General features: G+C 45.5%; 7 protein-coding genes and 1 non-coding gene across 10 annotated transcripts in view; 5 read left to right on the top strand and 3 right to left on the bottom strand.

The window, feature by feature from the left end:
- Aarsd1 (alanyl-tRNA synthetase domain containing 1) overlaps positions 1 to 7,621 on the bottom strand; it is a 12,434-nt gene extending 4,813 nt beyond the window's left edge. Inside the window, exons 1-8 of the mRNA XM_047543593.1 lie at positions 7,486 to 7,621; positions 7,212 to 7,343; positions 3,944 to 4,103; positions 1,689 to 1,746; positions 890 to 1,046; positions 681 to 797; positions 331 to 461; positions 1 to 20 (exon numbers count right to left, since the gene is read on the bottom strand). The exon at positions 1 to 20 is cut by the window's left edge and continues 47 nt beyond it. Coding sequence (XP_047399549.1) covers positions 1 to 20; positions 331 to 461; positions 681 to 797; positions 890 to 1,046; positions 1,689 to 1,746; positions 3,944 to 4,103; positions 7,212 to 7,343; positions 7,486 to 7,524 — 814 coding nt within the window. The 5' untranslated portion in view covers positions 7,525 to 7,621. The remainder of the gene's footprint in view (positions 21 to 330; positions 462 to 680; positions 798 to 889; positions 1,047 to 1,688; positions 1,747 to 3,943; positions 4,104 to 7,211; positions 7,344 to 7,485) is intronic.
- Positions 7,622 to 12,452: 4,831 nt separating this feature from the next.
- Ptges3l (prostaglandin E synthase 3 like) lies at positions 12,453 to 17,914 on the bottom strand. The gene is made up of 7 exons (XM_047543619.1): positions 17,512 to 17,914; positions 17,060 to 17,173; positions 16,889 to 16,955; positions 16,691 to 16,789; positions 14,070 to 14,159; positions 13,318 to 13,371; positions 12,453 to 12,852 (listed from the first exon to the last, which is right to left on the bottom strand). Exons 1-7 carry the CDS (start codon positions 17,517 to 17,519, stop codon positions 12,817 to 12,819), a joined length of 468 nt encoding a protein of 155 aa, XP_047399575.1. The 5' UTR covers positions 17,520 to 17,914; the 3' UTR covers positions 12,453 to 12,816.
- Positions 17,915 to 18,028: 114 nt separating this feature from the next.
- On the top strand, positions 18,029 to 27,815 carry Rundc1 (RUN domain containing 1). 2 transcript variants are annotated; one of them, XM_047543581.1, is made up of 6 exons: positions 18,029 to 18,555; positions 21,509 to 21,514; positions 23,211 to 23,369; positions 24,038 to 24,236; positions 25,371 to 25,490; positions 26,004 to 27,815. In XM_047543581.1, exons 1-6 carry the CDS (start codon positions 18,058 to 18,060, stop codon positions 26,867 to 26,869), a joined length of 1,848 nt encoding a protein of 615 aa, XP_047399537.1. In that variant the 5' UTR covers positions 18,029 to 18,057; the 3' UTR covers positions 26,870 to 27,815. The 2 variants fall into 2 exon arrangements, with proteins under 2 accessions (XP_047399537.1, XP_047399538.1); XM_047543582.1 differs by lacking the exon at positions 21,509 to 21,514.
- A 5,631-nt stretch (positions 27,816 to 33,446) lies between these two features.
- Rpl27 (ribosomal protein L27) lies at positions 33,447 to 36,775 on the top strand. The gene is made up of 5 exons (XM_047543620.1): positions 33,447 to 33,523; positions 33,768 to 33,850; positions 34,418 to 34,587; positions 36,460 to 36,570; positions 36,678 to 36,775. The coding sequence occupies exons 2-5, from the start codon at positions 33,770 to 33,772 to the stop codon at positions 36,724 to 36,726; spliced, it is 411 nt and encodes a 136-aa protein (XP_047399576.1). The 5' UTR covers positions 33,447 to 33,523; positions 33,768 to 33,769; the 3' UTR covers positions 36,727 to 36,775.
- A 2,190-nt stretch (positions 36,776 to 38,965) lies between these two features.
- Positions 38,966 to 45,528, top strand: Ifi35 (interferon induced protein 35). Its single transcript, XM_047543598.1, has 7 exons — positions 38,966 to 39,182; positions 43,724 to 43,822; positions 44,186 to 44,333; positions 44,408 to 44,514; positions 44,616 to 44,802; positions 44,903 to 45,009; positions 45,213 to 45,528. The coding sequence occupies exons 1-7, from the start codon at positions 39,174 to 39,176 to the stop codon at positions 45,402 to 45,404; spliced, it is 849 nt and encodes a 282-aa protein (XP_047399554.1). The 5' UTR covers positions 38,966 to 39,173; the 3' UTR covers positions 45,405 to 45,528.
- A 130-nt stretch (positions 45,529 to 45,658) lies between these two features.
- Positions 45,659 to 52,851, bottom strand: Vat1 (vesicle amine transport 1). The gene is made up of 6 exons (XM_047543594.1): positions 52,364 to 52,851; positions 49,144 to 49,351; positions 48,431 to 48,601; positions 48,238 to 48,327; positions 47,345 to 47,586; positions 45,659 to 47,195 (listed from the first exon to the last, which is right to left on the bottom strand). The coding sequence occupies exons 1-6, from the start codon at positions 52,772 to 52,774 to the stop codon at positions 47,112 to 47,114; spliced, it is 1,206 nt and encodes a 401-aa protein (XP_047399550.1). The 5' UTR covers positions 52,775 to 52,851; the 3' UTR covers positions 45,659 to 47,111.
- On the top strand, positions 50,408 to 50,486 carry Trnaa-agc (transfer RNA alanine (anticodon AGC)). Its single transcript has one exon. It is a non-coding gene; the product is annotated as a tRNA-Ala (tRNA).
- A 1,548-nt stretch (positions 52,852 to 54,399) lies between the features above and the next one.
- Positions 54,400 to 60,369, top strand: Rnd2 (Rho family GTPase 2). Of its 2 annotated transcripts, XM_047543615.1 has the most exons (6): positions 54,400 to 54,568; positions 55,059 to 55,146; positions 56,230 to 56,339; positions 56,992 to 57,126; positions 57,345 to 57,589; positions 58,008 to 60,369. In XM_047543615.1, exons 1-6 carry the CDS (start codon positions 54,467 to 54,469, stop codon positions 58,024 to 58,026), a joined length of 699 nt encoding a protein of 232 aa, XP_047399571.1. In that variant the 5' UTR covers positions 54,400 to 54,466; the 3' UTR covers positions 58,027 to 60,369. The 2 variants fall into 2 exon arrangements, with proteins under 2 accessions (XP_047399571.1, XP_047399572.1); XM_047543616.1 differs by having other exon boundaries at positions 54,402 to 54,568; positions 57,345 to 60,369.
- Positions 60,370 to 67,753: the final 7,384 nt, after the last annotated feature.

Below are 67,753 nucleotides of genomic sequence, written 5' to 3'. Positions count from 1 at the left end.
CATGATCTTCCGCTCCACACCTGCAAGAGAAAAGCTCAGTGGAGACCAGCCAAACTACCCAGTTGCTTCCAGCATTGGGGGCAAAAATCAATGCTGCCTGGTAGAGACCTGGGAATATTCTGAGGAGTTCCCTTAGGCAACTGGGGGAGAAGATACAAGGGAACAAACCATTTTGTGTGGGTCTGATTTATTATCCAAAGCACTTTATTGTTTATGATTGCATCTTACTCCCTAGAGATAAGAGCTTAATCTATCTATCTTACAGATAGGAGAACTAAGCCCCAAGGTGTCTAGGACCTGAGGAACAGGAAGCAACTGAAGGGGACATACTTAAGCAGAGTGGTCAGTGCCTTTTCAGTTCCATGACTTCTCTCCATCCATTTCAGCACCCGGTTCCCAGCCAGAAATACCAAGTTAGTTTTGTTCTTTTTCCCCTTCTCAGTGCCCAGAATCTTAATGACCTACATGAAGGGGATAACACACACATACATGTATAAACCACAGTGAGTCTTAGGACCTGGGTGCAGGAGAGACCTAGAACTCCTCCCCAGTTCTGAAGTAATGAAGAAGATTCTACTTAGGACTCCTTAATTGACCCCTCTACCACTCTCAGCCCTGTTATAATCCCATAGGCCCTGATAACCTCTCCTGCAACCATTCAACGGCCCTTCCACACCTACCTGAAGGTCACTGAGGTTGTTTACATGAGTCCCACAGCACATGTTGGAATCAATGCCCTCAATGGTAACAACTCGAATGGGTCCGGCATGATCATCTGGTAAGCCCCGGCCCCTTACCTGGAATAGAAAGGAGGGAGAAGGACTGAATTTTGATGAGGAGACCTTGGAAAGTCATTCTATAGAAGCCAGGCCCGGGCCTCTCCCCTCACCTTCTCCACCTCAGGATCATCCAGGCTCAGTTCTTGCACACTCACAGGCAACCGATCTCTGATTTTTTCATTGACACTCTGCTCAATGGCAGCTACTTGTTTTGCAGTCACAGAGGGGCTGTCCAGCTCAATTACACTCCGGAGTCTCCCTAACTCCCTACCAGAAGAAGGTGAGTGGTCACAGGATGTTAATTATGACAACAATAAAGTTTACAAAGACTGGGCATGGTGGTGCATGCCTATCAGCTACTCGGGAGGCTAGAGTAGGAGAATCATAAATTTGAGGGAAGCCTGGACAATTTAGCAAGACTTTGTCTCAAAAAATAAAAAGGGCTGAGGATATAGTTCAGCAGTAGAGCATGCATGTGTGAGGCCCATGTTCATCCCTAACACAGCAAAAAAAAAAAAAAAAAAAAAAGGAAGTTTGCAAAAGAATGCTCATATAAATTATTTTAATTAATCCTCACAAAAATCCCACAAGGTAGGGGACTGTCATTCCTACTTTATGGGTGAAGGGGAACAAGAAATATGATCAAAGTCATGCAGCCAGTGTGTGGTAGAGGCGAGTTTCACCCTCTAGATCTCTGAGCTCCAAATTCCATGTTCTTTCCCAAGCAAGGGCAGATGTCTCTTCTCTCAACCATTAAGAAACAAAAGGTCAATCCACCACCCAGTCTTTAAGAATAGGAGAACAGCCAATTTGGAAGACTACCTTTCTTTTATCCTCCTGCTCCCAACCCAATATGGGGAACAGACCTAGTATCAATGCCCTACAGTTAGTCCTGTGACTCCGGCTCACCATGATGTTGTCTTCAACCCAAACATATTGTCAGCCACTGCTGTGATGAGATGTTGCCCTAAGAAAAGAGAACAAGAGACAGGAGAAAAGTCAAAAGCCCAGACAGGCACATATTCCCACAATAACATATCACAGAAATTCTCCTAGTTGAAGACCTGCTAGGCATCTGGTTAATCACTTTAGATACCTAATTGAGAATCATCACAAGAATTCTACAAGAGGTTTTATCATGCCATTTCACAAGAATCTGCCAAGGCAATACAGCTCATCAGAGGCAGGTTTTGAATTAAAATTCTATGTGTAATAGTCATTCATTCAACATATATTTACTGAGTACCTTCCACATGCAAAGTACAGGGCATGACGTTAGAGATATAGCAGCATTCCTGACTGATGACAGTGACAATGAGGAAAAAAGGAGAAAGAGGAGGAGAAGGAATTAACTATGAAGGCCAAAGGAACAAGACTGCCAGAGCCCTTGAAGAAGCTGGGCCTGGTAGCACAAACCTGTTATCCCAGCCACTTGGAAGGTTGACAAAGGAAGATCACAAGTTCAAGGACAGCCTGAACAAAGCAAGACTCTTTCTCAAAATAAAATACAATTAAAGGTTTGGGGATGTGCTCAATGGTAGAGCACTTGCCTAGCACATGCAAGGCCCTGCATTCAATCCCCAAAACCATTTGGGCATGGTGATGCACACCTGTAATCCCAGCAATCTAGGAAGCTGAGGCAGGAGGATTACAAGTTCAAGGCTAGCCTCAGCAACTTAGCAAGGTCCTAAGCAACATAGTGAGACCCTGTCTTAAAATTTTAAAAAAGGCTGAGGAGATAACTCAATGGTAAAACACTTCTAAGTTAGAGAGGGCAAGAGGGAGAGAGGCACCAGATGAGGTTGGTACAGTTAGGGTAGACCTAGCAGGGATTGTAGACCATGAGGAGGAATTTGGCTTTACACAAAGAACTAAAGGAAGTCCTTGAAAAACTTTAAGCAGCCAGGTGTGGTGGCCCATGGAGGCTTGGCAAGTCCCTTTCTCAAAAAATAAAATAAAAGGGCTGGGGATATAGCTCAGTTGGCAGAGTGCTTGCCTCTCAAGCACAAGGCCCTGGGTTCAACCCCAACACTGCAAAAAAAAAAAAAAAAATCAAAAAATAAAATAAAAATAAAAAGGGGTAGGGATATAGTTCAGTGATACAGTCCTGGGTTCAACCCCAGTAACACCACCACCACCGAAAAAAAGAAAAGAAATAAAAACTTTTAATCAAAGGATTGACATAACCACATTTTCTTTTTCAAGATTGTTCTATAGCTTGATGTGGTGGTGAACATCTATAATCCCAGTTATTTGGGAAGTCAAACCAGGAGAATGGCAAATTCAAGGTCAGTCTCAGCAATTTACTGAGACTCTGTCTCAAATTTTTTTTTTTTTTTTTTTTTTGGCGGTGCTGGGGATCGAACCCAGGGCCTTGTGCTTACAAGGCCCTCTTACACTCTACCAACTGAGCTATCTCCCCAGCCCTCAAATTTTTAAAAATATAAAAAAATAAAGGGCTGGAGAAGTACCTCAGTGGTAGAGCACCCCTGGGTTCAATCCCTGGTACCTCAAAAAACTAAAAATAAAAAAAATATTGCGCTGTACTACCTGGAAGACCCTGGGTTCAATCCTTAGCACCAAAAAAATAAACAAACAACAACAACAAAAAAAAAAAAAGGTTGTTCTGACTGCTGTGTGGAAAACAGATTAGAGCGGAGAAAATTCAAAGTCCAGGGTCAAGACAGTAAAAACTGGGACTAGGATGACTGCTGTGACACTGGAACAAAGTGAAAAGATATTCAGAAGATAAACCAAAAGGACTCAGTGATTGATTAGCTATCCCCAAAGGGGCATGTGGAACAAATTCCAGGATTTGAGCAACTAGGTAGACACTGATGCCAAGTACTAAATGTACAGGATTCTAATGGAAAACAAGGTTGGACACTTTAAGTTTGAAAAGCCTGTGAGACATTCAGGTAGAAATATCAAGTAGGAAATTAGTAATACTTAGAACCAGCAATTAGTCTGATATTTTTACTTTCACTGTTCATTTTGCTTTCAAAACATAGATAATATCCTGCCTGAATCAGAGTTAATTCTGAGTATGTCTGTCTCTTCCAAAAGGTTAACTCCTGGAGAATCTGAACCACATCTCAAATCATCATGACAGTCCCATACATGGCAGATGCACCTCTCTATGGCCCCCATCCTGCCCCATTTACCTGAATGCTGCTGCATGTGATCAAACCTCCGCTCCCAGTCGACCTGAACCTGAACCTGGCTCCCAGGGGCAAGAGGAGTCCGTGTGAAATGATCAGCCTGGGCTCCCCGGCGGGTCACTCTCAGTACAGAGATGTCATTGATTGTACCATGGTCATCAGGCTGGGGGGAAACAAGCAATCAAGGAGAAGACAGGGCTCACCATATCTCCTAGATCCAAAGACCCTCTAGGGAAAGTTTATGAGAGATAGACCCCAAATGTGACCTCCCTAGAGGAGAAGAAGGTAAAGCCCAATAAGGTGAGTCCACTTTATTCCAGAAGAGAATTCTGTCCTCCTTACTCTCACTTATATAGTTTATTTTTCAAGACGAGAGTAACAGAATTAGAATTGAAAGAAACTAAGTACAGCAACAAAGATTTTTAGTAAAACCCAAAGAAACTTTATCCTCACTGTTCTCACCCTAGTTTAGGTTCTGTTTTGGTTTTTATAAGGGATTGAACCCAGGGGCACTTTACCACTGAGCTATATCACCAGTCTTTTTTATTTTTTGAAACAGGGTCTTACTATGTTGCTTACAGCCTCACTAATTTGCTGAGACTGGCTTAAAACTTGCAATCCTCCTGCCTTAGCCTCCTGAGTCGCTGGGATTATAGGTATACGCCACCATGCCTGGCACTAAATTCTCATCTTTTTTTTTTTTTGGTACCAGGGATTGAACTCAGGGGAGCTTAACCACTGAGACACTTCCACAGTTCTTTTTTATTTTGAGACAGGGTCTCACTGAGTTGGTTAGCACCTCACTGTTGCTAAGGTTGGCTTTGAACTTGCAATTCTGCCTCAAGCTCCTGAGTCACTGGGAATACAGGCATGTACCACTGTGCCCAGCCTAAATTTTTTATCTTTAATAGTCTCTAAAATGATGTGAATTTCCCAGCCTCCAATCACTTCATCCTCTGCACTGCTGCTAGAATTAGACTCAACAATATTAATTCATTTAGAAAAGTACCAAGAGCTTGCAAGACACCTGCCAATCCAAGAATACAATGTAAACAATACGTGATCCCTTTTGGAATTTAAGAGTCTACAGAAGAACATAGACATGAAGTCAATTGCAATAAAAATCTACAATTTGGGGCTGCAGTTGTAGCTCAGTGGTAGAGCACTTGCCTATCATGTGTGAGGCACTGGGTTTGATTCTCAGCACCACATATAAATAAATGAACAAAATAAAGGCCTAGTGACATCTAAAAATTTTTTTAATTAAAATAATAAGTAAATAAAAAGATCTACAATTTGCCATAGTATTTAAATATATACAGTGCTAGAGAAACTGAGACCTAAGTCTTGGGGAATCAGGGAAGACTTCCTAAAAGAAGTGATGTCTAATAAAACAAGACCTTCTATGGATATCTGAGGTTACTGATTTTCCTTCAGCAGCACAAGAAATCTCTGTATTGAAAAAATGATTGTAATAATGATGATGCTAATATGAAACTAAAACTTTCTCACTTGCAAGTCTAATGTACATGGTCTCTCATATCACTTCTTTTTTAAAAAAATTTTTTTAGTTGTTGATGAACCTTTATTTATTTATTTATTTATATATGGTGCTGAGATTCAAACCCAGTGCTTCACACATACTAGGCAAGTGCTCCACACTGAACTACAGTTCCAGCCCTCATGTTACTTTTTTTTTTTTTGCGGTGCTGGGGATTGAACCCAGGGCCTTGTGCTTACAAGGCAAGCACTCTACCAACTGAGTTATATTCCCAGCCCTCATGTTGCTTCTGCATGTAAGAATCAATAAACTTTTCAAGATCATCTCTAGCCTGTCATCAACATACACTATAGGTTCCAAGTATATTGGATTATGTATGATTAAGGAGATTTATGTTCTTTTTTTTTGTTTTTTGGGTACCAGGGATTGATCTTAGGGGCACTCAACCAGTGAGCCACATCCCCAGCCCTTTTTTTATATTTTATTTACAGACAGTCTCACTATGTTGCTTAGGACCTGACTAAGTTGCTGAGGCTAGCCTTGAACTTGAGATTCTCCTGTCTCAGCCTCCAGAGCTGCTGGGATTACAGGCGTGTGCCAACTTGCCCAGCTGAGACATATTCTTTCCACCTTTGCTGCATTTATTTATGATATTATTCCTGCTAGAAAAATCTCCCCCATAACACTAACCTTTGGTGTTACTATCCTCTTCTTCTGTGTTCACAATCTACCTCTTTTTTTTTTTTTTTTTTTTTTCCTTTTTGCGGTACTGAACCCAGGAACACTCTACTTCTAAACTACATTCCAGTTTTTTTGTTGTTGTTATTTAGTAGTGGAGATTGAACCCAGGGGCACTCTACCACTAAGCCACATCCCCAGCCCTTTTTATTTTCAGACAGGTCTAATTTGCCCAAGCTGACCTTGAAATTTTGATCCTCCAGTCTTGGAATCCTGTCACCTTGACCTTTTGATCCTCCTACCTCAGAATCCTAAGTCTCTAGCATTACAGGCTTGTACCCCCATGCCCAGTATCCCACTACCAACCCTATTTTTAAATTTTGAGACAGGGCCTCCATAAATTGCTGACACTGGCCTCAAAGTTGGGATCCTCCTACTTCAGCCTTCCCAGTAGAGGAAATTACTCAAGTGCTCCACTGTACAGGGCTACAATGTACCTACCTCTTTTGTGTTCACACTGTACCTAATCTCTACCCCATTAGAACACACAAATGGCTGTCCTCTATTTTGCTACTGTAACCCATCTAACTTCCCTGAACTCTGTCTGGGGCATCTTTTTCTGTTCCTGTCGTACATCCTATGTGAATTCTCACCTAGGGTCTTTGTATTCACTGTCTGCCTAGAATATCACCCCTCCTCCAGCACCATCAGATAACTGCATTAGTCGCTCCTCCTGAAATGATTTGCCTCCTATTGGAGAGAGCATTCTATCACTCTTTCCCTTTACTAGGCTTTATTTTTATTTATATTACTTGTGCCTGGGAAATATGGTTATCTCTAGTACACATCCCATGTACGCAGACACACTGTCTTGTTCACCCTTTATCTTTAGAGCCTGGAATAATACTGAGTGTGTGTTACATCTAGGTGAGTATTTGTTGGTTTAAAAAAATGTTAAATGAATAATAAAATGAATTGAACAATTGTTCATCTGAATTCACTGCGGCTAAGAAAGGGTAGGAGAGCATTTTCCACCGGAGGACGAAGGAACTAGGGGTTTACTGGGTCAGGTGGAGGGGACAAGCCTCGTACCTGTCCCCCGCCCTCAGGGAAAAGCAGCGTGTCTTCCAACACCACATGGAAACCGCTCAGCACTTCTTTCTTGCCGTTGCTCCCATCGGTCTGCAGCTCCGCCGGCTGGCAGGAGACCACGGTGGTGGTGAACTGGGCAGAGAGAGATGATGAGTAAATAAAACTCCAAACCCAACCTACTCCACTGGGAGACTGAGGCCCATCTCCGCACTCCCTTTTCCCCAAACCGCCCGTAGGCGGGGCAGCATCAGATCCCCTGCCCATAAGGCCGCACCTCCCGGGCATAGCTGTCCCGCTGGCACAGGAACGCCATTACCGTCACCCAGGACCCGGGAACATGCACAGGCTGAAAAGCTTGGGAGCCGACGGACAGCTACGCGGGACAAACTTCATTACGTGTGCGTCTGTGCGCAGACGCTAGAAGGTGAAAGAAGGGGTGTGGTTTGGCCAAATTTACAGAAAACGCGAATTGTGGGAGTTCTGAATTTGTTTTTCTTTCTTTCTTTATTTGTTTGTTCTTTGGCTTTTTTGTTTTTTATTTGTTTTTTGTCTGTCTTGGTAACTGTTTTAACACTGGAAAAACAAAACAAAACAAAACAAAAAAGACTAGAAAAAAAAAACAGAAACAATACAAAACTCGCAGCCTGAACTTGTCGAGAGCCCTTTGGGTCCCTGCTGGTTAAATCCTCATAGTGTAGAGTGTTGAGGTGGGGACGGCACTGGTTAAATAAATAGCCCTGCGAGGCCCGGGCGGTGGTGCATGCCTGTAATCCCAGCGGCTGGGTGAGGCTGAGGCATGAGGATCACAAGTTCAAAGCCAGCCTCATCAATTTAGCAAGTACCTAAGAATTTAGTATATGAAAATAAAAAGAACTGGGGATGTGGCTCAGTGGTTAAGGTGCCCCTGGGTTCAATCCCTGGTATACATATAGTGCAAGGCATACATATACATAACGTATATGTGTTAATAATATGCTCTATATTATACTTTATATAAGCAATACATGCTATTGAATATGCTTATGATCCAATATATTTTGTGTATACCTTATCCAAAATGTTTGGAACCAGAGTGTTTCGGATTTCTGTATTTTAAATTTTGCGACAGGGTATCACTAAATTTCTGAGACTAGACTCAATTTTGCAATCCTCCTGCCTCAGCCTCCCAAATTGCTGGGATTACAGGTATATACCACAAAGCTCATTGAGTTTTTTTGGGGGGGGTTTTTGTTTGTTTGTTTCATTTTGGTTTTGATTTTTAGAATACTTGCACAGGTTTACTGGTTGAGTACCCTTAATCTGAAAATCCAAAATCCAAATTTTTTGAGCATCATAACAGCAATCAAAAAATTTTGGATTTCATAGCTTTTCAGATTTCATAGCATTTCAGATTTTGAATTTTCAGATTAGGAATGGTCAGCCTGCATCTTGTCTTATATATTACATAACTATACTTATAGTTACAGATTTTATGAAATTTATAATACAGTATAATGCTATAGATGATATGGTGCAGTCTAAAACACCATACAGTATGTATTATGTATATAAAAAAGCTCATGTATGAGACAGTGCAAGAATGTTTAGAAGTGAAATGATTGGGTTTTAAGTCTTAACCTAATCAGTGAATTACCCCTGATAGGGATTAACTGAGGGGTAACTGACAGTGGCTAGGGTGTTACTGGAGGAGGTGGGCCCTTGGGGTCATGCCTTTGGAGTATATAATTTGTATCTGGAGAGTGGAGTGTGTCTCTCACTGCTGTCTTATCATCATGTGAGCTCCTTCCTTCACCACACTCTTTTGCCATGATGTTCAACCTCATCTTGAGCCCCGAGGAATGGAGCCAGCTGCCTATGGACTGAGATCTCTGAAACCATGATCCCCCAAATAAACTTTTCCTCCTCTAAAATTGTTCTTCTTGGTTCTTTTAGTCACATTGGTGAAAAAGCTAAGACAAAAATTGGTATCAAGAGTGGGGTCATGGACTTGGGGATGTAGCTCAGTTGGTAGAGTGCTTGCCTCACAAGCACAAGGTCCTAGGTTCAATCCCAGCCCTGGGGAAAAAAAAAAAAAAAAAAAAGAGTGGGGTCATTCTGTGACTAACCTGAGCAAAACCTAAGCTTTTGGAGCTTTTTGGAATTTGGGGGAGGAATTTTTAGATGTTTAGAAATGCTAGCTGGAAATGCTTTAGAATATTATAAGTGGAGCCCAATGGCTGATTCTGGTGGAAGCTCAGAAGGCCAGAATGCCAATAGAACCATGAACCGTGATAACAGGGCTCAAGAGGGTTCAGAGGAAAAGGTGGACATTATTGGTAATTAACTTAGAGGCCATTCATGTTATATTCTGGCTGAGAAATTGTCTGCATTTCTCCATGTTCTGAGACCTTTCTGTGAGGCTGATTTTAAAAACAATTAACTTCTTAATCTGGCAGAAGTTTCTAGAGATCATAGCATTCAGATGGTGGCAGGGATATTGCTGGCAGCTTCTAGTCAAGTTTATGATGATAATGAGGTACAGAAAGACTTGAAAAACTTGGACTTCAGAGGTGGGAATAAAACTGGGGTTAAGGAAGTTTCAGTTGTTAAAGGCATTACTGTCACTAAAGAAATGTTAAATCCTTTGCCCAGAGATAAGAAAGATGACTCCAGAGCATCTCAGGAATTGGCAAGATCATATCCATCTCAGACTAAAGGAAGTAAAAGTAAAATTCTTTTGAGAAGAGACCAGTGGGGTACTCTTCTTGCACAAGGGGACCTAGAAAGTTTTTTCAACATACTCAGCCATCCAGACACTAGAGGCTGCTGCAACCAAGGTCCCTGGAAGTTTTAAGCCTGCTTGAGATGGCGGCAGACCCTGGCGTCAACCACTTGGTGCTGGTTCTGCAGGTCATGGAGGTTGATGGAGGCTTCCACCAAGATTTCAAAGAAAGGCCTGGGAGGCCAGGCAAAGTGTAGCAGGGACAGAGTTCCTGGAGGCATCCCTGAGAGGGCAAAGTGTGGAGATATGAAGAGGAAGCTGAAGCTGCATTGGAGACCCTGAGATTAAGAAATGCCAGTAACATAGGAAATCTGCTGGAATTGAGCAAACACAAGCCAACAAAAAGGCCCTGGGCTGAAACCAACAAGGATGTAGGGGCTGTACACGAGCACTTTGGACAGAACATCACCATGCCATGTGCCCCAGGGGCCGGATGTGGGCTACAGGATTTGTTTGCTCAGCTGGATTTCAGTCTTGTTTTGGTCCCATCCCTTCTTTCTATGCCCCTATTCTTGTGAATGGAAATGTTTACTCTGTACCTTTATATATTGGATACTTGTAAATTGCTTTTGATTTTTATAGGAGCTCACAATGCAAGCTTACCCTGAACCTTAGAGGAGACTTTGGACTTGTACTTTTGGGCAATCTTGGAACTGTTGAGACTTTGGGGACTCTTGGAAATGGACAAAATGTATTTTGCACTGTGAGATGGTCATGAGCTTTTGGGGGCCAGGAGTGGAATATTATGTTTTGGATGTGAGGTGTCCCCCAAAAGCTCATGTGCGAGACAATGAAAGAAGGCTTAAGGGAGAAATGATTGGGTTATGAAAGTCTTAACCCAATCGTTTAATTAATCCCCTCATGGGATTAACTTGAGTGGTAATTGAAGGTGGGTAGTGTGTGGCTAGAGGAGGTGGTCCCTAGGGGTATGCCTCTGGGGCATATATTTTGTAACTGGAGAGTGGAGTCTCTCTCTCTGCTTCTAATCATCATGTGAGCTGCTTCCCTCCACCATACTCTTCTGCCATGATGTTCAGCCTCACCTCAAGCCTCAAGGAATGGAGCTGGCCATCTACAGACTGAGACCTCTGAAATCGTGAGCCCCCAAATAAACTTTTCTTCAAATTGTTCTTGTTGGGTCTTTTAGTCACAGCAGTGAAAAAGCTGACTAAAACAGGGCTGGAGATGTAATTCAGTGGTAGAGTGAACCTGGGTTCAATCCCCCGTACCACACACACACACAAACACACAAAGACAGAAAGAAAGAAAGAGAAAGAAAATAAAACTGTGGCTTTGAACTTGCAATCCTCCTGTCTCAGCCTCCTGAGCTGCTGGGATTACAGGTGTGCACCATTGTGCCCGACCCTTTTTTATTTTTTGAGATAGGGTCTTGCTAAGTTGCTGAGGCTGGCCTAGAGCTTGTGACCCTCCTGTCTTAGCCTCCCAAGTCGCAGGGATTACAGGCATGCACCACTATGCTCAGCTTTTATATAATTTCATTTTTTAAACTATATCCATATATCTTGCTTATACATGTGTTTTAAAGTTTACTTTTAAAAATAAATCTTAATACTTTACCATGATTTCGGGCCATATGTCACAGTCCGTGCCTATAATCCCAGCAACTTGGGAGGCTGAGGCAGAGAATTGCAAGTGTAAAGCCAGCCTCAACAATTTAGCAAGACCCTAAGTAATTTAGTGAGAACCTCTCTCAAAATTAAAAATAAAATGAACTGGGGATGTGGCTCAGCAGTTAAGCACCCTGGATTCAATCCCCAGTACAAACAAACAAACAAACTTAAATCATGACTTCAAAGAGCAAGGTCTGTGGGTATTACATTGGTTTTAACTTATAGTCATTGTACATATTAGGCACTCAATGTGCATTTGTGGATGAATGAAGAAGCTGTTAAATGGAAGAATATACAGATATAGACATTAGAGTAACAATTAGTTTTGAAAATGTGAAAAGATTTCTGGAGCATGCAGGAAGTTGAGGTGGCTGAGGTTTTTTATTTGTTTCCTTGGGGTTTTTGTTGTTGTTTGCTTTATTTTTTTTTTTGTTGTTGTTGTTATTTTTGTTGTTGTTTTTGTTTTTTTTGTACTGAGAATTGAACTCAGGGGTGTTTTACCACTGAGCTACATCCCCAGCCCTTTTCATTATTTTGAGGCAGGGTCTCTTTAGGTTGCTTAGGGCCTTGCTAAATTGCTGAAGCTGGCCTCAAACTTGCCATCCTCCTGTTACAGCCTTCCACAGGGATTACAGACATGGCTTAAGGTGACTGGTTCTAAAAAGGACCAAGCCCAGATCTGGGCAAGAGGAAGTCCCTCAGTTTGGTTACAAGCCTGCCCCTAGTATCTTTTTTTATTCCAACCTCCATGAGGGCCAAAACCTCTAAGCCCTACCCTACCTTCTTAAGAGAAATTCTGAAAGGAGAAGAGGCTTTCCACCAAGAGGAAAATACAAGAAGGATAGATGGAGAACGACTCCTAGAGTTTTATTATAATCTGTTTCTTCTTTGGCTTTTGCTCTGTCACATATATGCACAAACTCAAATAACCAAGCATTCCAAACATAGATCTTATACATTAATCAGTAAGAAGTCAGAAGCCCCACCTGTATACTCCTCCTTTTATCCTGCCATCTTGATGCAGCACCAAAGTCAAATGCCCAGGAGGAAGACATAAAGTATAAGGGGAACACTTAATAAAGAACTTCTAGAAAAGTTCAGAGATCTCAGAGGACCTTGGTGCACAGCCAAACAGCTGACAAGGGTCCAGGCCAGGGCTTTTCAGAGCAACAGAAGGTAGTTACAACCTCCTCAGCTCTGCTGTCACAGAAAGTTAATTACTTGTTGCTTCAGCACCGTCAGAATCATCCTAGGGAGAGAAAAAAAGACAAAGCTCCTATAGACTCTACAAAGAACGAACATTTATGTTTACAAATGCAACTGCTCACTGCTGCCTGCTCTCCATGTTTTCTTTTGTTACCTTTTAAAACATACTTCTTAGGAAGCTAATATTGAAGGATTTTAACTTTGGATAATAAAATAAACCACTGGCACTCAATAAACGGCACTCTGTTATGAATCACTTAGTTTCAGAATTTCAATTAAAGATACTCAACAGGACCAGGTCTGCTCTACTGTAGTAAAGAAGGGGAGATGGAAGGGAGGAGGATCTTGTTGGGGTTTTTTAAAACTTGGAGAACATTTGTCAAATTCAAATTTGGTTAATATTCACTGAGAACTACTTTGTGCTAGAGACTGGGATAGAAACTTTCTAGGGTATTATTTTTTAAGGCCTAAAAAGAAATTGAAGGGTGGTGGGAAAGGCATTACTTACATCCAGGTCATCCATGGCAGGTGGAGGTCTCTTGGTGCTGACCTTCTTCAAAAGCTAATAGGAAGAGAAAATAGTCCCAAGAGACAAGAGGGTGAAAGAAGAGCAATCTGCATACTGATGGACCATAGAAGGATGGTCTTAGCCAGAGCCTGCCAGGCAACTACTCCCATCTTCAAAACCCCTAACACATCACTGAAATTAATTGCAGCCTGTCACAGTGGTGCATGCCTACAATCCCAGCAGCTTGATAGGCTGAGGCAGGAGAATCAAGAGTTCAAAGTCAGTCTCAAAAACTTAGCAAGGCCCTCAGCAACTCAGCGACATGCTGTCTCTAAATAAAATATAAAAAATGGCTGGGGGTGCTGGAGAGATAGCTCAGTTGGTAGAGTGCTTGCCTTGCAAGCACAAGGCCCTGGGATCGATCCCCAGCACCACAAAAAAAAAAAAAAAAAAAAAAAATTACAGAACTATGGGAAGCAATTTTGCCAAAACTTTTCAGAACACAGGCTAATCCATGAATAGTAACTGAATTCATATATAATTTCATATATAATTCCACTAATATTAATTCCTCTCATCCCTACTAAACATTGCATGAAATATGTAAAGAGTAACAGCACCAATGAATAGCCTACTAAGGAAGCCTGAATATCCCTGCCTGGCCCTGATAACAGTCCTCCAAAGAAATGCATGCAGACAGATACAGAGAATGACCAAGACGGGCAAAAAATAATAGGTGCTGTCTCTCCTACCTCTGCATAATGCTCCACGTGAGCCAGCTCCACCTCTTCATCTCCCTCCCAGTCTCTCCAGTTATCAAAGTCCACAGACAGCCACACTGGCTGCAAGGGGAAACATCAAGTCACAGGCAGGAAGAGCAGCACAGCAGTCTTTTCAGCATGAAAAGACTAGGGACATGCGCACAGGAGGGTAAGAGGGTCAATGCAGTATAGTCTTCCCAACAGCATCCCTTTTCACCAACTCCCCTCCAGGCTGCCATGTTGTCACTGGCATCCACAGATACTTACCTACTAGCTGCTGAGCACAATGCCAGAAATGACAGGATCTATAAAAGCATAGAAGTCCTGCCCTTCGAGAGTCAAATGATTAGAGAGACAACATTTGTAGGAAAATATCATAAAGCATCATAGGAGTCAATCAATCAAGACAGACATGTGGCATTCCTTGGAATTAGAGGTGATACTTTGAGGCATGTTCCAAAGTGCCCTCATTTATACAGGGAAGACATCATTCACACATTCATTTAACAGATATTTATTGAACATATACTATTGGTCAGACTCTGAGTTTGACACTGGGATTATAAAAATGTTCAATGGACTGTCCAGTCATCAGGAAGAAAGGTCAGGGAGAGATATATTTAAAAAAAAAATTCACAGACAGCCTTGCACACAGTGGGAAAAGTAGGGTGGTGGGGTGAAACAGGGATATCATGGGAACCCAGAAAGGAGGTAGGGGAACCCAACTTGGAATAGCAGGGCCTTGAAGGATATACAGGGGTCAGGTAGATGAAGGTGAGGAAGGTGGTGGATTTTCAGGAAAAAGACATGGCTTGAGCAAAGTTATAAAGGTGAGAAAGCCTAGTTTGTACAAAACAAAACACTGCAAATAGCTTGCTGTGTCTGGAATGTAAACTCTGAGGCAGAAAGTATAGGATGGGATTTGTGCCATGCTACAGTACTTGGAATTCAATCCAAAGGGCAGGAGTTACAGCTCAAATGCCTTAAAAAAAAGAAAGAAAAAAGTCAGGGAGGTAATGAAAAAGAGTAACCTGAGGTGAAGTGCATACCTCATTTAAAGCTTCTACTCAGCATTTGGGAATACAGCCAGACTCTCCCAAATTTCAAAGAAGCTGATAATCTGAATTTGTAGATAAAATATCTACATTTTAAAATGTCATTAAGTAACAAAATAATGTAAATGTAACCAGTCAAAACAGGCAATGATGGAACCTGTGATCCCTGCTATTCAGGAAACTGAGGCAGAAAGATCACAAGTTCAAGGCCACCTGAGCAATTTAATGAGACTGTGTCTCAAAAATAAAAATAAAAAATTTTTAAAGGGTAAGGAATGTAGCTCAGTAGTAAAGCACCTGCCTAGCATGAACGAGGTTCTGGGTTCAATCCCTAGTACTGAAGGGGAAAAAAAATTAACACTGTGAAAATTATTAAAACAAATGTGAAAGTCAGATTCAGCCAGCAGGTGGCCAATTTTTAAGCTTTGAATTTTTTGTGGTTGTTCTGTTTGTATTGGTACTAGGGATTGAACCATTGAGCTACAGTCCCATCCCCTTTTATATTTTACTTTAAGGCAGGGTCTCACTAAATTACTCAGGTTGACCTTGAACTTGCGATCATCCTGCTTCAGCCTCCCAAGTAGTTGGGATTAAAGACATGCATCACCATGCCTAGCTCAACATTCAATCTTTAGGGGAGGGGCTGGGGAGATAGCTCAGTCGGTAGAGTGCTTGCCTTGTAAGCACAAGGCCCTGGGTTCAATCCCTAGCACCCAAAAAAAAAAAAAAAAAAAAAAAAAATCTTTAGAGGAAAAGCCACTGGAGGGTCTTATGTGGGAAAGTGTCAAGGTTAATATATGTTTTAGACAGTCTATCCTTGGAGTGATGCACAGGATGGATTGTGGATGGGACCAAAAATATGCAACAAACTTCACCAAAGGGGCTGGGGTTGTAGTTCAGTGGTAGAGTAATTGCCTTGTATGTGTAAGGCACTGGGTTCCATCCTCAGCACCACATAAAAATAAGTAAAATAAAGGTATTGTGTTCCTTTACAATTAAAAATATATTTAAAAAAAATAAACAAAAACCACTTGCCCCAAAACACTGATGGATGAGGTCTGAACCAGGAAGAAATTAAATAATAAGTTCAAAATATTTAGGAGGTCAACCAGGTATGGTGGTGCACTGAGGCAGGAGGATCACAAATTTAACACCAGCCTCAGCAATTTAGCAAGATTCTGTCTCAAAATAATAAATAAAGGTTGTCTGTTCCTCTGAAGCTAGCCTGCATTCTTCCTTGAGTGGGTATCCTTGCTTCACTCCAGTGGTGTTTCTCTTGAGATTGCCCCATTCTTCCTTGTATATGTGTTTACTTTCCTAAATAAATCTTCATCAGTTTTTGAAAAATAAAAATAAAAAAGGCTGGGGATGTAGTTCAGTGATAGAGCACCCTGGGTTCAGTCCCCAGTACAGGGGATGGGAGGAAGGAAGTCAGCATATTGAGTAGGTCAACTAAGCAGGACCTGATGAGTCATTGAATTTTGACTAGAAAGGAGGAAAGGGCAATCCCAGAGGATGAACAGAGAGCACAGAAGGAGCAAGCCACTCCCCACACACCTTGATATCCTCCTTGGTGAGCCGGGGCCAGGCCACCTTCTCCTTCCATTTCCTCACAAAGCAAGTAATAGAGCGGCCGGACCTCTTATCCTGGGAATCCTGTCAGAGAGAGAGCCTTATTCTTAGGATCTGAGTTTTCATATGAATCTCCTGGGCACCTTTTCCATCCAAACCTTACGTGATCCAGCCCACCCTCACCTTGGAGTTCACTTTGGCATAGAACTCAATCTCGTTGTACAACTCCACTCCATCACCATTCTTGCAGCTACAGAAATAATGAAACTGAGATGTGGGAGTCTGGGAGCGGGGGTCCGGATTAGGAAAGGAAGTTCCTGAGAATCGAGGCCCTCCATAGAGGAGGGCCATTACCTGAACACAATGCGATGATCCTCAATGAGCACATGGACATCCGTGCTGTCCTCAACACAAAACTCCATGAACACATACTTGGGTCTGTCATACCACAGGGTCCGGGCATGCTGCCTGAAAAGGAGTGTAGTGGGGCTTCATAAGGGTGGGGAAGGGAAGCCAGGGCAATTGGGAAAAATAAGGGAGGGGACCATATAGGGACATTCGGTGCCACAGTCTTGTCAAAGTATAGCTAAAGAGACACAAGAGGGAGGAAAGGAGTGACGAAGTGCGGAGATGTGGTGAGGGTGAACCCAGGTCAAATCAAAACTCACCCTACAAGTTACAGAGGTCTGAGGTCTGGGGCTCCCGTGGGGCCTCACAGAACCTAAAGAGCGCACAAGACGTGGGCAGGGAATCTCCAGGGAAAAGGGTGGAGGGGAGGGGGCAATACCACGGCCGGAAACACTTACCGCGCCATGGCTGCTCCACCTGCCCAGTGGCGTTTGGAGTCCTAGGCAAAAGCCTCTATCTTTAGATACTGGGGACGCCCCCAGCAGCTGCCTTTCCTTATATGGTCGAGGGAAGGGTTGAGACAGTGGGGAAGGTCGCTTAACTGCCTAGAGATCTGCACTCTGGAGGGATTCTGGGAGAGATTAAACACTGTAGCCTTTAACCTCTCACAGTCCCCTAAAATGTACAGATTAGGAAAAGACCGCGTATCCGCTAAAACCAGGGAAAGAGCTAAACTAGATTCTGTGCACAGGGAATGGCATGTCCCTGGCTTCATTGATCTGCTTCTCTAACTTTTCGTACTCCATTCCTAATTCAGAATAGGCTCCCAATAAAACATTGGCTCTAAAGAAGTCCCTGAGAGGCGTACCACCCTCAGGTGGACCGCCCTCGGGGACGCCCGAACTTTAAGCCCCGCCCACCAATCCTCCGGCTTTTCCCGGACCGCACGCCGTTGCCATGGCAGCAAGGGGGCGCGGCTGACGTGCAGCGGTGTTTCCGGGAAGATGGCCGCTGTCGAGGCTGCTGAGGAGTCGGTAGCGGTGGTGGCGGCCGTTGAGGCAAAGACAAAGGACGAAGAGGAGGAGGAAGAGGAATTGCTGCCACCATGCGAGGCGGTGCGCTGGGCCCCGGTAGGGGCGGTGGCAGAGACCGGACCTGGGGTGTCTGCATTTTCGGAAGAGGGGGCGACCGAGGAGCCCGGCACAGCCCGGGGTTCCCCGCCAGATTCGCCCAGCTGTACTTTGCGGCGACTGAGGGCCGAACGGCGGCGGCTGGATTCAGCATTGCTCGCGCTGTCCTCGCACTTCGCGCAGGTGCAGTTCCGCCTGCGCCAGGTGGTGCGTGGGGCACCGGCAGAGCAGCAGCGCCTCTTGCGCGAGCTGGAAGAATTCGCCTTCCGCGGCTGCCCTCACGTCCTGGGTTACGAGGGGCCCGGGGACCCTACCAGCGACGAGGGCGACAGGCTGCCTGGGGACCGACCACGGTTGCGGGGCGAGGACCAGGTGAGCGGGTGGGGCTGGGCCCCAACAGATTTGGGAATCGGGGTTTAAGTGAGTGGCGTTGCTAATACAGAAGGAGGTAGAAAGGGGAGAGCAGACTCAACTAGGTGGGTATGAATATGTCAGAAACAGGGAAACTGGAGCCAGAAGTGGATGGTCTAAGAGGACTAGAGATCAGGGAACTTGAGTGTGAGAGATGCATATTGAAGGTATGCGAAAAAATTGTGCTGTGTGATGATGTGAGGAGCCGTGAGCAGAGTACTGGACACTTTTTTTGGTGCTGGAGATTCAACCCAGGGCCTTGCGCTTGCTAAGCACGGGTTCTATTACGGAGCTACACTCTTAGCTCTAAACACTTTTGCTGATGGGGTATCCTGACCATGGGAATTCGAATTGGAAAGTGAGTTGGAATCCGTGGAAATTTTAGATTAATTCCTCTACTTTCCTGTAAATCTAGGCAGTCTTTAATCTTTACACCCTCTTATCCGGTCAGAACTTGGGTGAACAGCAGTCTCTTACTAACTGAAAGAAACATGACTCGATTATATAATTTTCCTAACATCAGTATTTTCAAACTGCTCCTTCCTCCTACTTAACAACTAGGTATTCTGAATGAGGTCCTCTGGTAACTAACAAGATGGATTCAGTTTGCCTTCTTTGAGAAGCATTGAAACTATGTATTCCACACCAAGGAAAGTTTTCTTACAAGCTTTGAATCTCTGGAAGTGAACCCATGTAGCTTTTTTACCTTTTTACTCTTCAAGTTATAACTCAACATGTGACTTTCTTCCCACTTGAATTGATTTTAGCCAAGAAAATTTATCAGCAGCAGATATTCACTTATTTTAATCACAAGTTACCAATGCAATCCTGTATTTACTGTTCCACCCTTTTTTCCACATCCACAGGTCCATGCATAAGGAATAGCCACCTTAAACTGCCTGCCTTAAAGACTAAAAAAAATAGAATTACTTTTGCAAGGTCCTGTTCGGGATGGAAAAGAACAAAAGGTTCTCAGTGGATGCAACACTTTTCATTGCTCATTTTTGCTTTCATAAACAGTGTAGTAATTTATTTTTGAAATGTTTTAAACATTTATTTTTTGCAGTAGTGGGAATTGAATTAAGGGGTGCTCTCCCACTGAGCTACATCCCCAGCCCTTTTTTATTTATTTATTTATTTTTGGTACTGTGGAATTAAACCCAAGGGTGCTCTACTACTGAGCCTCCCAAGCCCTTTTTTTTCTTTTGAAACAGAGCCTCACTAAGTTTTCTAGATGGCCACAGACTTGTCCTCCTAGCTGGAATGGTGGCTTATGCCTGTAATCCCAGTGACTTGGGAGGCTCAGGCAAAGGGATCACAAGTTGGAAGCCAACTTCAGCAATTTAATGAGACTGTATCAAAATAAAAAAATATAAAGGGTTGGAGATGTGCCTCAGTGGTAAAGTGTCCCTGGATTCAATCCTTACTACCACACACACACACACACACACAAACACTTTTGTACTCCTGATTCAGCCTTCTAGCTCACTGAGATTACAGGCATGTGCCACCATGCCCAGATTGTTTTGTTTTGAGACAGGGTCTCACTAAATTGCTGAGACTGGTCTTGAACCTGAGATCCTCCTGCCTCAGGCTCCCAGTGTAACACTTAAAAAAAAACTAGTGGGTCTACCTAATAAACAGCTGAAACTGTTCTGTGCATACATTGAACAGATAGTAACTAAGTGGGGGACATCTTTGAACTGAATGATTTATCTATCATTGATTTCATTTTGTTGTTGTGCTGGTGGATAGTGCTGGGAATGGAACCAAGGGCTTCAAGAATGCTAGGTAAACCTCTGTGACTGAGTTACATCCCCAGTTTCCCCAATTTTTTTAAGGCAGTATTTTATCTCACTTCATACTAAGAATGATAGCTATTATTTCCTACCTTGCACCAGAGCTCATTATTCTTTATTAAATTTTTTGCCTATGCTCCAGCAAATATGATACCATAGCTATCAACAAGAGACAGAATTCAGCAGATAATTAAGTCATGAAAACAGAATTTTGGTTTCTTTCTTCTTTGGCTTCACAAAGTTGGAACACAATGAAAACAAATAAAGACCGTTTTCCTAGATCTTTCTTCTTAGGCTAGTTAGACAGCTTCAGTCAGAGTTCATTATTCGGAATTTGTCATTCTATACCTAATTTAGTTCAGTGACCTGTAACAAATATGTACTGAGGGCTGGGGTTGTAGCTTAGTGGTAGAGTGCTTGCCTGGCATGTGCGAGGCACTAGGTTTGATCCTCAGCACCACATAAAAATAAATAAAGTTATTGTGTCTATCTACAAATAAAAATTTTTAAAAATATGTGCTGAGAAGCCAGGAGCAGTGGTGCACACCTGAAGCCCCAGTGACTCAAAAGGCTGAAGTAGCAGGAGGATCTCAAGTTTGAGGCCAGCCTTAGCAATTTGGGGAGATCCTGTCTCAAAACAAAAAATAAAAAGGACTGGGAATGTAGATCAGTGGTAGAGCACCCCTGGGTTTAATCCCCAGTACTGGAAAAAAAAAGTACTGAGAACTCATTCTATGCCATGCACTGTGCTTGGTATTGGTGATTCAGAGTCAAGACCCTTACTCTTAAGGAACTTCGAAGTTACTGGAGGCAGAATCATAAACAAATGCATAAGCTACAGTAAGTGTATACAAAATACTGAGGAGGAAATTATTCATCCTGCCTGGAGAAATCAGGAAAACTTCTTAAAGGACAGCTAAGATTTTACTAAGTACCAAAAGAGGATAGGATTCCATGAAAAACTCTAGCAGAAAGGATTGGAGAGAGAGTGTCCTAAGGAAATAACTTGCTTTTGTGTTGAGCAAAGCTAATGCAAGAGGATTGTTTTATAAATACTTGAACTAAAAGTTAATTTGTTGCTTTTCATTTTTTTCTCTCATGCATTACTTCTGGAGGGCTTGGTAAGTACTTTTTTAAGGTTAAGTTATAATACTGTTATAGACTTCTAGTTTAAAATGTACACCTACAAACAATTTGCTGGTTTTGCTTTTTTAATTTTTTTTTTTAATTTATCTGTTTTGCTGCGCTGGGATCGAATCCAGGGCCTCAAATGTGCTAGGGAAAGGTGCTCTACTGCTGAGAGCTATGTCCCCAGCCCCTGCTTTTTTGGTTTTGACAGTCAAGAAAGGCAAGGAAATGCCAGTGTCTTAAGAATATGTTAGCGGGGCTGGGGAGATAGCTTAGCTGGTAGAATGCTTGCCTCGCAAGCACAAGGCCCTGAGTTCGATCCCCGGTACCACAAAAAAAAAAGAATATATTAGCAAGACTTTATTTAGCAAGAGTTTTTTAATAATTTAAGTGCAGAAACTATCTGGTATCAAACAGTGAAAAATGGAATTTATTCTAGGAAAACTTACCAGACACTTAAACAAAACAAGGAACTGGAGTACATAGCTTAGTAGTAGATTGCATAGGATAGGACTCTGGGTTGGATCCCAACACTGCCAAAAAAAAAAAAAAAGTTACCTTCTTACCCCATTACTTTTTTTTTTTTTTTTTTTTTTGGGTGCTGGGGATCGAACCCAGGGCTTTGTGCTTGCAAGGCAAGCATTCTACCCTTCATTTGATTTTTTTTTTTTTTTTTTTTAAGTATCCTGTAATCTTATCAGAGGAAATGGAGGAGATTGAACCTTAAGAAAACTGGTTATGAGTTAAAAAGCCTTTCTTTACACCCTGACTTGGCCGCACAGGTATTCACGAGTTAAGCTGTGGCCATTGGTTGTGGAGGTGGCATGTTTAATTCCTGGGAGGCACTCTTGGCTAAGATGAGTTGTCTCTATCCCAACTAGACATTTGAAAAACAAAGAGCAGTTTTAACAAAAGACCTCTTTGTATCCCAATAAAGGATAGACACTGTGTGTTTTTTACAGTGCTGGGGATCAAACACAGGGCCTTGCATGTGCTAGGTAAATGCTCTACCACTGAGATATGCCCAGAACTTCCTTTAAGAAAACGTGAGGGCTAAGCGCTTGCCTAGAATGTGTGAGGCACTGGGTTCAATTCTCAGCACCACATATAAATAAATAAAATAAAGGTTCATCAACAACTAAAAAATATATATATTAAAAAAAAGAAAGAAAATGTGTATAATAAATTGCCCCATAGTTGGGTGTGGTGGTGTACCTAGCCTATAGTTCTAGCTACTTGGAGGATGTTGGAGTGGGAGGAACACTTGAGTCCAGGAGCCCAAGATCAGTCCATTTCTAAATAAATAAATAAATTGCCCTGGGTGGAATAATTATTATTATTACTTTGAACCTATTTTGTCGATTGAGTGTTTCATATTTTCCTGATCGTTACTGGTTTGAGAGCTTTATTTATTTATTTATTTTTTAGTACAGGGAATTGAATATAGGGGCAATTTACTACCAACTACGTTTCCAGCCGTTTTTATTTTTTATTTTGAGCAGGGTCTCACTAATTTGCTTAGGGCCTCACTAAATTGCTGAGGCCGACCTCAAACTTGCCATCCTTCTGTCTCAGCCTCCCGAGTTCCTGGGATTACAGGTGTGCACCACCATACCCAGCCAAAAAGATTCTTAATGTGTTCTGAGTTTCTCTTTTCTGTGAAATGGACCAGTATTTTTCTTACCTTAGAGTGAGCGGGAAAAACAAGAGCGTCTGGAAACCCAGAGGGAGAAGCAGAAGGAACTGATATTACAGCTCAAGACCCAGCTAGATGACCTGGAAACATTTGCCTATCAAGAGGGCAGTTATGACTCCCTGCCACAATCTGTGGTCTTGGAAAGACAGAGGGTGAGCAGGCCTCAGAGGCACCTTCATCATTACATAAGGTTAATTTGTCCCTGCCAACATTCCCAGGACAGCCTCTCCAGGTTCAGTTTACCTGTGGCCTCACTGAGAATCCCTACTAGTCCAAATCAAAGGGAAATTTTACTCTTATACAGAGCCATTCGTAAAATGGAAAATACGTGTTGTCTGGATTTCAGATTGTTCCTAATAATGTTGCTAGAATATTTTGGCTGTAATATACCTTGATGTTTTATAGAGTTGTCCTTTAGTTGTCTAGAGTAGGGCAAGAAGAGATAAAAAGGATTTTAAGAAAAATCAGTATGCATTCTCTTGGAAACCTTTAGAGAAACTAAATATGAGGCTTTTGGACCATCAGCCTCTTTGGGTTATTTATACTGTTGTTTTACTGAGTAAGAGCTGACTGGCGTGGTAAAAAATTTACAGTTAGTGAAAGGAGCCATTCCTATCAGAGAGGAACTAAAGGTTCTTGTTAAATTAAAAGAAGTAGAGTCTGATCACCTTGATCAACAGTTAGATAATTTTCTCACAAATTTGAAGGTCTGCATAGTTTTGATTTCCATTTAAAAGTATAATACTTGCTTAAGATTCTTCTCTCTAACCCTCTCCTTGAGAATTCCAAAGGGTGTGTTCATTGCTTATGGTCCTGATAGGTGATCATAGATGAGTTAATAAAGAAACTGGACATGAATCTGAATGAGGACATCAGTTCCCTATCCACTGAAGAGCTTCGTCAGCGTGTGGATGCAGCAGTGGCTCAGATTGTCAACCCAGCCCGAGTGAAAGAACAATTGGTTGAGCAACTAAAAACCCAGATCCGAGATCTTGAGATGTTCATCAGCTTTATTCAAGGTCAGAGAAGGGAATGGTGATAGGAGGGTGAACAGATGTCTTAATAATTATATTTATTCTGAGTACTAATGCTTAAAGGTGCCAGTTCTTTTTTTCTTTTTTTTGATACTGGTTCTCTTAGTGTTGCTGAACTGGCTTTGAACTCATGGGCTCAAGCAGTTTTCTCACCCCAGCGCCCCAAGTAGCTGGGACTACAGGCATGCAACATGCACCATTTTTTTGGTACTAGAGATTGAACCCTTAGAGAACAGGGTCTCACTAGTTGCTGAGCTGGCTTTGAACTCGTGATCCTCCTGCCTCAGCCTCCTGAGACTCTGGGATTGCTAGTTTTGTTTTGTTTTTTTTTGTTTTTTTTTTTAAGTTTTATTGCTTTGCTAGCAAAGGAGAAACACAACTGACTCCTGTCAGAGACTGTGATTCCCCCTATCAGCAGGAACAGGGGGGCTTTTAAAAAGGTGATTCAAAGACTACATTCCACTTGTTCTCTGTTGGAGTTGTAATTCATTTGTTAAAATTTGGGAGATAGTCATTTCTGAGATATTCTGGTTCTGTGCCCAAAGTCTGGATTACTTTGTTCCTGTGGTGAGTATGTCCTCAAGGACAGATAAATCTGCTTAAAATGGAGAAGAAAGGTAATCCTGTTTTCCCCTGAGATTAGGGATGGGGAGAAATTAGGGAGGAGCAGGGAAAGAGGAAGAAAAAGAAACATGTCCATTTAAAAAATAAGTTGCAGTGGCAGAACAGCAAGGGCTATATTCAAAGCATAAAGTGGACCACTGTTACATCACTAGTTCTTAATGTACTATTTAAGAGGTCTTATCTGCCTGATAGAGTAGAAGGAACATGGGTTTTAGAACCAGATAGTTAAAATTCCAGCTGTGTCACTTCCTGACTTTATATTCTTGGGCAGGTTACTAACCTCTTTAGTCTCATTCTTCTCATTTGAAAAATGATGATTCAGGCTTCATTTACTAAACAAATATTTATTGAGCCAACTACAATGTGTTAGTCACCATTTTACACAATGAAATCAGAATTTGTAAAATTTTTGGCATATGGTAGACATCATTAAATATTATTTTTCCTGCCATGTAGACTAAATAACTGTCTCGCCTACGTAACTTCTGATTACAGATGAAGTAGGAAGCCCCTTACAGACAGGTGGTGGACATTGTGAATGCAAGGCCAGTGGGAAGACAGGAAATGGCTCCACCAGAACAGGCAGTAGCAGACTGCCTCCAGGAAACAGCAAAAGTAAGTACACCTTCCAGAACAGGAAAGTCCATAGAGCCAGAAAGTAGATTAGTGGTTGTTTAGGTCTTGAGAAGAAATGGGGACATGCTAATAGTGCAGAATTTTCTTGGGGGATGATAAAAATATTCTATGATTGATTACCACAATGGTTGCACAACTAAATATACTGAAAAAAACCACTAGGGCTGGGATGGGTAGCTTAGTGGTAGAGTGCTTGCTTAGCATGCACAAGGCCCTGGGTTCAATCCCCAGTACCATAAAACAAACAAAAAGAAAAACCAAAAACCACTAAATTGTACACTTTAAGTGGGTAAATTATATGATATGTGAATTTTATCTCAGCACAGCTACTATCACTAACCAAAAATATAAGTCAGTCTAACTGCATCTTAGGTGAGTCTGGCCCACATACTACGTCAGGGAAGCAAAACTTAATCCCACCCTGTGACTTGCAGAATGTTCCTCTGTTTCATTACGCCTCCTGCTGACCAGCCATTATCTTTTTCTAAACAGTGAAGACAGAAGATGTGAAGAGAGTCCGGGAGACGGGGCTACACCTGATGAGGAAAGCGCTGGCTGTGCTCCAGATCTTTGCCGTTAGCCAGTTTGGTTGTGCCACAGGCCAGATCCCTCAAACCCTATGGCAGAGGGGCCAGGCCGACAGAGACTACACCCCCTTACTGAAGAAGCTGGAGATATCGGTAGATAGAGTGAAGCAGCTAGCCTTGAGATACCAGTCACATGACCATGTCATAACCTCTGCCAACCTCCAGGACCTCTCTCTGGGAGGCAAGGATGAGCTGACCATGGCTGTGCGGAAGGAACTGACAGTGGCTGTGAGGGACCTGCTGGCCCATGGACTCTATGCCTCCTCCCCCGGAATGAGCCTTGTCATGGCCCCCATAGCTTGTTTGTTGCCAGCCTTCTCCTCAGCCCCTGAGACCATGCATCCCTGGGAGCTCTTTGTGAAGTACTACCATGCTAAGAATGGTCGAGCTTATGTGGAATCCCCGGCCCGGAAGCTCTCCCAGTCCTTTGCCCTGCCCGTTATGGGTGGCACTATTGTGACCCCCAAACAGAGTCTATTGACAGCCATCCACATGGTGCTGACAGAGCATGACCCTTTCAAGCGCAGTGCAGACTCAGAGCTGAAGGCCTTGGTGTGCATGGCCCTGAATGAACAGCGTCTAGTGTCCTGGGTGAACCTCATCTGTAAGTCAGGATCACTCATTGAGCCACACTACCAGCCCTGGAGCTACATGGCCCACACAGGCTTTGAGAGTGCCCTCAATCTGCTCAGTCGCCTCAGCAGCCTCAAGTTCAGCCTTCCTGTGGACTTGGCTGTGCGCCAACTGAAGAACATCAAGGATGCCTTTTGATGAGAGTGCCTGGACAGTAGATCAGCACCTTGCTCTGTAGATGTGTTAGTCTTCTAGAATGAGAGCAAGTGGTCAGAGGAGGGGTGAAGGACTTTTTTCCTAGACTCTTAGGTGGCCAGCCAAATGAGTGCAAAATCTTTTTTCCCCCAGCAAGTTAGCATTTCAGAAAGGTTCTTAAAACTGGGTGTGGTGGCACATGCCTATAATCCCAGTGACTCGGGAGACTGAGAGGAGGATCACAAGTTCAAGGCCAGCCTTGGCAATTTAATAGAGACCCTGTCTCAAAAAACGAAAAGAGGTAGGGATATGACGTAGTGGTAGAGTGCCCCTGGGTTCAGTCCCTGTACCAAAAAATAAAGTAAAATAAAAATAAAAAGTTTCTCAGAGCTGAGGGTGTAGCTCTGAGGTAGAGCTCCTGTTTAGGATGAATAAGACTCTGGGTTCAATAGATAAAAACAAAAAAAATTCTGCCCTTGCATGCTACTGCAGTATACATGTGCGTATATGTGTTTGAGCCTATGTTAAAGGAATCAGTCAGGGCACACAGCTAATGCTTCAACTCATTGTGCCACGTCTGCTATTTAGAAGACTTGAGTTGTTCTAACTATTCCATGGCAGTGAGTGACAACATGAATGAATTGTTGGTTCAGGAAGACATTCATGTTGAGGATCCTGTTAGTCAAGTTGGAAGCTATCTTCCGATATATGAAGCAGGTCTGAGAGTTTAGAAAGTTTAGGGCAAGAATTTAAATTCTTTTTACAAAGTCTGGTTTCTTTTTCTTCCTGACTCCAAAATCAGGAAAGACTGTATATTCCATGGCTTCCTGTAAATTTTAAGAATGGGATTGGCAGGGCTGGGGAGATAGCTCAGCTGGTAGAGTGCTTACCTTGCAAGCACAAGGCCCTGAGTTCAATCCCCAGTACTGCAAAAAAAAAAAAAAAAAAAGAATGGGATTGTCAGGCTGGGGAGATAGCTCAGTTGGTAGAGTGCTTGCCTTGCATGCACAAGGCCCTGGGTTCAATCCCTAGCACCACACACACACAAAAAAAAGAATGGGAAGGTCTGAGAACAATTTCTTTTTTTTCCTTAGGCTATAACCCTAACCCTTTTTATTTTTTACATTAAGACAGGGTCTTCCCTAGTTCTTGAGGCTGGCCTCTAATTTTCCTCGATCATTCTGTCTCTATTCCCAAGTGACTGGGATTACAGGCATGCTCCACTACACGCAGTTGACAATAACTTTTTTTTTTTTTTTTTGGGTGCTGGGGATCGAACCCAGGGCCTTGTGCTTGCAAGGCAAGCACTCTACCGACTGAGCTATCTCCCCAGCCCCTGAAAACAACTTTTTAAAGGAATTAACCATAAGTTGATTTTAATATAAGCCTCTTTTCTTGAAGTTAAGAACTGAAATCTTCCTAATAAGGTAGTCCTCACAGTGCAAACAGTAGTCTTTTTGTTTATGAGAATGGGAACCCATTTCTGATATGTACTTTCCTCTGTGTGTCTCTCAAGAAGACTAACAGTCTTTTTGGAAGTAAATGTTTTCAAGATATACTTCTCAAGAGAATCCTTGATGCTCAACTATATATAGGAGCACATATCAGTAACCAGTGGCAATGTGTCCTGGTTTTGATTCTGTAAGCACCACTTGTCCTGGAGGCTGGATGATGGAGGACATCCTATCTTGCAATGGGGACTGCAGTGGGGCTAGGTACTATAGCAGATCTCGGTTTACAGGCCAGTGTTTCATTATAAATTGACTCCAGAGTGGTGCGTTTTGGTCTTCAGTGTTTTAGCCTTTTTAGTTTCTTTGTCATTCAGCCTGGTGGGTACTGCTCCAGGACTGACCAAAGATGGGTAAAATATATTGCTCCAAACACTAAGGATTCAGCATTATTTTCATGTATGAAATTGCCAGATGCACTTAGTTTCTGCATTATTATGTAGTACATTTTAACTTAAACTTTTCCAGCATCATTACTTATTTAAGATACACTATTGATATTTCACTAGAATTAGTCTTGTTTCCTATGAAACAAGATAAGTGTAAGGGGCTGGGAATGTAACTTAGTGGTAGAGCATTTGCCTACTAGCACACATGAGGCCCTGGGTTCCATCCCCAGTACCACACATAAGAAAAAGTGTAAAATGTGAAAAATGGTACATCTGTGGCTGCTAATAAAATCATAGTATTTTATGTATCTGCTCTGCAAAGACTGTAAAGCCCTCAACTTTAGTTTATAAGTCTATCTGGCCTTATCAGTCCATCAGTATTTGAAAACTGTCTTCTTGCCCTCTGCCCTGGATCAACTTGGATTTGGTGACAGTAGTGTTTGTGTGTGCGTGTGTGTGTGTTGTTATTGTTGCCACTGGAATAAGCCCACTAGAAAGTACCCCGGACATTATCCCTCTTACTTAAGCCGGTGATCCCATCCCCACAATAGATGTCACCACACATGCTGCTTTTATATTGTCACTTAAATCCTTTCACCTTGCAGTCATTTTGGGTAGGTTAATAACTGGTATAACCATATGGCATGACCCTGAGGTCCCCTAGTGTTGTCTTTTTCTAGTCCTCACAAAAACTCACCTGTTCTAAGAGTTTGTGATGACATGATGGGAAACATTTTTGTGTCATCCTAATTTAATACTTGCTACTTATAAGGTGGAACAGTACTTTCTTTACAGCTAAAGAACCTGAACTGAAGAGAAATATTTACATGATGACAAAAGAGCTGGAATTTGAATTCATATTGCTGTATCCAAAGCCTCTGGCCTTTATCAGGTTACCTCATTGTATCATGCAGTTTCTAGGTCTTTTGTTTTCTCTTTTATCTACCCCTTTACCCTCACTTTGGGGATTAAAAAAATACTTTCTGCATATTTTTTTTTTTTTGGGTGCTGGGGATTGAACCCAGGGCCTTATGCTTACAAGGCAAGCACTCTACCGACTGAGCTATCTCCCCAGCCCCCCTTTCTGCATATTTGACAGGAATTTCAGCTGCCAACGAACTATGCTGACAGGCATTGCTCTGCTAAGTTCTTCATGAAGCCTACAGGTGTGTTATCACTGAGGCAGTCCTGCCAGCATCCCAGCAGTCAGACATCTGCTCGGTGCTTGTGGTGAGACAGGACAAGGGAGGAGAGGAGGTACAGTCAACCCAGGTATAAGGATATGAAGTAATGAGAAGAAAAAGCGCTGGGCCTGCTGGGTGTGGTGGAGCACACCTGTAAACCCATCTACTCAGAAGGCTGAGGTAGAAGGATCACAAGTTCAGGACCAGCCAACCCTGACTTAAAATAAAAAGGGCTGAGATGTAGCTCAGTGATAGAGTGCCCCTGGGTTCAAAACCAAGTACTGCAAAGAAAAAAAAAAAAAAAAAGATTACATACCACTTGCCCTTAGGAACACAGTCTAGCAAAGGCGATACCAAAGTGAAAATTGAGTGAGCTTAATAAAAATGCATATCACTGGGTTCCACTCCAAGAGACTTTTATTCAGTAGTTCTGAGGTGGGGCCTGAGAAGATTTTTTTTTTTTGGTACCAGGAATTGAACTCAGAGGCACTTGACCACTGAGACACATCCCCAACCCTGTTTCGTATTTTATTTAGAGACAGGGTCTCACTGAGTTGCTTAGCACCTTGAAGTTGCAGAGACTGGCTTTGAAGTCAAGATCCTCATGCCTCAGCATCTGGAGCCACAGGGATTACAGGCATGCACCACTGCCCCCAGCCAAGAAGTTTCATTTCTAACAGCTTTCTTGGTTATGCTGATGCTAGTGAGGGGACCATACTTTTGAGAACCACTGATCCAAACCAAGATGTGTACTATAAAAAAGGTAAATACAGCCGGGTGAGGTGGTCCATGCCTGTAATCCCAGCTGCTTGGGAAGCAGAGGCAGGAGGATCCCAAGTTCAAAGCCAGCTTCAGCAAAAGCAAGGCATTAAACTCAGTGAGACCCTGTCTCTAAATAAAATACAAAATAGAGCTGGAATGTGGCTCAGTGGTCGAGTGCCCCTAAGTCCAATCCCTGGTACCAAAAAAAAAAAAAAAAAAAAAAAAAAGAAGAAAAAAAAAAAAAAAAAAGAAAGGTAAGTACACATTGGGTTCTTGAGGGAGCAGAGAAAGGAGAGATTAATTCTGCCAGACAGAATTCTGAAATGGCCTTGAAGGATGGATGGGATTTGAATAAAAGTCCTGGAAAGAAAGAAAAGACCCCAGGGTTTAGAAGAGGTTGGGCTTTTGAGTAGTTTGAGAGGGTATGTGAAGAGTAGGGGAGTCATAGGAACTTTCCTGCAGGAAAAATAGGAAAGAAGTTAATTCAAATTTTGAATAAAGAGCCAATGAGGAACTTTTTTCATTTTTCTTTTTTGGAGGTACTGGGGACTGAACCCAGTGGCATTCTACCACTGAGCTACTGAGGATTTTAATTAGACATAGAAAAATAAGTACACAATTAAGGTAATAAGTCATAGGACTGGGATTCTGAGGGCTGCAAGGAAAATTGCATTTCTGGGGAACCTCAAGAAGAGAATGAACAGCATGATGTGGTGGTGCACCCCTATAAACCCAGGGACTTAGGAGGCTGAGGCGGAAGGATCAAAAGTTTGATGCCAGTCTCAGCAATTTAGCAAGACCTGTCTCAAAAAGGGACGGGGAAGGGATGGGGAAGGGCTGAGGACATAGCTCAGTTGGTAGAGTGCTTGCCTCACAAGCACAAGGCCCTGGGTTCAAATCCCCAGCACCGAAAAAAAAAAAAAAAAAAAAAAAAGGATGGGGATGTAGCTCAGTGGTAAAGCACCACTGGGCTCAAAATCTCCCCAATACAAAAAAAAAAAAAACAACAACTGATGAGAACTTGAAGGTGCCCATATTGTGCTGAAGATGAGTTCTATAGATTCTTTGGTATTCCAATAACTAAAAACTAAGGTTTCTCTAATTTGGAGAACACCTAAGATACCAGTGTTTTCTAATTCTGAAAACAGTGAATGATGGCCATTCACTGTTGGTGAATGAAATAATTAAGTGGTGAGAAATAATTAAGTGTGAGAGCCAGCTAGTCTTGGGTTCAGATCTACATTTGAATCCCATCTATGCCAGATTAAGGATCAACTCCAAGTAGGTAACTGATCCTCTCTGGATCATAATTTCCTCATGTCTGAATGGGAGGAAAATACCCAAGATGCAGAGTTGTATTAAGAAAGCTGTCAAACTTTGTAAGTGCCAAGCATCTTGCCTGGCACAGAGCAGGTGTTCAGTATGGTGATAGCATGGGTTTAGGAGCTGGATTGTGAGTCCAAGACCCAGCTCCACTACTTACTTGCTGTGAATGTGGACTTTGGGCATAATCTTTTATTTTTTGGAGGGGGTACTAGAGATTTAACCCGGGGACAATTTACCACTTAGTTACATCCTCAGCACTTTTATTTTGGTACTAGGGATTGACCCCAGGGGTACTGAACCACAGAGCGACATCCCTAGCCCCTTTTTATGTTTTATTTAGAGACCGGGCCAAGCTAAATTGCTGAATCTAGCTTTGAACTTGCGACTACCCTTGCTCAGCCTCCCGAGCTACTGGCATCACAGGCGTGCAATATCACACGCAAATCTCTTTAAATCAGTTTCTTCGATTGCAGAATGGAAATAGTATTTATTTCCTAGCGTTGTTCTGAGGATCAAATCACACAATATACAAAAATAGATTAATCTGGTGTGGCACAAGATATTATCGTCCTCCACCTCCCTCATGCTTATTCTAGTCAGTAATGGAATTGACATCATTAAACTCTAAATCTTGGAGCCAAGTGCTCTTGTTTGATCTTCATCTCTCCCTACTGTCTCCTGATATGCACACGGTGTGCACCAATGAATGTCCTATTTTGTTGCCTTCATCTTCCAGGGACGCTGTAGGGGAGCGGACTCAGACTGTGTCCCCTCCTAGCGCCAGAGAAGAGAACTACAACAAAGGGGACAGAGGAGCAGAAAGCGCGCAAAGACATGCCCTCCCTGCTCCTGCTAGATTAACAAGACGACTTCCTGTTGTCTACTGCTAGAGCTGGTAATAAAGTTTGATTCAAGTCGGGTGCAGAGGCACACGCCTGTAATCCAAGCAAACCGGAGGCTGAGGCAGGAGGATCGCAAATTTGAGGCGAACCTCGGCTGTTTAGCGAGACCCTGTCTCAAAATATAAAAAGAACTGGGGATGTAGAGCGCCCCCGGGTTATTTACACACACACACACACACACACACACACACACACACACACGGGATATAGAGCGCCCCCGGGTTACACACACACACACACACACACACACGGGATATAGAGCGCACCCGGGTTCCACACACACACACACACACACACACACACACACACACACGGGATATAGAGCGCACCCGGGTTCCACACACACACACACACACACGGGATATAGAGCGCACCCGGGTTACACACACACACACACACGGGATATAGAGCGCCCCCGGGTTACACACACACACACTACAAACTTGAGCTACACGCTAGCACCACGCAAGCATCACGGGGAGACCTGAGGGGCGGGACAGGAAGTGAGGTCACTTCTCCGCAGGGTGAAAGGTTAGCGGAAGTGCTCTTTCTTCCTTTCTGCTGTAGGCTGGACTGTTTGCTGTCGGTGAGTAGAATCTTGGTCAGAGATTTCAATCCGCTGCCATCCGCGGCTTGCGGACCGAATTGCCGGCTGCATTTCGTCCTTAGGCCTATGGTGGCTTCATAGCGGATTCCGTCCTGCGAGCAGTGCCTGCGAGTGGTTTGGGCCAAGACGGTAGTGAGCAGTCTGAAGTCCCGGGCCTAGGACCTGGGCTCAGGAGTCTTTGGCTTTACGAATTTTTGAGCGTTCCCTTCTCCTTACTCTGCAGAAATGGGCAAGTTCATGAAACCCGGGAAGGTGGTGTTGGTCCTGGCCGGACGCTACTCCGGACGCAAAGCTGTCATTGTGAAGGTATCAGCCTCGCCGCCTCTTCCCCCTCGCATCCGCGGACCGGGCTGACTGTGGAGGGCGGACAGGCTTGAAATCTAAGACCTACTTCCGGGGAACGGTGGCTGGGATTGGTGATGCATGAGGGCTTTTAAGAGATAAAGATGCAAAGTAAAAACAAATGTGAGACGAGTGGGTACCTAACACGTAATACGTTCTCCACCAGAGAGGCTTTAAATAATAATGGTGGTCTACATTTATTGGACGCCTTACAAATATTGTTATGTGTAACAGAGGATTCCTTTCTAATGTTAAGGTTTAGAATCCTGCAGTAATTTACTAAGACTAAACAGATAATAAGTGCTACTACTGGAATTCTGTAAAAGTAAGAGAAATTGTGTTTAGTCAAAATAGTAACAGTGTATTTTAGCCTTTATTGGCTTTAGTTTTTGTAACCTCTTTCATGTTTTCCTTGTACTCCGGTTGCACACATCACTTGTCCGGCTGTTGTGACATTTACATATGCTCTATATCTGGCACAGAGCCTAACTGGGCACTCCATTAACACAAATGCAATACTTGTTTATTTAGAACATTGATGATGGAACATCAGACCGTCCCTACAGTCATGCTCTGGTGGCTGGAATTGACCGATATCCCCGGAAAGTGACAGCTGCCATGGGCAAGAAGAAAATTGCCAAAAGGTCAAAGATCAAGTCTTTTGTGAAAGTTTATAACTACAATCATCTCATGCCCACAAGGTGAGCATTTTAAGAATTGAAAGGAGTGTGATTTTCACATTTTCCTGGTACTGGGGATTACACCCAGTGCCTCACTCATTCTAGGCAAGTACTCTACCACTGAACTGCATGACTGCCTATTTTTTCCTCCTTTTTTGAGGAAAAAGGGTCTTGCATAGTTGCCCAGCCTGGCCTCAAACTTGGGATCTTCCAGTCTAGTATGGTGCTGCACAGTTTTTTGTTTGTTTTTTGTTTTGTTTCAGTTTGGTTTTTTGGTGCTGCACAGTTTTAATCCCATTGACTTTGGAGGCTGAGGCATGAGGATTATGTGTTTGAGGCCAGCCTCAGCAACTTAGGGAGACCCTGTGTCAAAAATAAAAAGTACTGGGGGTGTGTTCCGTGGTAGAAAAGCATCTTGGTTCAGTTCCTGGTACCAAAACAAAAAGTTTGCCAAGTGTTAGCTTAAGCTTGTTAAAAGCATGGGGTCCTGTCTGCCTTGCATTTTGTTCCATGCATGAGGATAATTTACTTGGGGCTTTCAAAAGTGGTCAGTGAGATCCAGGTGCATGGGCACACACCTGTAATCCCAGTGGTTCTGGAGGCTGAGGTAGGAGAATCATGAGTTCGAAGCCAGCCTAAGCAACTTAGTGAGATCCTGTCTCTAAATAAAGTAAACAAAAGGATTGGGGATGTGGCTCAGTGTTTAAGCGCCCTGGGTTCAATTCCTAGTGCCCCCAAAAGTCAGTGAGAAGCAGACCTTCCAATTACTTTTACACTGAACTGCTGAGCAACAGAAAACTAACTCATGGAATAGTTTAAACTGTGAGTGATCTGAGCTAGCAAGCAGGTGAACAACATACACTATCTTGGTACACTGGTTATGAGAAGTGAGAGTCCTTTTGGGTATGGTGGCCCATGTCTATGCTAGTTACTTGGGAAGGCTGAAGCACAAGGATCACCACAAGTTCAAGGTCAGCCTTGGCAACTTAGAAGACCCTGTCTCAAAAATTGGGGATATAGCCTAGGGAGAAAACACCGCTATATGTTCAATCCCCAGTACCCTGTCCACTCCTGTAGCCCCTGCCACAAAATTGATAGTCCTGAACAATAATTGTCAGAGCCCAGCAGCATATGTCTTGAAATTCACTGCTAGAACTGCCCATTTGCTCTTGGTTTACTGACCTAAAGAGCAAAGCTTGCTGGGTCTGGGGCTGCAGCTCAGTGATTAAGTACTTTCCTAGTGAAGATGTGGGTTCAATCCCCAGCACCAATAAAGTTTTTTAGAAAATAAAATAGCTCTTTCTTGAGTGCGGAATGTGGCAAAATCGAGGAAGCTAGCTGTCTAGCTTTGGTGGTGGTGTGAGACTGGCTATGTTGACAGAACTTGAATAATATTGAGTGAAATGGATCTAAATTGAAACCTAACCAACTGCCATATTAAAAGTCAAAAGAAAAAAAAAAAGGACCAGTATGATGATTCTTAGCTCAAAAAAACAGGAGTTGTGGAAAATCGAGAATGAAATTTTTTCAGTGACTTAAGTTCATGTAAATGATAACTAAAAATGAGGATTTCCAAACAATGTCATCAGGGCATGGGGCGGGGGCTTGGTATTGGGGATTGAACACAGGGTCCCTTAACCATTGAGCCACATCCCCAACCCTTTTTTTTTTTTTTGAGACAGGGTTTCACTAAGTTGTCCAGGCTGGCCTTGAACTTCTGATGCTCCTGCCTCTGCCTCCTGAGATGTAGGAATATAAGTGTGCACCAGCATGCCTGACTTGAGTTTTTGATGAGTGCTGCTATGGAATCAGACCCTGACCACCCCAGTATCACAATAGGAATTGGTTATGTGAGAGCCCTAGTTAATCCTACCTTTGCACCATTGTCCCCAGGTACTCGGTGGATATCCCCTTGGACAAAACTGTTGTCAACAAGGATGTCTTCAGAGACCCTGCTCTTAAACGTAAGGCCCGTCGGGAGGCTAAGGTTAAGTTTGAAGAGAGGTAAGTGGCTCTGGTAGTATGTGTTAGCTTATGGTTTTGCTAATGTACATGAAAGAGTTGTCTTCTGTTCCATTCTTAATCACTGTTCCTTTTTTTCCCCTTTCTAGGTACAAGACAGGCAAGAACAAATGGTTCTTCCAGAAGCTTCGGTTTTAGATGTTTTTTTGTTGTCATTTCCATCATTAAAAATAAAAATTTAAAAGAACCTTTTGGCTCCTTACTGCATGTTTTATCAGACTGGGGAAAGGAGAACATTCACAGGATAAGACAACTGGGTAGTAGATGAAGAACTGTGGGAAAATATTTTTTTTTTTAAATCTGCTTTTGTGAGACTTGTCCACTGCTTGATAATCCTTTAACGATGTGATTGCCTTCTCTAGGTAAAGTGGTCTGCTGCCCCAAAGAGGCAGCTCCTGACATTTTTGTTGAGGTAGTACTCCTGTGTACGGAATTCCTTAGCATTCCTGGCTTCTACACATTACAGATCTGGAGAACTTGAGCCATGACTTGTCCCCACTAGAAACCTTAACACAGGAGATCCATTGCCAAAGTCCATCCTGAGACTTAGTGAATTAGAATCTACATTTCTAGTGAATTTTTGGTTTGGTACTGGGAATTGAACCCAGGGCCTCATGCATGCTAGGCAAACAATCCACTGAACTAAGTCTCCAGCCCTTTTTCTTATAGAGACAGTGTCTCCCTAAATTGCTGAGGCTGGCCTCCAACTTGCCATCCTCTTGTGTCAGCTTTCTGAATAGCTGGGATTACAAGCATACACCACTGGCAACCTTCGACAAATTTTCAAGCAAGTGACACATGTGCTAGAATGAAAATCACTCTGGAGAACTCTAGGTGATTAGAATTAGAGGCCAGAAATGAAGACCTTAGCCCAGGGCAGTCATTAAAGGAGATGAGGGGGACCTTCACACTAGGCCAGGCTGGCAAAGACTGGCAAGAAAGATTGATTCAAGGGACCTGGGCACTGGGTTGTGTCACCATTGTGTAGGACAAGAAAATTTTGGTCATAGATCTTTCATTTATTTATTTTTTTTTAATTCTGATCCAGTTTTCACTGATTGACTCTCTAGCTGAACTGATTCAAAGTCACTAGATAAAACTAGGATTAAAATAGGCCTTTTAGGGACCACGCACAGTGCCCGTTCCTGTAATCCCAGCGGCTCAGGAGACAGGCAGGAGGATTGCAAGTTCAAAGCCAATGTCAGCAATGCAGCAAGGAGCTAAGCACCTCAGACCCTGTCTCTCAATTATAAAAAAGGGCTAGGGATGTAACTCAGTGGTTGAGTGCCCCTGAGTTCAATCCTTGGTCCCCCCAAAAAATAAAATAAAAATAGGCCTGTTCGGGCCAGAAATGTTCTGTGGTAGAAGGCTTGCCTACCATGCACAAGACCCTAGGTTCTTAGGTTGAACCCTAGTACTAAAAAAAAAAAAAAAAAAAAAAATAGGCCTGTTTGTCAAAGATTAGCACCTCGCTTAACCTGGGTAATTGCATTAGAAAAACCCCTGGACTGATGAAAATACAAATAAACAAGCATTGGTGCACACCTGTAACCCCAGCTACTCAGGAGGATGAGGCAGGAGAATCACAAGTTCAAAGCCAGCCTCAGCAACTTAAGGCCCTTAAGCTACTTAGCCCCTGTCTCAAAACAAAAAGGGCTGGGGATGTGACTCTGGTTAAGTGTCCCTGGGTTCTATCCATCTGTGTGACCTTTGGCAAGTTTTAAAAATATGCCTTGGTTTTCTCATCTGTGAAATGGGGGAAGTAGAACCAACTTTGGGGTTTCACAGCGCTATTTCTTATGAAGTAGAATGATGTTGGGCACATAACACAATTCAAACACCTGATATTACAGTTTGAACTTCAACTACAGGATTTCTCTGTCCTGTTTGCATTCTCCATCGATAAAAACCATTATTAATGTTTGCATGTGCCCATCATCATTTTAGGATCTAGAGAAATCGGAACAAAGAAAATTCCATTGACTGGTTTATCTAGATTACCTGGAAATGGTTGACTGGGGCCAGCATTTACTTTGCTGTTGCTTGTGAGGTGACTTCCCCTGAAGCCTTATGGCTGGGTAGTCAGGGTTTTTGTTTTTGCACAGGGGAAGGGGATTTAACTCCAGCAATTTACCACCGAGTCACATCCCCAACCCCTTTTATCTTTTATTTTGAGACAGGGCCAAACTAAGTTATTCAGAGGCTTTCTGAATTGCTGAAGCTGGCCTTGAATTTCCTTATCCTCCTGTTTCAGCCTCCAAGCCGCTGGAATTACAGGCATGCCCCACTGCGCATGGCTGGGAAGTTAATTTTCAACACCAAGAAGGCTCCACCTATGGGTGGGGAAGTCTCAACAGAGGGCGTGTGAGCTACCAAGGGCTAGGATTTCCCTGAAATGAAAGTGGAAGCAGTAAGACCTCATGCAGAACCTTCGAAAGTTTGTTTCAAGCTCTTTGGGACTGGAGGAGACCAAAGCCCCTAAAAGCATACAAATAAGAATTTTATCGTGGTGGACTGTGCCACTCTGTGCCAACCTCTGAAGCCTCAGCTGTTACCCAACGGATCCCAGACCCATATCAGTGACCATGAATATTGTAAGTAAGAAGCAGGGTGTCAGGTTGGGGGAAACAGACGGGCTCTTCTCTTGCCCGGGAACCTGCTCATCTCAGACCCGCCGAAGGGCTGGAAGAAACAGGGCTAGGATTACCTCTCCCAATCAGCAAGTCTTGATCTTGTGAATTTCTTGTATGAATATATATATTTCTGGAAGAGAATCCATACTTTTTTTTTTTTTTCCTGGTATGAACTCAGGGACACTGTACCACTGAGTTACATTCCCCAGCCCTTTTTATTTTTTGTTTTGAAATGTGATCTTGTTAAATTGTAGAAGCTGGGCTTGAATTATGATCCTCCTGCCTCAGTTTCCCAAGTTGCTGGGATCACAGATGTGCGCCACTGTGCTGGGCTAGAGACTCCATACTTTTCTTTAGATACTCATAGGGTCCTATGACCCAAATAAGAACTGTTGTGATGAGTAATGCCCTATTCCCAAAGATCCCCAAATACCCCATATTATATTTTCATATCAACCTAAACACTGGCCCTCTCCAGGGTCAGGAAGAAGTGTCCCCACTCTGAGAGTTCAACTTTCCTCTGACTCATGATACCTTTGGTCTTGCTAGACTAAGCACTGTGAGGACTGGGCCCTGCGTACCCTGCTTGGCATTGGTTGCCAGTAATTCGCACAGTCCCCGATATACAATAGACACTCCATAACCACTGTTGAATTTGGCATGATGTTGTACCCCTATATTCCCAGCAACTTGGGAACTTGAAGCAGGAGGTTCACAAGTACAAGGCCAGTCTCATCAATTTATTAAGTTCCTACCCAACTTGTGGGACCCTGTCTCAAAATAAAAAATAAAAAGGGAGTTGGGGATGTGGCTCAGTGGTACAGCACTTGCTTAGTGTATGCAAAACCCTGAATTCAATTTCCAGCACTATCCAAAAAAAAAAAAAAAATTTTTTTTTAATAAGAAAATTAAAAGGGCTGGAGGACTGGGAAGTATCTCAGTGGTAAAGTGACCCTAGGTTCAGTTCCCAGTCTGAAAATAAATAAATAAATAATCACTGTTGAATGAATGAGTGAATCTCACCCCCTCTCATTTTTTTCAGTCTTTCCTGATACTATCCTATTTGTTTACATATAAGGAGATCTGCCCCTTGGGAATTTTTCATTTGCCCTTGAAAAAAAAATCACAGGCTCAGGAACCAGTCTGGTTGATTTCAAATCCTGATTTGTTCAAATTGTGTTGCCCTGGGCAAATCATTAGATGTAGTAAGTTTATATTCTAGGCCTGGGGATGTAGCTCAGTGATAGAGCACTTGCCCAAGAATGTGTGAGGCCCTGGGTTCATTCCCAGCAATGCAAAATAATATAATAATAATAATAATAATAATAATAATAATAATAGTAATAATAAAACTTTACATCTAATTCTCATTTCCTCACCTATAAGATGGGAATGAGAACCAAGCATGGTGGTACATGCCTGTAATTCCAGAGGCTCAGGAGGTTGAGGCAGGAGGATCACAAGTTCAAGGCCAACCTCAACAATTTATCAAGGTTCTCAGCAACTTAGTGAGACCCTGTCTCAGAATAAAAAATAAAAAGGGGTGAAATGAATCATTCAGTGGTAAAGCACACTGGTTGCAATTCCCAGCAGCAAAAGATTAAAAAAAAAAAAGTTTTTAAAAAGAAAGAAAGGAAGGAAAGGGGTGGGACTGAGGAATGTAATGTAGAGTACTTACCTCTAGCAACTTAGCATATACAAGGTTCAATCCCCAGTAACAAGTAATTAAAAATAAAAAAGAATTACACTATTAAGTTTGGTTTTAAAAAAATAAGAATTAGACTAGATAACCCATAAATTAATACAGGAAACATTTAGCCTCCGCCTAGCATAGCTCATACTGAGTGCTCAATGTGTTTGTTATTGACACTCTTTTCAGAACCCTAGCTCCCCAGAACAACCTTGACTCAGCCCACCTCAGTCCCACCTCTTGTTAAAATTGTTATTTTGCAATGCTGGAGATTGAACCCAGGGATACACTACCACTGAGCCACATCCCATTCCTTTTTACTTTTTTTCTGGGGGGTATACTGGGGATTGAACCCAATGCTGTTTTATTACTGAGCTACATCCCCACCCTTTCTTTTTTTTTTTTTTTTTTTTAAGACAAGATCTTGCTAAATTTACCAGACTGACCTCTAACTTGCAATACTCCTGCCTCAGCCTCCTCAGTGGCTGGGATTGCAGGCATCTGCCACCACTCTCAGTTTAAAACTGTTCTCTTAAAAGACATTTGTATCAGGGTGCAGTGGTGCATGCCTGTAATCCCAGCAATTCAGGAGGATTGCAAGTTCAGGGCCAGCCTCAGTAATTTAGTGAGGTCCTTAAGAAACTTAATGAGACCATCTCAAAGTAGAGAAAGGATTAGGAATGTAGGCTGCTCAGTGGTAAAGCACCTCTGGATTCAATCCCATTACCACAAAAAAAGAAAAAAGAAAAGCAAGCTGTTAACATTTCGTTTTGTTTTTATTTGTGTTTTGGTCTTTGCAGTGCCAAGGGATCAAATCCCACTGCATGCTAGGCGAGGATTCTACCACTGAGCTATACCCCCAGGCTAGTAGGTTTTATGATACATGAATAAATCTGACTATTCTTGACTCATATGAGGTCCTTAATAGCCACTGGCACAATTCCCTTGCCTGCTGGGTCAATGGCATTCTACCAAACCCAGGACCCACAGGTCCAAAATCTTATTCATTGCCCTCTGCTAAATAAGGCAAGACTCCAAGATGTCTTTTTTTTTGGTACTGGGGATTGAGCCCAGGAGTGGTCTGCCACTGAGCTCCATCTCTCATCCTTTATTTATTTTTTTTTTATTTTGAGACAGGGTTTTGCTAAATTGCTGAGACTGGCCTTGAACTTGCAATCCTCCTGCTTCAGCCTCCCAAGTACCTGAGATTATAGGAATATACCACCACACCCAGTGAAACATCTTTGTAAATTAGAAATATATAAAGATAGAAATAGGGACCTTTTTCACTATTCATGAACCAGCATAATTTGGTAAAGCTCTAGTTTTCCTCTACTTAAAAAAAACACTGAATTTTTTCAGTGCCTTATGTAACATGCTCCCACCCTATCATTCATTCGCTTCATTGCATTCAATTAACATATATTTAGTGAAAGTCTTTTGTGTCAGGCACTTTTCTGGACTGGGGATACAGAGGTGACCAGGACAGAGTCTCATCTTTCCAAGCAAGCTCTCCCTTCTCTGAGCTGACCTTATTTATCAGGCTTCCTTAACCACAGTGTGAACTCCACCAGCCAGTGTCTATTCCAGCCCACAAACAAAGGTGTATTTATTCGTATCCCTGGTGTCATTTCCCTGCCTATGCTGTCAGCTCTCTCTCTGGACCCACCCCAAGTCACATCAGCCTGAAAGGCTGGTTGGCACATGGAAAGAGTTGCAGTTATACAAGCTAGGAGATATGTAAATTTCTCCTGGCTCTGGGCTTGATTTCTTCTCTGTACAGCACTGGTTGGGAGGGTAACCTGGGATCAGACTGCCTTGGGCCAAATGACTTTGGGCAAGCCATTTAACCTGAATTTTAGTTTTCTTGTTTGTAAAATAAGGATAAAAGGGTATCTATCTCATAGGGCTGTCATGAGAATTGAGAAATATCCATATAAAATGCTTAGCTCAGTGCCTAACATATTGTAATGTGTTTAGTAAAAAGTAGCCAATAGGCTGGGAGTGCAGCTCAGTAGTAGAATGTGTGCTTTGCATGTGCAAACCCTGGGGTTCAATCCCTAGCCCCACCCCCCAAAAAAAAGTTAGCAAATAGTATTATGACATTTTGTAAATCAGCCTCCACTCATCCTAGAGGCCTTCCTTGTTAATCCCTTCAGGATTGCTTTCTCTAAACTCCTGCTGACCTTCACAATCAGTGACTGTGCATTAACTGTCTTAGGTAGTTTGGTATAGGCCCCAGGACTGGACCCTTAACTTCCAGTGCCCTGTGTTACAGCCCAGTGTCTCATAGCAGGAGCCTGACTAGTGGTTTTGATGGTTTGTTTGTGTGTGTGTTTTTGTTGTTGTTGTTGTTTTGGTACCAGAGATTGCACTCAGGGTACTTGGCCACTGAGCCACATCCCCAGCTCTATTTTGCATTTTATTTAGAAACAGTCTCACTGAATTGCTTAGTCTCTCACTTCTGCTAGGCTGGCTTTGAACCCGTGATCCTCCTGCCTCAGCCTCCTGAGACACTGGGATTACAGGTGTGCACCACCGTGCCTGGCTTGATTAGTGTTTTTTAAGCTCTAGATCTGCTGTAACAAACCAGCCGTGGCTGCTGCAATGCTCCAGCCTTCCTAGAGCAGCTGAGGCTAGTCATGACCAGGTGGAGCGTGCCATCCCAGGGCAAGGTAAAGGATTTGGGTTGTTCTGAGGTCAGTCATCATGTCTGCTTCTGGAGAATACAGAAGGGGACCCTCTTCTCCTGGGCTTGCTTATTCTCTGGAAAGGCAGGTGGCTAGCTGCTTGTTCCCTTCTGTTCCAATAGACCCTCTGCACCCTTCAGAAGGAGCAGACCAGACTAAAGATGAGACTGCAGGAGTTGCAGCAGCTAAAAAGGGAGCTCAGGAATTCTCCCAAAGACAAGGTAAGCAGGGAGATAACATGCAGTCTGGTAGAAAAGACCTGGGGAATTATTTACTTTGGGACCTGCCACTTCCTTGCTGTGTGACCTCAGATGTGTTACTTGAACTCTCTGAACCTGTTTTCTCAACTGTAAAGTAGAACTACCTACCTCTCAGCTTTGTGTGAAAACAAACTAAGATCTTGTATGTAAAGTGCCCAGAATGGGACTGAGTTGTGTTCATCCACTCATCAATCCAACTCTTCTTTCAGTAAATGTATTCAGCTCTATCAATCAAATTGAATTGGGGGCACCTTCCACCTAGGAGGGATTGGGGACCTCTCTTACCCTTGCAGGATGTATCAGCCTCCCTTCCTCTACCTCCAGATCACATTTCCTGTACCAGAAGTTCCCTTGGTGTTCCGAGGACACACTAAGCAGGGCAGACAAGTGCCCAAGTCTTTAATTTCCAACATGCGTATCTGCTGCCCTCTGCCTGGAGGCTCTGCTCTGGTCATCTTCGATGACCCCAAAGGTGAACTTGGGGGGAACCTCAGGAGACAGGCTGGGAGGTTTCCTTGTACTGATCATGTTCTCCCTGTCACCCAGTGGCTAAGCAGGTGCTTCAACAAAAGGAACATAAGATTGACATGGAGGAGTGCTGGCTGCGGGTAGAGGTCCAACCCTTGGAGCTACCCATGGTGACCAACATCCAGGTGACAGAATGACAAGGTTCTGGGACATGCAAAGGGTGTGCTGTACCTGGGCTCCAAGAAGTGGACTGTGTCTGGGATCACTCCCTCCTGTCTCTTCCTAGGTGTCCAGCCAGAGGAATGAACAGAGGGTACTGGTTAGTGGATTTCCTGCTGAACTCGGGTTGAGTGAAGAGGAGCTGCTGGACAAGCTGGAAATCTTCTTTGGCAAAACCAGGAATGGGGGTGGGGATGTGGAGACTCGGGAACTGCTACAAGGGAGTGTTGTACTGGGTTTTGCTAAGAAAGAAGGTAAGGGCCTACTGCAGGGAAATTAGAGTTCAGTGTGCATGGGGTCATGGAAGAGGAGAGGGCTTGATGGTAAAGATCCACCCCTCCTTGTCCCCCACAGTGGCCCAGAACCTATGCCAGATTGGCCAGTTCAAAGTGCCATTGGGAAGGCAGGAGGTTCCACTGAGAGTCTTTCCCTATGTGAGTGGGGAGATCCAGAAGGCTGAGGTAAGTGGGAAGGTGGAGGATGGGGGCTGGACCACGTAACCTGTTTGTCTGTCAGAAACCTGCCCAAGGATCAGAGGCTCTAAATGCCATTGACCTTACCTACCACCATCCTGACCCTTCCATACTCTCACAGGGAACCTGCTGCCCCAGTCTCTGCCCCCAGCCCTTTACGAGTCTTTACCATCTCCTGGCTTATTTTTCAGATCAGATCCCAGCCAGTGTCCCACTCAGTACTGGTGCTCAACATCCCCGATGTCCTGGATGGCCCAGAGATGCATGACGTTTTGGAGATTCACTTCCAGAAGCCCACTCGTGGGGGTGGAGAGGTGGAGGCCCTGACAGTTGTGCCCCCGGGACAGCAGGGCCTGGCAGTCTTCACCTCTGAGTCAGGCTAGGTTCTTCAACCAGAGGGGCTTGGTTGGAGAACCAAGAGATCTTTCCATTTACCGACAGGGGGCAGGGATTACACATTGTGAATTGCTGCCAGGGAAGAGTAAAAGTGCCTGCTTGGCATGATGTCCTTCCTCATTTCATTCATGAAAGGAAACTTGATTTGGGTATGGAAGGGAGACTGGGACAGGGAAGAACGCTGACCTTCTGCCATCAGCACTGGCCTTCCAGGAGTTCTCTTTCCCCTCCATGCTAAGGCAATGTCAAGGATGCAGGGTTTGGCTTTTTATTGACACAAACACAAAGGCAGCTGCGGTAATGGGGTGGGGTACACAAAAGCAGAAATGGCACTTCCCACATTTAGGCCTCGTTTAGACAAGGAAGAGGCTGATCCCCCCCACCACCTCCCATTAGCAATGGTTGGGGCAATAATCCTCCCTAATGCCAGCTCAGTGAGCAGAGGGAGTTATCCCCTCCCCAGGAAGTCCCCACTTTAGTTCCTGTGGCCCAGATCCTAACTACCCCCCTTTATTTTCCTGCTCCATCTCCCCACTATGTAAACAAAGTTTGGGGCTGAGCTGAAAAGCTGCCTCCCTGCTGGGAGAAGATGGTGGGGCCTCCTTGACTGCAAAGGGAATGTGCTTTAAGTTTCACTTTGGTCCCAGAACAAGACACAACATTGCATCTCCCAGCTCAGCCTGTTAAAGCTTCTTGCCTTGTTCTCCTCCAGGACTGATAGAGACAGGACATGGCACAGACCACGTGGAGGGCAGCTACTTTTTGCCCTGACCCCAAGAGGCTAATGATTGCCCCCCCACCCACCCACTGGCACATACACAGATTTTTGGCAGTGTTGTAGGACTGGGGAGGAGAGAGACCCCAGCTCCACTGGAATAAGGAAGGCACTGGGGAGGACAGGAAGGAGAAAGCCAGAGACAGGGACCCCCCTAAACACACACACACAAGCACAGGTTTTCCGATGCTAAGGCACTGAGAACAAATCCAGAGACCTCAGTGAAGGGTAGGGGTGCTCTGTCTCCCTCCCAGAGTCATGATGTAGGGGCATGGGTCTATTCCTGTCCTTGCTGTAAGAGGCAGCCTTGGTTAAGGATGGCAGAAAACCTGGAAGTGGAAGTAATCCAACTGTGCTTAAGAAACTGGGGACAGAAAACAAACCTCTGATCAAGCCCAGAGGTGGGCGCTGGTTGGCCCTGGGCGAAAGGGACACTAGGGAGAGACAGGGACATTCTGGACTTATACAGACTGGCCCCATATCCTGAGCTGACATTTCAATTCTTTGGGGAGGTGGTGGGGCAGGGGTGGGAGGGAAGATGAGGCAGAAGCGGAAGTACACAGAACAGGATGGGGAGGGATTGGCTAACCTTGGCACAAAAGCAGCACAGCAGGCCCGGGGAAAGGGTGGGGGCAGGAAGCAACCAGCCTCCCTCTGACCCTCCCTGTCCCCTTGGCAGGGCCCAGACATCCAAGTGGTCACTTCCCAACCTCTTTGAGGGCAGGAAGGGGGAGGGGGCAGCCCTGCCCAAAGAGAAAGAACAGGGCCTAGAAGTGTTCATCACCACAGAGACCTTTGGGGGAGGGAGGGAAGAGCATTATGATAAGAGGATGAAATGTGAGAGTCTGGTGGTCATCAGAATGGGGCTTCCCAACCTTCCCTTCCCTTTCCAGGTCTCAAGGGTCCTCAGTCCCTTGCCCTAGTTCTCCTTCTCTGGCCCAGGAACCAGGAGGACCTTGCCCACATTCTTTTTCTCCTGCATCTGCTTCATAGCATCAGTCACCTGGAAGGGAAGAGAAGACTCTGATCCCATCTGATCCCTGATTGCACAAGAGACAGACCAAAGGAGTTGGTCCCCTCCCACTTCCCTGGAGACCACCCCTTCACAAGGCCCACCCAGGCCCTGCCTCCCTGAAAGGTCACCACACTCACCTTCTCAAAGGGCCAGACAGAGTCGATGTGAGGTTTGATGCGACCCTGGTTGTACAGAGCCAGAAGGCGGGTCACCACATTACTGACCAGCTCTACCTCACCCTCCAGGTAGCCCAGGTGAAAGCCACACACAGCCCGGTTGGCCTGCAGCAGCTGCAGAGCTGTCACACTGAATTGATTCCACCAAGTGCGGGCTAGCGCCATCAGGTTCCGCTTAGGGCCTGTCAGCAGGTTGGCCATTCCTGAGGGGTGGAGTGACAGGGCCTGTGATCCAAGTGCCAGGCATATTCCCGAATGTGTGAGTCCATGCTCATCTGCCCCTGTATTCTTGCTGTTCTCCACACCATTGCCAGAGAGTGACAGGATAATCCCTTACTTCTGCTTACTTGGCCCAAACCAACACTAGCTCACTCAAAAACTGCTCTAATCTTTGTATTTCCTTTTTTTTTTTTTTTTTTAATTCAGTGTTAGTGATCAAATTCAGGGCCCTATGCATGCTGGGCCAGTGTTCTACCACTGAGCTGCATCCCTGGTCTTATATCTTTTGTGTGGAGTAGTTTTTTAAAATGAAAATCTAGCTTGCCCAAGAAGCCCAGCAGGGGAAGACAGAAGGAAGGCAGACTGGCTGGTTTTGTATCAGGAGTAGTCCCCAAACAGGAGCACAGAAAGAACACATGGTTTACTATGACTCACATGAAAAGCTGCAAGAGAATGAAAGTAGCTGGCACCCAGCAGGCAGCAATCTGAGTGTAACCCTGATCTCTCTGTAGAGCTCCCAAGTCTCTGCCCCTTCTTCATTCAAAAGCCCTAGACTCATCTCAACTTCCCATTAATCAGACCCATCCCACCCTCCTGCCCCTAACACCCTCTCCATCTCTGGCCCACTAACTCACCATAGGTGACAACTTTGCCCATGGGTTTGAGGAGGTTGTAGCCCTTGGCAGTATCTGACCCACCCAAAGGGTCCATGACGATGTCCACTCCTGTCACAGAGTAGGGGGATCCAGGAACAGCATTAGGATTCACAGATCTAAAGACCTTCCTTTCTTGTGACATCCTACCCACTCCCATACTCTGACCCCCTACCTTTAGGGGCGATCTTCTTGATCTCATCCACATAGTCAGTTGTGTGGTAGTCAATGGGGTGTGTGACCCCATTCTCCTTCAGCACCTCATGCTTGCTGGCTGAGGCCGTTCCGAACACTGTCACATTCTCCACTGTACGGCACAGCTGCACAGCTGCCATACCCACACCACCTGCAGCAAGACACCCAGAAGAGGGCTGGGGTTGTAGCTCAGTGATAGAGCACTTGCCTAGCATGTTTGAGGCACTAGGTTCAATTCTCTTATGTATAAATAAATAAATAAAATAAAATAAAGGTCCACTGACCCCCTCAAAAAAACAACAACAACAAAAAAAAAAACCCACCCAGAAGAAATGGGTATGGAATGGAGTCACCTTGTCACTAACTATTCTTCATACTAGTCTCCCAAGGACCCAGTCAGTCCATCACTTTCATTGTGCCTAGATTCACTTTGGGGCCCATGTCCAATTTCCATATTAAGAATTGAGGGAGGGTGATTGAAGAGGAGAAGGTATGGGATGAGTGCACGTTGCTAAGGATACTAGGCTGGACCTGATGCCTGAATGTTACCATGGCAACTATACTGCAGAGGCCTCTGGGCACCACAGGCCAAGGCAGCCTGGTGTTGCCATGACAACAAACCAGACAGGCCGCAGAAAGGGGCCTGGAAGGAAAATCTGGTAAGGAAAGGGGAAAACAGAAAGGACCTGTCACCTGCAGCCATGTGTACCAAGACGCTGTTGCCAGGCCTTAAATTGCCGAAGTCAAAGAGGACCATGTAGGCTGTGATGTAATTGACCAGCAAGGCAGCTGCTTCCTCAAAGGTCATGGCCTCAGGCATCAGGAAGGTCTGGGCTGAGGGCACAGTCACCTCCTCCTGCCACATCCCAGACCGGATCAGCACCATCACCCGATCCCCTGCCTTGAAGAATGGGAGAACAGCAGCATTCAGTTGATAATTAATTCACCTAAAGTGATTTACTGACCTTCTACTATGTACTCAGCCATCTTCTTCAAGATGAAATAGCAGTAGAAACAGCAATAGAAGTCATGGTATTAATAACAACATTATCAACAACAACAAGAACCAGCCTTTACTGAGTGCTTATGGAAGCCCAGGCCCTATTCCCTAAGCTTTAGATATGAGCATCCAATTAACCCCTACATCAACTCTGAGGCAGACACTATCCTTATCTCCATTTTATAGATCATGCACTTAATTATTGTGTAAGAGCTCCGAACGCAAGAGGATTACAGTTAGGGCAGCATGAGTACTGTTGAAGAGATCAAACTGTTTTTGGTTACAAAAGTGGATTCCACTGTTTACTGGTAGCGTGATCTTGGACAAACAAAAATTATTTAACCAGTTTTCTTACTGCAAAGTAGGGGAGTGATGAGAATTAAATGGAAAAAACTCAGGGAGTTTTAGCACAATGTCTAGCACATTATAAACACTTGGTAATGTTAGCTAACAACAATAATAACAGCAGAAGGGGAAGTCACACAAATAACTGAAGGAAGAGGGCAGCATGTGGTAAAGACCTTGCCAAAGCACAGGTAAATGTCTCTGAGTGTTTAGGGCTGGGTGTGATTCATTAAAAGTTGTATTTGAGCCAGGATTACGGGCTCAGAAAACACCTTCAACCCAGAGATCGTGTGGGAGGGGCAATGCATAAGGAATGACAAGCCATCCTAGCCACTAGGAAAAGGTGTTTTCTCCCATTCTCAGCCACTTGCATGAAAGCCACTTTGTAGGAAGGAAAGGGGACAAAGATAAGAGTCCTTTCAGCTTACCAGGGCCAAGGGTCAAGGGAAGGGCAAGGACTAGGGGTCAGTCTTCAGGTGAAAGAAGAGCCTCTCCCGGCTCTCTGAAGAGCATGGAGACAGAGGTGTGGGTATTGTTCCAGAACAATCCAGATCTGTCTTAGTTCCTGCCAGGAATGATGGGAATCTGTATATTAAGAATACTTAAAGGGCTGGGGAGATAGCTCAAGTGGTAGAGTGTTTGCCTAGCAAGCACAAGGCCCTGGGTTCGATCCCCAGCAACCCCCCCCCCAAAAAAAAAAAAAGATAAGAAAAGATTTAGGATCTATGAGGAAAGGAAATGGGACTCCTATACACACATACCCTTTTTCTCTTCCTTTTAAAATTATTTAATTTTTGTGGTGTCAGGGATTGAACCCGGGGTGCTCTACCACTGACGTACATTCCCAGTCCTTTTTATTTTCTATTTTGACACAAGGTCTTGCTACGTTGCCCTGATTGGTCTCAAATTTGTGATCCTCCTGCCTCAGCCTCCTGAGTGTCTGGGATTATAGGAAAGCACCACTGGCCACAGGTCCTTTTTCATGTCTTCAAGTCCCCATACGCCACTGAAGAGGAGAACTAAGGGTAGGCTAGGATTCCCCACCCCCCAACAAGTTGTGGCCTGAATGAAGTCTGGGGAACAAAGCCCTCCACCCCAGGACTCAGGTCTAACAAGTCCTAGGAGAGCTGGGAACAGTGCAACAGCCATTCCGGGTGGTGACCAGTCCCAGATTTGGCCCAGAAGAAGTCTCACTTAGCCTGACTCATGCCTCACCCTCAAACCATCACAGGTCAGGGTCCTGATCCCTCCCCAGCCACCGAGACCTCAGGAGGGAGGTAGGGCCCTCCCCACAGAATCCAGGCTCTTACATCAGATTCTGCCCTGGTCAGGATATCCTGTATTTATCAGGCGGAAAGTGGGTGGGTAGGGGAGAATAGGTGTGTGGCCTTCAGCAGTAACATGAATGACAACCCCCTCTCCCCAAATTCCTCTTAGCACTTTCTCAGGAGTGGGGTTATTCAGAAGTCAGGGTGAGGGTGGGGCCACAACTAAATTCAAGGAGAAACCCTTTAAGGGCTATGTACAATAAGCCCAAAAAAATCTAGGTCAGACAATAGGAAGGGTATATCTGCTTCTCACACAAGATTTGAAAAGAAACCCCTAACACATGATTTGTCACCCCAGGTTTTTCAAACGGTTGGTCACATGGAAGTCTCTAGTGTCCGGGGTTATAGCCAAGATTAATGATAAATGAAAAGGAGAAACAGACCGGCAGAGCTGGGCCAACCTGCTCACGGTGCCACACCTCCCTACCCAAATGGGTCCCACCGGGGCTTTGTGAGGTGAGGGGTCCCCAAGGAAGGCAGAAGCGTTTTTGCCTGGAAGTTCCCCAGGGCAGCTCAGGGTCCTGGCCGGCGGGCTGAGTCACAGAAGATATTGCAGTCATGAGACAGAGAGCTCAAGACAAAGATCGGGAGACCCAATCCCATTTCCTCCACCCAAGACCAGACTGGCAGTGGAAGGCTCCTGGTGGTGGGGGAGCAAGGCTCCCACTCTTCCATGATAGGCGTGGCCTCCTCCTTGGCCCGGCTCGGGGAGGGGCCGCCTCACACCCCCACAGACCACGGGGCTGCATGTGACTAGGGCTCTGGCACGGTCATTGCGCCCCCGCCCAGCCTCGACTACACAGCCTCAAGCTCCCTCTGGAAAAGGGGACGCTAACTGTCACTCAGGGTCACAGACCACAATTACCCAGGGAGTATTTGGTGGGTAGGGGTATAGGTGTGGTTTTAGTGTGTATGGGGGGGGGCGGGGGAGAGCGGGCAGGTCATCGTGCGCATGCGCATCAGCGCCTTATTGTCTCCCCCCACCACCCTGACCAACGCCACTTATGGCAACTAGAAATGGTTGGGGAAGCGGCGATAACTCTCCCCCCCCCCCCCCCCGCCAATAAATTCCTTTCTCCAAGATCCTGAAAACATAAGTTGCTTTCCTGCGTCTTCCATGCCTGTCCACCCAGATCCGTGCCAGTTTCCCCCGCCCTGCCACACCCCCGGCGCCCGCCCACTCGTGCCCACTGCCCAGTGGCCTGCGCAACCCCTCCCTACCCTGCACTGGCCCGCTCACCTTGCGGTCGTTGACTCCCTCGCCCACGGCGATCACGACGCCCGCACCCTCCATGCCGGGAGTGAGGGGCAGCGGTGGCAGCCGGTCGTACAGCCCCTGCCGGGCCATGAGGTCTGCAAAGTTGAGCCCGCAGGCCCGGACGCGCAGCGTCAGCTGACCAGGCCCCGGAGCCGGGGGCGCGGCCGGCCGGCTCTGCAGTTTCACCTTGTCATAGCCGCCGAAGCCGGTGAGCACCAGGCAGCGCAGCGGCGGCGGCGAGGCGGCGGCCGCTCCTTCAGAGGCCGCGGGCGGCTGCGGGTCGCTGGTTACCTCAGCTTTTGGGGGCTGCGAAGAAACGTCTTCCCGGGCCCCTGCCTCGGCAGCCGCCACCACCACAGTGGCCGCCTCGGCTACCTCTCTCTCGGCGGACATGGCTGGACTCCCGACGTGCGAGCACAGCTGGACCGAGAGTGCACAGCTGGGGAGGGCGGGGCGCGCGTAGGAATGAGCCGCGGCAGCGGACTCCAGCGGGTGGGGCGGGGCGTCGGGTCCGGGGCGGGGCCTCTCGTTCAGTCTTAAAGGGCTAAGGCCTCTGCTGTGGGAGCTGCCAGAGCCGGTAAAAGGGGGACTGGTCGCTTAGGGTCACTGATACGCATGAGGACATCCTTATAACTTGCATAAAGTGTGATTTAATTTATTTATTCACAAAAAAATGTGAAATTTTAAAATATGTTAAGGAGCAATCTGAAGGCAGTCCCAAAATTTGAGTTTACATCAGATATGGGGAACCAGCAACTTGTGGACCAGAACCCAATCAAGTCGTACCTCAGGCTCTGACTCTACCCATCAGCAACCCTGGAAAGAAGCAGTCTTCATTCATTGTGGTCTTACAGTGGTAAACTAGAAGCACGTGTACCAAACTTTTAAAACTTCCTGACTTTCCGGCTGGGGATATGGCTCCGTTGGTAGAGTGCTTGCCTAGCATGCATAAGGCCCTGCGTTCTAAATCCCGGCACCAAAAGGAAGGAAAAAAAAAAAAAAACAAAAAAAAAACCTTTCTGACTTTGGTTGTTAACACTGTGCATTTCCCCTTCTGTAAAACGGTGATGGTGCCGCGTGGTCTAATTATATTTATAGTGTTATTTAGAACAAGTAAAATTAAATCGAGTATCCTCGATTTAAGGAAGCACTTTTAAAAGATAAACGATGACATGCAGATGCAAAACAGGGGCTTGATTATTGTTAGAATTTGAATCAAGGCTGAATTGACGTTTGGGTTTGGCTCTAGCCCCAGCAGTTCACTCTGGTAGTTCATTTTCCTCTTCTTCCTCCCTTTCTCCTTCTCCCCAAGCATCCACCAGAGGACGCAGCTTCCCCAAAACTTTCCACTTAGCGCTTGGCTTGAGGAACTCAGTCCACTTTTCCCTGCTAGTCCAGGTCCGCCGTTAAGTCACTACAGCCCCAGACCCGGCCACCCGTCGCCATGGGGACGGAAAGCTATGATGTCACTACCATCGGGTGGGCGTGTGGGAGTCTTTACTCCCATTTCCCCCAAATTCCCTGCCAGGACACCAGTGGAGGAGGGAGACAAAACCAGACTTTTTCCTTCCCCTGTCATCTCGCGCCCCCAGTGTTCAGGAAGTGGATGGCTGCCACCGCGCGTATCCGCACTGGCACACCTGCGTGCACGCGTGGGTCCCAGCCTCGTGCGTGTGACGCTCTCACCCTACCCCTCAGAACTTCGCTCGAACTCCGCACCACCCCCATGCCCAAGGACGTCAAATAAGCGGTGTCTCAACCAGCCTCAAACCCTCAGGGGCCTCTTAGACCACACCAGCGCTCTAGAATCCAACTCTGGGACCCGGGTTCCCCAGGCTCCTCCCAGATCCTCTGGGCCCCGCCCCTCGGATGCGCGGGCGGGAGGCGGGGCTGGGGGCGCGGCCCCCAGGCTAGGGGCGGGGCGGAGGGGGCCGCAGCCCCGGGCGGGGGCTCCGCGCGGGCCCGCGAGATGCCGGTGTCGGCGGCCCGGGCGGCTGCAGCTGCAGCGGCGGGGGAGGTGGCGGTAGAGGCGGCGGCGCGGCCCAAGAGGGGGGCGGCGTGGGGGGCCGGCGCGTAGCCGGGACTATGGAGGGGCAGAGCGGCCGCTGCAAGATCGTGGTGGTGGGGGACGCAGAGTGCGGCAAGACGGCGCTGCTGCAGGTGTTCGCCAAGGACGCCTACCCTGGGGTAAGGAATCTGCTTTTTGAGAGGGGGCTCTAAGGCCGCCGGGGATGGATGACAGGGGCCCGGGGGACGGATGAAAACGGGTGCCAAGGTAACCAGGGACAAGAGAGAGGGACTTGGAGAGGGGGAGGAGATGTTGGGGGCTCTGAAAGGACTGCAGAGGATTGGAATGGAAGGAATTAGGGATCATAGCGAGAAGGATGGGGTTTGGGAGAACCCGAGGATCCGTGAGGGCGCGCAGTGGGTGTGGGGGGGATGTCAGGGTTCTGGGTATCTGAGGAGAGGAGAACTAAGGGCTGAAGGGATCCGGAAGGGGTCTGGAAGCCTACCAGAGATTCGTTAGCGACAGCAGCTCCCGGGATTTCCCCTTTGCCCAACCCTAGACCAACTTCTGTCCAGGGACTGGACTGGAGCCGGTGTGAGAGGGAGGAGGGCATTTGTCTGGGGTGAGGACTGGAGAGAGGATTTCATCTTGACCCATCCGTATCTGCAGAGTTATGTCCCCACCGTGTTTGAGAACTACACCGCCAGCTTCGAGATCGACAAACGCCGCATTGAGCTCAACATGTGGGATACTTCAGGTAGCCAAGTCCCTCGGGTCACCCTGACTTCTGAGGCCCCCACCCTGACCTCTCCCTTGAATAGATCCTTAGATTCCAGGTCATCACAGCCCATCCATCCAATTCTAGGAGAAAGAAATATCAAATTTCTGCTTAAAGTCAGGGAAACTGAGGCACAGCTTGCCCACCTAACAGAAACGGTGTTCTGGAGGAGAAAGCCTAATATCCAAGTCCCTTAGCTACCTTCTGCCTACCTACTACTCTTATTTTGGAACAGGTGTTCTTAGGAACTAAGCATAGGAGATGAGATATGCTTAGAATTTCTTCTGGGGCAAAGGGAAGTGATTTCTCTGAGCTGAACTAGAGAAATTTGAGATCCAATCCCAAGAGAATGGAAGAGCCCTTTCCTTGCCCCTGCTCCTCACCTTCCCCACAAAATGGGGAGGGTTTTTATTTTAACACAGTTCCCTGGAAGGCTTTAGAAGATGCCTTTCAAGGGTTAAGGTATAGCTCAGTGGTAGAGCACTTGCCTAGCATGTGGGAGGCCCTGGGTTCCACTGCAAAAAAAAAAAAAAGTCTGACAAAACAAGCCTAGAAAGTACATTGAGAATTTTGTGAGAATGCTGATAGGTTTCCTGAGCTTCTCAAAGGGGTCTGAAACTCAAAACGATTAAGAATTATTACTGTTAGATGGGTGCAGTGGCACATGCCTATAATCCCAGCTACTCAGGAGCTTGAGGCAGGAAGATAACAAATTTGAGGCCAGCCTTGGTAACTTAGACCTTGTCTCAAAATAAAAAGGGCTGGGGATCAAGCCCCATAGTAGAGCACCCCTGGGTTCAGTTCCCAGTATTTAGAGGTGGGTGGGAGGTAAAGAATTATTACTCTTAGCGAAACCCAGAGATGTTTCCCACCATCTCACTTCCCCTCTGCTTGCTACCCTCCTTGGAGAAATACCATAATTCTGTGATGGGTATTAATGATTGCTGTTTTCCATTTTCTGCTCCCAGTATCCCTTAACCAAAATTTCTCAAGTCTCCCATTCCCTCCCAGGCCTGCCACTCACCTAGGCCCCTTGTCTGTCCCTTCACTGTCTTCCCTCAGGTTCCTCTTACTATGATAACGTGCGGCCTCTGGCCTATCCTGATTCCGATGCTGTGCTCATCTGCTTTGACATTAGTCGGCCAGAAACACTGGACAGTGTCCTTAAGAAGGTGGGAGACTGGGGAAGCAGCATAGCTAGACTGAGGGGACTAGACAATATGGTCCTGAGGAAGAAGTGATAGCTAGGGCTTGGCCATCACCTGGATAGTGGGTGAAATTCTCACCCCTCTCTACTCTCCTATCCTGTCCCTTCCTGAAAATCAGTCCTCACAGCTGAGAACAATAGCTGGAGAATATGGGGCGAGCAGAGAGAAGTAGTCAGGGATTCCCTACCTGCTTTCCCCACCTTCTTGGGTTTGGGAGCCCCAGATGAAGGTAATGGGAATGCTGATCCTGGAGCTCAGGATAGCTCTGAGGCCTCTTCTTCAGACTCTGAATTCCATGAGAAAAGCCCATGGTGAATGAACTGAAGTCAGCTAGCAGCACCAGGTCCCAGTCAAGGGAGGGTGGGGTTGGTAAGGTTCCAGGCTGGCAGACGCTTCTTGGCCCTTGAGGGCAGAGGAGGGCCCCATCCAGCCCTCTTTACTCTCTCCTTCCATGATACTCCATTGTGCTATCAACCCAAGCCCAACATTCCCAAGTCCTTTCTCACATGGGGGAGTCCAGAGGGATACCTGGTTTTTGCATGTCCTCCGGTGTGGAGCAGGGGTTCTCCCTGTGCCTTCCTTTATCCCTTCATAACTATTTTCTTCTTCAAAATAGTGGCAGGGGGAGACTCAGGAGTTTTGCCCCAATGCCAAGGTTGTGCTGGTTGGCTGTAAACTGGACATGCGGACAGACCTGGCCACACTGAGGGAGCTGTCCAAGCAGAGACTTATCCCTGTTACACATGAGCAGGTGGGACTTCGACCTCTAACCTAATCCTAAACCTCTCACCTCTGCCCCTTTCTGCCTCTGAAACATCCTACCTAGCTCATCATTTTGCCCTGACCTCTGACCTCTGACCCTTGACCCTCCCCCCAGCACTGACCTGCAACCTCAGCCCACAGCATCCATGCCCTTTGCTGCGCTGCAGTCTAAGTTCTATAACTTTCCTCTCTGCACTTCTTTTCCAGGGCACTGTGCTGGCCAAGCAGGTGGGGGCTGTGTCCTACGTTGAGTGTTCCTCCCGGTCCTCTGAGCGCAGCGTCAGGGATGTCTTCCATGTGGCCACAGTGGCCTCCCTTGGCCGTGGCCATAGGCAGCTACGCCGTACTGACTCACGCCGGGGACTGCAGCGGTCCACTCAGCTGTCAGGACGGCCAGACCGGGGGAATGAGGGCGAGATACACAAAGATCGTGCCAAGAGCTGCAACCTCATGTGAGGGGCTGTGATGGGGAGTGTGAGGAGGGGTGGTGAGGGGCATAATTGTTCCCCTGCCTGCACCCAGGTTTCCTGACCTCCTGACCCTGGCTGGGAGGTCAGGACAGGTAGAGTGAGACGTTTTCCTGGCCAAGAGAGCTGGAGGGCAGAAGGATGTTACCATTCCCCACATCCTTATCCCCCCTCCTTTCCTCTGGAAGTTGAGGGAGCTAACAGGATGGGCATGTGGGGCATGAACTGGGATAGGGCAAGTGGGCATTAGGGAAGATGGCATCAAGCAATGAGTTTGGTTGAGTCCCTATATAAAGGGTACCTTCCCTCCCCATCCCTGGTCCTTATATCCTCCTAGTCCTGTCTTTCTTCCCTAAGGAAAGTGACCATTTTGATTTTTTTTTCTCTCCTCTCACTTCTACAGCTGTTCTCACACATTCTAACCTCCAGGCAACATGCACTACATTATAAAGCGAGGAGAAGCCCTTCCCCCATCAGCCCACTGGTCCTAGCTCCCCACCCCTCTTCCCTCAACAGTCCCCAAATAAAGCCCACGTCCATGGAAAACGGCTGTGGCTTTAGTTTTGTTGCTTTCTCAAAAAACAATCTCCTAGTCTCTAGCAGCAAGGAGGGAAAATCAATCACTGCGGGGGACTTTCCTGTCCATGCCCACAGGTGGAGCAGAGGAAAAGGTCATTGAGTTGAATCAGATGTGTCCTTTTAGGAGCCAGAGGTTGGGGAATGAGGTATCTCGGGACTCTTTATTCCAGTTAATGAGGCAGACAATCCTCGGGCCATTGGGGGGGTGTCTTGGAGTGGACTTGTGCAATTACTTAGCATTACTTAGCCCCGTTAGGGCTGCCACTAACATGGAAGGGGTCCTACTAAGTGGTGCAGGTCTCTTGCTCACCATCTCCACCCATGACTTGAAGCCTATGATGGGGGTCACAGGGTTGGGAGGGCATCAAGAGCCTCCATGTTACATAAGCTGACCCTGTATAAAGTTTCCCCCAAAGTTACTTATTTGATTCTGGGGTCTCCCTAAAGGCAGGGACTCCCTACATTCCATCCTGAGCTCAATGTTTATAGGGGAGTATCAGCTGTGAGTTTGGGGTCACCCCCACACTATCCACTAGAGAAGGAAAACCAGTGGAGAGAATGGCCAGAGCACTTGTTGTCAGAAGGACAGTGCTGGTCTGTTTTCTCTGGAGTCTGGTTTCAGATTGTCCTGTATTCCTTCCCTGGCTCTGGTCCCACTGGCCTCTTTTCAGTGACATTATCCCCCAGGAACCATCCCTGACCTCCCCTCCTCCCCCAGCCCTAATCCCAGCCAATTCTCCCAGACATATTGGGAAAAAACACAGACCTTACCGTCCCATCTGCCGGAATCCTACCTTAATTCACAGCCCATTCCTCCCTAGGCATTAAGCAAATGCACATGACACCCCATGGGTCACGTGGGTGGACTCGGGAGACTGAACCAGTCTTTGAGCTTCTGAAGGCCAGTTCAGTGGGGAGGAGAGGAACCTTAGGTGTGAAAGTGCCTTGAAGGGGGAAGGGACGTCTATTTAAGAACTGGTTGCTGCAGGAGGTCCTCCTCCTGAGCCAGGTCTTCAGGGTTGAAGTTTGCCAGGTGGGGAAGGGTTAGGAAAGTCTCTGGGCAGAGGGAACAGCAGGTGCAAATGTGGAGAAGAGAATGAGCATGCCATTGTGAGGCTCCCCTGACAGCAAGAGCAAAAGACAAGCCTGGAAAGGTCCATGAGGTGGCTGCACAGCCAGGGGAACCAGGACTTCACTCTGAGGATGTGAAGAGCTGCCAGGGATTTGAAGCAGAGAGTGAAGTGATCAGACTTGTTTTTTTTGGATAGATGGTTATCTGGATGAGATGGTGAGGGTTAGGGGTTTGGGCTCTGAGTTAGGGCTTATAAAAGAGCTCCCCTTTCCCTATGCTAGGTCCCAGACTTAGGAAGGGAAATCCCTACCGACTCCCTGGCTCACCAGACCCTCCTGTTGGACTCCTGTTCTAATTCACCTCAGCCAATTTCAAGGATTCTAGGATAACTTCAAGGGCACTGGACATCCCACCCCCTGAACTGAGACCCGGTTAGGGGATCACTTTGAGAATCTCTTCAAGAACTCCAAGTCCTGGGCTGAGGGTGCTGGAGAAGGCTGGGGCTCTCAGGCCTAGCTAGGTGGGTCTCTGTCTGTTCCAGAGGACTGAACTCTTCCCCTTATGGGACCAGTCATAAAAATCAATTGGGAGTTTTGACTGGTTCTTCTCCACTTTGGACTGCTCAGTACAAAGCAGGCTCAAGCCTGCGGCTGCCAAAGTGCTGTATTGTATCCCCCCTTTTCCCCAGCCTCCCTCCCCTGCCATTTGCGCTCAGGGAATGCAAACGCATTTCAATATCTGCCTAAAGCAAACATAATTAGGAAGATAAATCAGTTGGAGGAGCCCCCAAAGTTTAATACATTTCCAATACCACCCAGAATGGATTTTGGTCCCCTCTTCAGGTCTGGGTCAACAGATGTTTTATTTCCGGGGAGGAGGCTGTGCCTCTGGGCTGGGGAGCCCAGTGGAAGGGAGGAGAATGGGGCTATTCCTTGATCCTCAAAGGCCCCCACAGGCTGGGGGAGGGGACCTTATAGCCACCCCCACCTCAGAGGCAGGAGTCAGATTCAGCTTCCTTCTCTGCAGCTGTTTCCCCCACAAATTAGACACCCATTTGAGAAACAATGTAGCCTCGTTAATCATTTAATGAAATAAACAACTAATCATGCTGTGATGCAGCCAATGTTTTTTAACCTCAGCAATCAGCCTGCTCAGGGGAGGCGGGGAAGGGAAGAGGCAGAGAAACTCAGGCTAACCTCCACACACTGCAACTGGTAAGGCAGCACCTGTCTGCACCTCAGATTTCATATTTAGAAAGGGGGCTGATCACATCTACTTCATTGTGCTGTTGAAGAAGATTCCAGAGAGGAGAAAGAATGAGAGAAAAGCTTTGACCTTTTGACAGAACCTGAGCTGTTGTTAACCTTTATAACCAAGATGGTTGTGCAGGTTTGAATTGGGCCTGAGGGAGTGAGGAAAGGCTCTCTTCCCATACTCTACTCTTTTCCCCAGGAAGGGGTTCAATTCTTCTAGTAGTTTCTGTACAACTTTGGCTCCTCTCCTGCCTCTATCCTTCCAGCCAGGTTCCCAGGACTCCCTTCATCTCTAGTCAAACCCTTCCTGCTTTCCTCAAGGCTGAAGTTAAAGGTAAGAGAGGGAAGGTTCCAGGTCTGGAGGAGTGGGGTGATCCCAAGCAGCTCTCCCCCAGTAGCCAGAGACAAGAAAGTCATGTACACAAGTGCCCCTCCCCCAAAGAAAATGCCTCTGCTGTTGACTCCTAAATAACAGATGTCTGTCTGCATATTAATGAGATTGGACGAATAATTGGTGAGTTTTTCATTCAGTGTCAGAGTGAACCCGGAGGCCTTATGTTCATGCACAGACACCACTCACCCCCCACCCCCACTCTCCTCTTCCCCCAGAGCACAATGAAACAGACCCAGACGCTGGCAGCCTTGACCCACAAAGGGGAGGGGCAGATGGGATCAGGGAGGGGGTGTTATCAGGAGGGAGACACCCAAGGTCTGTCAGGTTTCTGTCTTGATCACTGCCTCCCCACTGAACCCCAGGGGTGAAAACTTCCATTTGTGAGATTTCATCACTCTAGAAAAGGGGCCCAGGGGAAGGTGGGAGTCAGAGTAGGAGAGGGTTTGAGGGGAGGCAGTCACTGCCTAGAGAACAACACAGCAGTGGCCTCCTTTACAAGGTTGTGCCTCACTTAAGCCCTGGAATCAACAGATCCCTTACGCTGCTGCCTTAGACCTGTGCTAGGGTGTGAGAAGGTGAAAGAACAGAGGTTTGGAAGTCAGTTAACATTTGTTAGCTGGGTGCCTTTGCAAAAGTTAGTCAACCTCTCTGAGCCTCATTCTCCTTGTTTCTAAGAACATCTACCTTGCATTGAAAGGATGAAATGAAATGTGCCACACGCCTGGTTTACAATAGGCTCCAACCATACTTGTTCTTTCCCCACCTATCCCCAACAAAACAGATCCAAGACAGTTTCCAAATTGCTGCCTCTCCTGCCAGACCCACCCTTGTTAGGGCAGAGATTAATTAAGAGTTTAGTAATTATTCTGGCTGCCTGGACAACAGACAGAGGCAGGAACAGATAGATTAGATAGGGAGACAGCAGAGAGGAAGATGGAAACCAATGCACAGAACAGGAAAGACCACAGATGTAGAACAAGCAGACGGGAACAGGGGATGTACTGCAGCAGTAAAGGGAGCCTTGGAGTCTAGAATCTGGACTCTGGAAGCCCCAGTTCTGCTATGAACTTGCTGTTTGACCTTAGGCAAGTCTTATATCCCCTCTTAGCACCTCAGTTCCCTCTTCTGTCAAATGACTGGTTTGGTTTACTCTCCAAGGTTCCCTCTCATTGTGTGAGAACAAGAGTCCCAGTGGCCTGGGGAGGGCAGGAGAGGGAGGTGACTGCCTACCCCCCACCAACACTATGGCCCATCAGTCACTTGTGCTCTGTCTCCTCTCTCCCTTGGTAAATGATCTGCTGCGCCAGCAAACAACTGTCCATTGTGTCCTAATGAGGGACAAGCAGGGAAAACCAATCACTTATGATGCAAATGAGCTGACGGCTGTGGCCTCCTCACATTCACTGAGTGCCTCTCTTCTGCCCAGAGCCCAGCGCTGCCCCAGTGTGGCCTTTCTCCAGAGCCCCAGTTCCCATCTGGACCTGGTGGAGGAGGGGGAAGCCCAGCCTGGACCTCGCATTGTTGCTCATTGTCACTCCCTGCAAAAAGAGCTCTGACCCTCAAAGCCTCAGAGGGAGGTTCGGTGCCCCTGTTTTTTTTTTTTTTTTTTTTTCTTTTCCTTCAATTGGGTGAGGGCTGGAAGTGTAGCTCAGTAGTAAGCACTTGCCTACCATGCACAAGGCCCTGGGCTTGAACCCTAGCACACACACACATGCCCTCAAAATACTGAGTAAATAAAATTTATTAGTTTTTAAAAATTTGGGTGCAATGGAGCACATCTGTAATCCCAGTTACTTGGCAGACTTAGGCAGGATTGCAAGTTTGAGGCCAGTCTGAGCAATTTAGTGAAACCCTGTCTTAAAATAAAAATTGAAAAAAAGGGACTGGGGATTGTAGCCCAGTGACTCAGCCCTTCCAAAGTCACTGGGTTCAATCCTCATTACTGCAAAATAAGTAAAAATAAATAAAAAATTGAGTGAAATTCATATCATGCATTGTTAAGTTATATACAATTCATTGGTGTTTAGTGCATTCACAAAGTGGTGAGACCAATACCTTTGGACTCAGGTTTTATGACCCTCTGGCTCCTGTGGGACAGGAAAGCTAGAGGCCTCAGCAGAGTGAAGGAGAAATAGAAGCTGGTGGTGGGGTAAAGGTGGAGAAAAGCCCAGAGCTGGCCCGAGTTGGAGGATGATTCCCTGTGTTCTAGGATGCCACTAGCTAGGGAAAGTTTGGCCTTTGGTGGGAGGTGGAGATCACACCCTTGGTCAACACTGCCCTGAGGTCACATCTTTAGGAAATGAATTTCTAGTAGGATCATTTCCCTCTCAATTTCCTTGGCATTTAGTTAGATACCAGAGGTAGCTTCTGCACAGATCTTGGTTTCCATAGCTTTGGGAACTTCTGAGAGGTTTGGGATGATCCCATCAACAGGCCTCTCATCTTAGGGCTGTGGAGGACCCTGAGCCCCCACAAACCCTGTGTCTCCAGGGAAACCCCACTCCCTCACCAGGCTCCAGGGCTTGCCAAGGGAAGATTTTCTACTTATGTGGCATGTGTACTAGTTTATCTGAGTCCTACAGCTTAACACCTGGGAAGACCCTTCTAAATTGTAACTTGAGTTTCTTTTGCTAATATACACTACCATTTGCTTTTATGAAGTTTTCAAGAAAAGATGGCAAAACATCTGCTTACCTGTATGTCTGTTACCTTTGGATTCATTCTCTTTCCCCTCATCTAGGATGTGTGAAATGCTTTAAAAAACCTTTCTAGAATTATCTAGCGCCAAGTACTACAGGATTGCAAAGAAAAGCTTTCTTTGACCCTCTCTAGCCTCCCCTCTTCCCCTGCTGGAGTCCCAGACATAGTCCAGACAACATAATGAGGGCATTTCCATCTGTAGTCTGATGAATAGGGACTCCAGGGCTGGTTACTTCCAGGTCTGCCACCAACTCATAAACTGACCCTTTTGACAAAGCCCTGGGCCTCAGTTTTATCATCTGTAAAGTAGGGTTAGCAATCTACCAGTGAGGAGAGATGATGACTGTGTTAGTGTTGTGAACCTGCCAAGGGGTTATCATGAACATCATAATTATGTCCTCAGTGATGGCAGCAGTAGTCTGTCTGCTTTGAGTGTCCAGCCTGGAGAAGGCCTCACTGATGTGTAGGGGAAGTTGATGTTCTGTCTGGGTGGGTGTTGATTTGATTAATTAAAGAGGTCAGGTTTCATCACAGTCAAAAAACAAACAAAAAACAGGACAAAAAAATCAGAGGAAATTCATAGGCATGGGTTTGGAAGAGGAAGACATTTCAATTCCTTACATTTTTTGTGGGCCAGGAGCCAAGGTACAAACCTGTAATGCCAGTGACTCCAGAGGCTGAGATAGAAGGATTGCAAATTCAAGGCCAGACCCAGCAATTTAATGAGGCCCTAAGCAATTTAGTGAGACCCTGTCTCAAAATAAAAAATAAAAATGGCTTGGGACTTAGCTCAGTAGTAAAGCACCCTGAGTTCAATTCCCAGTACCAAAATAAATAATATTGGAGTAAATCACGATCCTAAAAAATTGGTGGGAAGGATTGAAAGGAATTAGCACTCCCAATGGTAAAACTGGCTTTCCAAAATTCTTGAGGGTGGGTCTTGCAGTTGGGTAAGTCCTTCAGTTCATGGAGCCCATTCATTCATCCTTTAACTCATCCCCTTAACAAATACTCATTGAGTGCTTAATAACATATCTGCCAGGTACAGAGTTGGGTTATGATAAAGACAAAATTGGTACTAACTTGTTGATAAGGAATTATCAAGGAAAGCATCTCAAAGTAAAACTTCTGGGGTATTTTAAATGTGGAGGAAAACCTGGGGAAGGTTTTTGGAAGAGGGGTTGGGCAGGTATTGATTGGCAGAGATGACAGATCAGTACTTACCTAGTAGAAAATATAAGAAAAAAATTCTTAAATTTATTTTACAGTACAGGGGATTGAACAATGATGCTTTTACCAAGCCCCCCCCCCCTTTTTTTTTCAGTGCTGGGGATCGAACCCAGGGCTGTGTGCTTGCAAGGCAAGCACTCTACCGACTGAGCTATCTCCCCAGCCCCCAAGCCCTTTTTAAGACAGAGTCTCTCTAAGTTGTCCAGGCTGGCCTCAAACTTGTGACCCTCCTTCCTCAGCCTCCTGAGTTGTGTGGGTTATAGGCAGGTGCCACCACATCTGGCAGTAAGAGTAAAATCTATGGGTTGCTACATTTAGAGGCCACCAGTCTAAAAGGGACATCAAAAAGGGAGAGGCTGGGTTTGGGATGGAAGATTGGGTAGGTAGAAAGAGTTCAAGAAAGGTACCTTAGAGGACATTCCCATCCCTTTGGATTAGTTTCTCCTTCCTCCAACTCTGGCAGCTCAGAGTTCTTCTATGGTCCTTCATCATTTTTCAGTTGGCCAAATCCTACCCTACCCAAGCCTTAAGGTGAAAGATATGCTTAATAAAGAAAGCTTGCTGATTCACTGAGATCTGTTCCCCACTTCGGTTATTTTTGCTTTCATAAGGCCCAGTTGAGATACCTCCTCCTAAAGTTCACCTAGAGTGGGCAAAGTCATTACATAATCCTCAAGGATTTTTCGTTTGTTTGTTTTTTGGTGGTCCTGGGAGTTGGACTCCAAAGAGCCTCTTACCAGAACTCTGCAAAGGTCTTCCATTGCTTTCTAGGCACATTTATTGAATAGCAAGCAACCTCGAAGTCAGAAATTAATCTTTTCTACAATTAAGTGCACATACATAAACACAGAGGCTACCACAGAACAAGGCACATAGTCTTCCCTCAATCATTGACCTGTTATTCGCTGCCTCCAGCTTCCTAGCACAAGGCACTGGAAAGAGCAAGGACTTTAGCTTCACGTATCTTTATTTGAATCTACCCCTTCCTTTTTTTGTGTGACCTTAAGCAAGTTGCTTGGCCCCTTTTCTTTTTAAAAATATTTTTAGTTGTAGATGAACACAATACTTTTATTTTTTAATGTGGTGTTGAGAATCGAACCCAGTGCCTCACATGAGTTAGGCAAGTGCTCTCCACTGAACCCCAACCCCAATCCTTGCTTGGCCTCTTGAAGCTTCATTTCCCTCATTTATATGTGGGGAATAGGTGCATGGCACTTCGTAGGAGTGTGGCAATTTTTCTGTGGTGCTGGGGATCAAACCCAGGATTTACATTTCCAGTCTACAAATGATAATTATCAATGACTCTCATTGCTGTTGCTTCTGTGATCGGATGGTCCACAGGATTTCCATTTTCTTTTTAAGTTAGTCACCGTTCCCTCCTATTGACCTCCTTGTGTTTTGTCTTCCCTGGGTCTTTGCTGTCACCAGTCTAGAGTTTGCTTGCATTTCTCCCTCTGGGTGGGTTTTCTCTGCTCTTGGAGAGCTGAGCTGCTGCTGACTCTCACAGGGTATGAGCTCCCCATGCCTTGGCACCATCAGTCAATAAAGATAAATTACAAAATCATTTGTTTTATTTGTTCTTATTACCTTGAGGGCTGTCTGAAATTGCCTTGCTTTTGAAAGCCACATTTGCATATCTCTATGCTAGAGTCAAAGGCTGCAGCTGTGGTTTCACTGCAATTTAAATATTAATAAAACCTCATAAACCTCTATCTGTTTTTTTTTTTTTTTTTTTAAAGTAGTCAGGCCCTTCTGCTTCTAAGTTGCTAATATAATTTAATCTTTGTCCTTTGCTTTGTATTTGCTTAAAGGGCCATTTTGGAGTTAACTGAAGCCAGCTGCTGTAACCTTGTAGATAAGAACCACTTACCATTCTCAACAGACCCAAGATTCACCACTCCTGGAGACAAAAGAAGGGACCACAAACATTTTATACCAACTGCCTGTGCCTTACACTCAGTCCAAAGTTCTGAGACTTGAGTCTGCTACAGAATCATAGGTTGGCTGGGTCCCATCCCCAGTTTCTAATTCAGCAGGTCTGGGTGAGGCCAGGAAACTGGCACACTTAACAAGTTACTAGGTGAGGTTATTGCTCACATGGAGGAGCATAGAGGACATGCTTTGGGAACCACGGCACTCAGCTGCGTTTTTAGCTACCATATCATTTTGGATCCTGGAAACTAGGTCTTCAAAGTTCATGTTCCCAGGTACCACAATGTTGGGGAAATGTTTAGATCTTAATTCCTTCCAGCCCTTTGAATCATGCACAGGATCAGCACCTTCTATACTTCGCCAACCCCTGCTCTCTGCAGGAGCTGGCTGTTTCCAGCTCTCCTTAATTTTCTATTTGCCCAGATTCATTTCTTTAATTTTCTCCTTGTTACAGGCAAATTTACAGGCTGTTAATAGGAGTGAGGCCTCACTGAAGTATGGTGAAGAGGTCCCCAGCTCAGCCATTTATAAGTGAGCTCCCACATTCCCTGGGTAGCAGGCCCTTTTCTCTCAGGCTTCTTTCATCAGATCTGTAGTCCCCCCTCACCCTGCTCTTCTCTGTGCCATCTGCTTCTGGGGCTGTCCTTATCGGTTCCTCACAGCCCTTGCAGGATACATTGTGGGCAGCTTGGCTCCTTCCACTGACCACCCTAACACTGATTCTTTTCTTTTTCTCTTGCATGTTTTTGAGCTGATACTTTGTTGATGATGCTGGTTGCATTTTTTTAGGAAGGAGATAATCTGCTGGAGCTCTTCTCCAGCTCCCCTCCCTGTGCCTGCGAGATAATCCTCCTCCTCCTTCCTTTTCAGCTTCTTTGCAGTTCATTTTGTGAAATGAGATAAAAGGCAGCATAGGAACTAGTTCCCAAGTGCTGCTGTGCCCAGAGAGGGCTAGAGATTGTGGGGTGGAAACGTGGAAGGACATCTTA

Source organism: Sciurus carolinensis, chromosome 3 (genome assembly GCF_902686445.1).
Source record: "Sciurus carolinensis chromosome 3, mSciCar1.2, whole genome shotgun sequence".
In the NCBI taxonomy this organism is placed as follows: domain Eukaryota; kingdom Metazoa; phylum Chordata; class Mammalia; order Rodentia; family Sciuridae; genus Sciurus; species Sciurus carolinensis.
Note: the sequence above shows the minus strand (reverse complement) of the source record. Positions and strands in the feature narration are given on the sequence as shown.

Coding starts and splice junctions, on each gene's coding strand:
- Ptges3l (XM_047543619.1), bottom strand. Junction 16,956..17,059: donor GATCATCGCATTGTGTTCAG/GTAATGGCCCTC, acceptor TTATTTCTGTAG/CTGCAAGAATGGTGATGGAG. Junction 12,853..13,317: donor CTGCCATGGATGACCTGGAT/GTAAGTAATGCC, acceptor TTCTCTCCCTAG/GATGATTCTGACGGTGCTGA.
- Rundc1 (XM_047543581.1), top strand. CDS start 18,058: ATGGCCGCTGTCGAGGCTGCTGAGGAGTCGGTAGCGGTGGTGGCGGCC. Junction 23,370..24,037: donor TGGTCTTGGAAAGACAGAGG/GTGAGCAGGCCT, acceptor TGGTCCTGATAG/GTGATCATAGATGAGTTAAT. Junction 24,237..25,370: donor GTTCATCAGCTTTATTCAAG/GTCAGAGAAGGG, acceptor TTCTGATTACAG/ATGAAGTAGGAAGCCCCTTA.
- Rpl27 (XM_047543620.1), top strand. CDS start 33,770: ATGGGCAAGTTCATGAAACCCGGGAAGGTGGTGTTGGTCCTGGCCGGA. Junction 34,588..36,459: donor AATCATCTCATGCCCACAAG/GTGAGCATTTTA, acceptor CATTGTCCCCAG/GTACTCGGTGGATATCCCCT. Junction 36,571..36,677: donor AAGGTTAAGTTTGAAGAGAG/GTAAGTGGCTCT, acceptor TCCCCTTTCTAG/GTACAAGACAGGCAAGAACA.
- Ifi35 (XM_047543598.1), top strand. Junction 44,334..44,407: donor CATCTTCGATGACCCCAAAG/GTGAACTTGGGG, acceptor CCTGTCACCCAG/TGGCTAAGCAGGTGCTTCAA. Junction 45,010..45,212: donor GGGAGATCCAGAAGGCTGAG/GTAAGTGGGAAG, acceptor CTTATTTTTCAG/ATCAGATCCCAGCCAGTGTC.
- Vat1 (XM_047543594.1), bottom strand. CDS start 52,774: ATGTCCGCCGAGAGAGAGGTAGCCGAGGCGGCCACTGTGGTGGTGGCG. Junction 49,352..52,363: donor AGGGAGTCAACGACCGCAAG/GTGAGCGGGCCA, acceptor CCATTCTTCAAG/GCAGGGGATCGGGTGATGGT. Junction 48,328..48,430: donor CAAGAAGATCGCCCCTAAAG/GTAGGGGGTCAG, acceptor ACTCTGTGACAG/GAGTGGACATCGTCATGGAC.
- Rnd2 (XM_047543615.1), top strand. CDS start 54,467: ATGGAGGGGCAGAGCGGCCGCTGCAAGATCGTGGTGGTGGGGGACGCA. Junction 56,340..56,991: donor TGGACAGTGTCCTTAAGAAG/GTGGGAGACTGG, acceptor TCTTCAAAATAG/TGGCAGGGGGAGACTCAGGA. Junction 57,127..57,344: donor TCCCTGTTACACATGAGCAG/GTGGGACTTCGA, acceptor CTTCTTTTCCAG/GGCACTGTGCTGGCCAAGCA.